We start from the raw sequence: 70,015 nt of genomic DNA on the forward strand, positions 1-70,015 counted from the left end.
AGATGAAAAATTAGCTTATAATATTGTAATGTAAGAATGCAAGAATACTTTGAAAATTTTAAGCAAATGATAAACAAATAATGTGAATGTTTATATTTTGTTTTCAATTAACAAGAGAAAAATAAGTTTGATAACTGGTATGAACTAGTTATTATATGAAAATTGTTTTATAATTTTTACTAAATATTTTAACTTTTTAACATTTTTCTCAGTGCATAACCTAACAATAATTTAAGCATCACATTTTAGTTGATCTTTTTCTGGAAACTGATCTTCATGTAAGTTTCCTTAACTATGATCTAACCACTTCAACTAAATATAGAGCTGGTAATAAAGTTGAGCACAATTTTCTTCAATATATTCAAAGGGTGACAGATGTATTAGTAGAATGTACAAGGGATGTTCAAAAAGTAATATTCATTTTCAATTTCAAACAATTGTTTGAAATTGAAAATGAATATTACAAAATAAAAAAAATCAATAGGAAAAATGAAACTGACTAAATATGAAAATTTAACTAAATCATTTTTACAATTTCAAGAGTATCTGTTACATGTAACAACTATCCTTGAGAACACATTCAACCAGTTTTTGTTGTCTGTTAAGTTAACCACACTTAACAGACATCTCACTCATCTTCAATGCAAAATGTAAGACAGTACATGCAGCAGCCAGACCAATCATATGAAGCATATTCATAAGTAAGGGCCATCGGCTTATATTTAAATATTTGCGAGTCTGAACACAGTTTCACGCATGCAGGGCCATCTATCAGCTATTTACGAAGCCACTGCAGTTGTTGTTTTGATTCAGTAGTAACTTGTCTGCCGGTGAATGCAAATCGCAATGTCCATGACAATTATTTCTTCCGCCAATTGTGAAGTGCACAATATGATTCAATTTTTGTATGTAAAAAGGATCTTCAGCTGCTGAAATTCAACAGGAGTTGAGCCTAGTGTATGGACCTACAGTAATGAGTGAAGAAAGGTTAGACAATGATGTTGAGACTTTAAAAATGGCCACACAAATGTGCATGACGAAGAGCAGAGCGGCACACCCAGTATCCAGACTGATAAATTATTGAACCAGTGATCAAAAACTATGATGTGATTGGCGATTGATGATATGCTCTGGCTGATGAATTTCTGCATGTTGGATGCATGTATCTACGTGACTGTCATAGAAAAGCTCAGATATCACATATTGTGTGCAAGGTGGGTACCGAAAATGCTCACTAACCAAAATAAAGACCAAAGACAAACAAAGCCTAGTGGATGAGCATTTTGGACTGCTATCGACAAGATGGAGATGATTTGTTTTCCCACATTGTTAAGGGTGACAAGATGAGGATATCCTACACCAACGTAGAATCGAAACAACATTCAATGCAGTGGCGCCATTCAAGTTCCCCAAAACCGAAAAAGTTTAAGCAATCTCTGTACTCGAGTTGAAAAATGTTGACTACTGTTTTTTGAAACAAAAAGGACGTCATTTTGGTTGATTTCATGGAACATGAATCAACAATTACAGCTGACATGTACTTTGAAATGCTTACCAAACTGAGACGTGCAACCCAAAATTGACACCATGGGAAACTGTCGTCCGACGTAATTCTCCTTTATGACAACACGCATCCTCACACATTAAACAAGAAGATTCAAGATTTTCATTGGGAACTTTTTGACCACCTTCCATATAATCCTGACCTTGCACCTAGTGACTACTTCCTCTTTTTGCATTTGACAAAGTGGCTTGGTGGACAAAGGTTTGAAAACGATGAGGAACTCAAGACTGCTGTTGTCAACTGGTTCAATTCCCAGGCGGTGAACTTCTATGCAGAGGGGTTAAAGAAACTGGTGCAGAGTTATGAAACGTACTTAGAACTGAATGGCGATTATCAGGAAAAGTGAAGTAGATATGTAGTAAACTAAAAGTAAAAATCTTTTCTTATGAGTTAATTTTTTTTAATGACCAACGGTCCTTACTTTATGAATACACCTCATATTTTAACACTGATGGTTTCAGTGTTATGGAAAATGGCGAGTACTACAGCATTACAGGTAAATTCAAATGACTTTTTCTTTACGTCTACTAACAACTCTATAGTAAACATTCTCAGACGATAAATCTAATTAGGTAACTATGTTTTCATTGTGAATAAACAAACTCTGAAAAAATTTCAAAATTGATAAATAAACTTAAACAAAAAATTCAGCAGGAAGAATGAGTAAAAAAGAATCTGCTGGCAAGTCAAACTGCATATGATCGATTATGTAAGAACAGACATTAAGAAATCAGATGACAGTGAGTGGTTAAGTTCAGGTTAAAGTAAGAAAGTAAATATAAGGTTTACATTTTTTAAATTCAACTGTGAACTTTTGATATAGTTTAACAATAATTCTTGTTCTGATAAACAGGGTGAGTTTCTTACATCACAGTTTAAGTAAGTAAACTTAATGAGAAAAGAAACATGAAACATCTTGCAATATGGCTTTATGATTTTTATGCCTAAAGTATCACTGTAGAGTCAGCAATTTACAATTCTGTATCCAACCATAAGTAATAAATCCAGGAACAGAAACCGTACAAGTTATCAATAGACATGTGTATAAAAATAACTTAAAAAAATATTACATATATACATTCTTAAAAAAAAAATCTGTTATGCACATGTTATAAATTTTCCTTTGGTATAAAATGAAGTACAGACAGTTCTCTTGCAACACAATATGTGTATGTTAGACAATTACATTTTTATCTGAATTAGTGAAATTTTATAATGGACACAGTATATGCATTGTCCAAATCAGAATGGACAAACTAGATGACCACTAATTCCATCACTGATAATGGGAGGATCTAGATCACCAATTAAAATAGTTAACAATATAGTGCTTATGCTCTTGTGGTATATTTTAGTGGTGAATGCTTATATCCATAATATTAAGAGATGGCTACAAGTATCCAGGTAGTTTAGTCCAAAAGATTAAACAAACTGTCATAGTTCATAATACAATCTGATCATATTTCAACATATCTTACATAATTTTCATTTAAATATAATTTAATTTTTTTAAAGTGAAACAATAGCAGTTAAAGACTACTGAAGTAATTAGCGAGCTGATTGAGGACAAGGGTTGAGCGGTTAATAATACAGTAAGGTTATAAAACTTCCTGTTTTCTTGCAAGAGAACAGTAAGTTTTTCACATGCCTTTTGTTTAAGTAGGGCTTGTGTGTGGGTAGCGTTAAATGACCTTCAAGAGCATGTCCTTTTTATTTTGATTGAAACAGATCAATAGGGGATGCAGTACTGTAATTCCTTGCGAAGACATCTTTAAAAAAAAAAAAAAATAGTATGTTAGTGAAAAATGTCACCCATGTAACATAATTTTTAAGCCCAAGTAATGTAAATGTACAAAGCATGGGTTTTCCTCTAAAATTATCTACATTAATTCTATAACAGGTGAAAAATAGATTCAATTTAATAATTTTAAGTATGTTTGGTTTTCCAGTTGGACATTATATAAGTAATGAGGGCCCAAGATGATTTTAAAGACAAAACACTTTCTAAAGCTTCTTTCTTAATGAATTAAAAGAATGATGCAACAGTGGGAAAACAGTACTATCTATTGTACAATTACAACTGAACTTTATGATGACAATTACAATTAAAATTTATGATAGGAAATTACTTTTTCTCTTAGCAAGGGTAATAAAACAGTACTACTGAATCATCCAAAACTCCAGTAATGCTTTCTCAAGTAAACAGTTTTAGAATTTAGTGCAAAAAAATGGTATAAATGTCCATACATAAATCATAAATCACATTAAGGAATCATGTGCTGCAAGTTAACTGGCTGCTGGTGTGATTATAACTTCTGTTAATCCAAACATAATTTTTTTTTAGTGTAAATTAAATGGAGTACATAGTCGCCAACCATTTCAAATAATAAAACATGTTTTAGTAATCTACTCTGCCATATCTGTTTTAAGAAAGTGAAATTTAGAAGAAAATAATATTGTACCTTGTGAGCTGAAAACTTAGAAAGATAATTGCTAGAATAGCAACCTAAAAATAATTCTGCTCCTGGCAAGTATCTGCTGAGAAAATTAATAGATTCACATATATTTTTACACATCCCTTAGTAATGAATCTGTCAAAAATCTACCCAAAATAAATTTAAAAAAAAATAGGTGATTGAATAGTCCATTGAGCTATTTACTAATGATTTTTCACTGCCAATTTTACTTTTAATATTTTTTAAAACAAAAATTAATTAGAATCATTAAATTTATTTATTACTGAAAATGAACTAATTAAATTATAATTTCAATTCAACTTAATATTTATCTTTACTATTTCTTATAATACAGATATACAAATTTTAAATTGTTGTTAGAGAGTGAGCAAAATAGGCCAAGTTTCTGCTTTTAATTCCCAAAACAGAGTTCTTATAAAATGATTTACAGAATACTTAAAAAAAAAAAAAAATTGAAAATGGGCTTCTTTTATTATGGAAATTGTAGAAAAAATTTCTGATGGATTATAGATAAGGTGGAAATCTATTTCAAGTATTTGTAATGAGTCACTTGATGCTAAAATATGAAAGAAATGATGTCAGAAGAAGCCTGTATTTAAAAAAAATCAATGATTTTGATGGAATGACAATCCAGAATATTTATGAAATATACAGAAATAAGGCATTTTTAACACTAAACAAATTTTAAACATTTTTTGAACAATTTTCTGAAGTAAAGGGGGATATATTTAATGATGGAATAACTTATGTGGAAGATTATTCACAAACTTGGCTTTTGGTGGAAAAAATAAATAAGTGAAATGCTAAATTAGTATTTCTAGCTTCTTTGAAAGTAGTGGAGATCTAGGGAAATTCTATTATGGTCCTGGGGTTAGTGAAGGGAAAATCCTATCATTCATCTCCCCATGGTAGAGAGGGGGGAACAGTTGTATATTCATCGATATACAAATAGCTAACGAATGCAGGGACGGAACATCTCCCAGGATAAGGAGATCACCTCTTATTCAGTGCCAACAATCACTAATAGGTGAATGGACAAGCAGGTGAAAGAACAGGGCACTCTCTTGCCCTGAACGTAAAAAAACTGCTTCTAAAGGTGAATGATCCAGCAGGATAAAGCATAGGATGGAGAAGGCAATGGGAAACTACTCCATTAGAGATCCTCAAGGATATTACCCTGCATCAGAATTCAGTGATGGAACAGTCTCTTGTTAAATATTCTGGGGTAAATAGTCCTTTTGGAACTCTGGGAGGAGATAACATGAAGCTAAAAAGATGATGGGAACCACAAATGTAGATTAGGAACATGGTATATAAGATCTCTGAAGAAATGTGGAAAGCTGGAAAACGTGAAAGTGGAGATGGATAGACAAATAAGGCAGAGGTGGACCTCTTAGAAATAGATGACTTCTTAGTTAGATGATTCTATATTGGGACTTTTGGAGTGGGAAATATAAAATCTCATACTCAGGAAATGAAGATGGAAGTGGAGAAGTAGGTTTTGTAATAAGAAGGAAAATAACCCACAATATGGTAAGTATTTGTGGATATGGTGAAAGAATTTTAGTGCTGAAAATCTGAGCAGAGCCAAGACATATGGTGCTAATCCAAGTTTACATGCACACATCAAGGTACAAAGAAGAAGAAGCGGATGAAATATATGAACAGATTTCTGAGAAGAAATTCTCACGTAAGTTAAGGGTATAGACAACCTTATAATTCTCAGAGATTGGAATGTGCTGGTAGGAGAGGGAAAAGAAGATACGGTAGGAGAGTATGGGCTTGGGATAAGAATGAATGAAGACCTAAACTTGTTGAGTTCTTTGCATCACATACCTTATTTATAGTTAACTTTCTTCAAGCAATCCAAGAGATGAAGATACACTTGGACTGTACCAGGTGATAGTTACCGGAGTCAAGTTGTAGAACTCATGTGGCGTGGATGTGTATATCTTCGCTCTGTGATTTTTTAGTGTTTTTGGATGGTTTTCCAGATTTTTTCTTGTTTTGGATATTGTTGGTAAGTTCTCTCTGAACGTGCTTCTTTTTGTTTATGATTTTTTGGATAATGGATTGCTGACTTATTGAGTTTTTGTGATATCATCCTTATTGCCATTGGTAATAAGGATCATAGTTGTATGGCCGGAGACTTTGCATGTCGAATCTGGTTGCTGAGTTGTTTACAGCTTTTGTTGCAAATAATTCTCTTAGATTACTTTGGTGACTTGTAAATTTTTAAAGTGTTAGTGTAGCTTTGTAGAGGGGAACTGTTTTCTCATACAACTCCTTCCCTGATCCTTTTATAGCTGAATCCTTCTTTTTTCCCGTTTTGGGTAATTCCTTTCGTTTGGTGCGGTGATCAAAATGTGACCTCCCTCTCCCCAAATTTTCTGACTCCTTTTTTGAACATATATAATTTCCCCCCCAAACCCTCTCTAACATATTGAGTAGGGGTATCAGATTATTCACTTTTTGGTTCTGAATAAGTGGGTTGTTGTTATTTGGAGTTGACAGCTCAAGATGGACCTGGAGAATCCTTTTAGGGCTTCTAGAGCCCTGGAGTGTTCCCCGGTGAGGCCTAACGAGGTGGCATGTAGCAAGCAGGAGAAGGTTACACCAATTACAGAAGCAGGGTGGTGATGGTGGATATGAGAAAGGTTGAAAGGAAGAAAATTGAGGACTGTAAGCAGAAGTGTCTGCCTAATGATGATGAGAGGAAAGCAGATAATGATTTGGTTGACCTGATCACAGAACTGGAAGAAATTTCAGGAGTGTTGCAGGGGTCGATAGATTAGAACACCAAAAGGGAAATCAAGCAGGTCCAGATGGGTATGGCTGGCTTAGTTGAACAGATTGCAATATACAAGGAGGTGCTGGCAAAAAGAACGCTGAAGCCTACCACCCTAGAGTTGGCCACTCAAATAGATGCAGTGGCAAATAATGATGGTATCCTTTAGCAGCTGGAGGAGGGGGTGGAGAACAATGAAATCATGGGCCTCATAATGAAGAGGTAGCCCAAAGAAGCCATCTTTACATTAGAAGGTATTTAATGTAAGGAGCCTGGCAGAAAAGAGTAAACTGAAGACAAAGAGTTGCTGGCTTGTAGCCCCTCTATCAAGGTCCTCATGGGCAAATAGAGGTTGAGGAGTGAGGAGACAGAAAGGATGATTTATGTTGTGGTGATCGATTCATCCCTCATGGAAGGAAGCTGGTGGATGACCAGAAGAACTGCCTGGGTAGGATATTTGAGCTGACAAGAAGTGTGGTCTTTGGGGTTGAGGCTGGAAGAGCCAATGCCACCATGAGGAAACTTTTGGAGTATACCAACAGAAGGAGGAAGGCCAGGATGGAGAAAATTTGCATCAAGGATATCGATGAGGTCACTGCTGAAGAGATCAAGATGGCTCTCAGAACAGAAGTTGGCCAAGAGGTAGAGGGGGCCTGAATTTGGCCCTATGACCACCATACAGAAGTACCAGGATTGTCACAATAGTTGTTCTGGCTAAAGTTAGAGAGATACTTTGCCAGAAAGGCAGGGTGAGAATTGGTTGGGTGTCCTGTCGAGTGATGGTGCCTGACACAGAGGTTGACCAATATTTCAGGTGTTGGGCGACAGGGCACAAAGCTACCAAACATGAAGGGCCAGAATACAGTAGACTGTATTTCAACTGTGATAAGGAGAGCCATTTTAAGGTGAATTGCATGGTAAACCATGGTGGTGGTGGCATGGAGAGCCAAAAGGAGGGAAGGCAGCTAAGTGATAGAGTATGAAGCTATTCCAGTTTAATGTCAACAGGAATAGGCCCTCACATGACCTTCTTTGGGCAGCAGAAAAAATAATGGGTAGTAATTTTATAGTAGTGAGTAAGCTGAATAAAAATGCCACTAAAGAGAACAAATGGTCTGTTGATGGGAACGTGGACTGTGCTAAAGGTAAGGTATCTTCTACCTTCCCTATGTCAAATATAGGCCATTTAGACAGTGTAGTTTTGGCTGAGTTGGGAGATGTACTGGTTTTCAGCTGCTACATCTTCCCAAACGCATTGATAGAACAGTTTGCTCAATATGGTCTGACTGGCTGGGGCCGTTAGAGGTAAGAAGAAAACTTATCTTAGCCGGTGACTTCAATGCCAAGTACGTTGAGTGGGGAGGATGTCCTATGACTGACGAGAGAGAGGCACTACTGACAGAGATGTTTGCATCCTTGGGGTGATCTGCCTTAACAGGAGTGGGAGTCCCGCCTTTGAATGGCAGGATCAGTGATGCTGAGCGACCATAGCTGCATAGAGTTGGTGATTGTAGTTGTTAGAACAGGGTCTTAGAATATACCACACCTGAGGAGGAGAGTTAGATTAATAGAGCAGTAGATGTTTAGGGAGGCCCTGACCACTAGAGCCAGAACACTGCAAGATGTTAAGCGGGAGGAGCTTGTAGATCTTATCTCCAAAATTTTCAGGTTAAGCATCGGCAACCTGCAAAGGCTGCAGGGAAAGCCAGCTTACTGGTGGACATCAGAGATAGCGGAGCTCAACTGTGGAAGGAGCTCAACTGTGCCAGAAGGAGATATCAAAGGGCTAAATGTAGGGGACTGATGGACCAGGCCGAGATCGCCCTGGAGGGACTCGGGGATTATCATAGGAGGCTGAAGGAAGCTAACCTGCAATTGAAGAGAAGAAGATGGAGAAGATCCCAGAAACCTGAATGAGGATCCTTGGGGAAACGGATATAAAGTGGCAACTGGCAAGTTTGGAAAGTCCTGTCAAGAGAAATGACCATCAGGGTAATGGATGCTCTGTTTCCTAGGGCTAGGAGCAGTTGGAGGGAGCTGGTAGTGAACGACATCCCCAGGTTCAATATGGAGGAACTGCAGCTTGCTTCCAGGAAGATGAAAGAAGGCAAAAGTTCAGGCCCGTATGGTATACCGGCCGAGTTGATGAAGATAGTGGTTGAGGTCATCCCACTGACAGTGCTGGTTCTGTTCAATGATGTCCTTACACATGAACAGATCCCCAGTGAATGGCAGAGAGCTTAGCTCGTCCTTCTCAAAAGGAGGGAAGGGGTGAGGAGGACCCAATGGGATATTGGCCTATTTGCTTCCTTAATGTCATGGGGAAATTGTTTGAATTGAAGCCGGCTTGTACGCTGAGGAGTAAACTGGACTAAAGGGGAGGTTTCTCCATGAACCAATTTGGCTTCAGGAAAGGGAGGATGGCGATAGATGCCATTCAGAGGATCCCCTCCATTGTGGATGATGCTGCCTATGATACTAGGCACACAAGGAAAATAGCAATAATAGTACTCCTGGATATCAGGAATGCTTTTGGAGAGCATTTCCTGGGAAGTCATTATCGAGGAATTGAAAAGGAGAGGAATAAGTCTGTACAATATACGAACGATGCAGGAATGACTGAAGAGTAGAACCATCACAGCCTTTGCTGAGGGGGAGGATGTCATCCGGACTATGAGTCAAGGAGTCCCACAGGGATCCATTGCTTTGAACACAGTCTACAATTGGATGCTTGGATTGGTTATTTCAGTGGGTGTTATGGCTGTAGGCTACACGGACAACCTCGCCCTCATAGTCACTGCCAAATATGTGAACACAGTGAGAGAGAGAGCCAATAGGGTAGTTGCTCAAGTAAGTGGATGGCTCAAGAAGAGAGGTATCACCTTGGCGGCTGATAAAACAGCAGTCATTAAGGTGACAGACAGGAGTCCCATTGACGAGTTTGTGGTGAAGGTAATGGCATGTAGGTCCAGCCTATGACTAGGAGTAAATATCTTGGCATATGGATGGACAAGAATAGGAAATCACCACGCATACAGATGAAGTTGTGAAGAAAGCATCTAGGATGGTCTTGACAATAGCAAGAGTGATGGTTAATATAGGGGATGTAGGTCGTCTAAGAAGAGATTGATAGCCTCAGTGGTTGCCTCAACAGTTTTGTGTGCTGCTCCAGTTTGGAATAGAGCGTTGGGCATCAGGAGGTGCCAACAGAAGCTGGATGCCCTGCAGTGAAGAGTGGTGGTAAGGGTGGCTGTGGCTTACCATACGGTTTTATTGGAGACAGTTTTGGTGGTGGCTGGCCTCCCACCTCTGACATTACTTATACAAGAGAGAAGAAGAGTAGCTGAAGGTAGCATCAAAAATGAAGCAAGAGACAACCTTTGGAACCACTGGCAGGAGGGATGGGACTAATCCTACATCAGCAGATAGACTCACAGGCTGATTCCAGATGTTTGGACATGGGTGCAGAGAAGGCATGAGGAGAAATTACTGGATGACCCAATGGCTTATGGGACATGGGTCGTTCGAGGAGTTCCTCCATGCCATTGAGAAGAGACGCTCCTCGGAGTGTATCTACTGCGGCCAGGTGGACACGGTTGAACACACCTTCTTAGAGTGTTCACTGTGGATGGCATTTAGGCCAGTAGGAGTGACTTTTGACACTCCAGTATAAGTCATGCAGGTTATGCTGCGTGACAGGTACCAGTGGTGAACATGCGGCACATGGTTCAGGACAGTCCTGGAGCCAAAGGCTCTGGAAAAATGAGCGGGAGTACAGAAGAGTATGGGGAAGGGACAGCCTACATGTGAAGGTATTGGGGCCCTCGGGTCACTGCTACTGATGATAAATGAGGACTATTGAAGCCGCCCTCTAAGTTAGATATCAGAAGATTCTGCTGCCAAGGAACAGGGTTGATGTCATCTGCCACTGTGAGTCTGTCTGCCCTGCGACACCATTGGATTCAGAGAAGCTACCACCAACAGTGTTCCTCTATTAGTGGTGCCCCAAGTTGTGCCATAGACACATATGGATGAAGGCAACAAAGGTGAAGATATCAGAGGTTGACCGTAACAGAGATGAGAAGATATGTGGAGATGAAATAGAGGTTAAGATAATTGTAGTTCTTGCCGGAACGCATGGGGAGGGTGGGATAGGGACAGCCTGCGCAAGAAGGTGGTTAGGAGCCCTCGGGTCGCTGTCACTGATGATGTATGTGGGACTCCTGAAACCGTACTATGTGTCCTGTGGGGAAAACAGCATGCCATAAGTAATGCCATTATGGTGGATATCAGGGCGTGTTGTCTTAGGGGGAGGTTGTTTAACGAGTCCCCAAATTCTGCAGGAAACCTCACACACTCAGTAGTATGGGCTGCTGGGCGTCTATTTGCAGATTTTTCCTCCTCCTGCGTAAAAAAAAAAAAAAAAGAAAAGGTGATAGCGACAGATATCAAATAGACTTTATGTTAGTAAGGAAAAAATTCAGAAACCATATAAAACATACCCTGGATCAGATGTGGATTCAGACCATAACCTTGTAATGATGGAAAGTCAACTAAGGCTTAAGAAAAACCATATTCGAAAAATGTCAACAGAAAATTGAATTCAGCATCCATTAACGGTAATAAAGAAGCCCAAGATATGTTCCTAGACATGGCTGTAAATAAGAGCAGAGATAAGGTAGACATTCAAGGAAGAGATGACAAGGACTTTGGAGATACGTTTTGGGAAAGAGAAGAAGACTTCAATCAAACCCTGCATGACAGAGAATATCCTCAGTTTGATGAAAGAAAGAAGGAAATGTAAGATAACCAGACAGGAAGTACAGAAACCATATAAACAAAGAAGACACGAGAAGTATGGTTAGAAGAGGGATGTAGAGAAATTGCAGAAAACATGGTTAAAGGAAATATTGAACAAGTTTATACAGAAATAAGATGACATTTTAAGAAAAGAACTAAGTCACTTGAATGTATTAAAGATGATAGTAGAAAAACACTACAGATGAAGACAAAATTCAAAAACATTGGCAAAAAAACTGCATTTAGGAAACAAATTGGATGAAGATATTTTGGAAAATGAGAGTGAACTTGATACAGATGAGATCAGACTGATAATACTGAGGTGAACTCGACAGAGCTCTAAATGAGCTTATCATAAAACTCCTGGAATAGATAATATCACTGGAGAAATTTTGAAGGCCCTAGGGACTGAGATCATAAGGATCATCTGTTTCAAATGATAAACATGTATGTTAAAGGTGAGGTGCATGAAGATTTTGCAGCACACACGATATGTATACCCAAAAGCAGTACTGTTCAGAAATGTGAAAGCCACAGGCCTGCATGCCTCATGTCACATGCCTCAAAAATACTAACAATAGTGATCTGCCACCATATGGAATATAAGATAGATGAAAACTTGCAGGTGATCAATTTGCTTTTAGAAGAAACTAAGTAACATGCAAATAAGCCTTTAATGATGTTAAGCCTTTACTAAGATAATAATAGAAAAAGCACTCAGACTTGACAGAGAAATTATTATAGTCTTTATTGGCATTGAAAAGGTATTTGATAATGTGGATTGGAATATCATGTTCAAATTGTTTAGGGATGCAAGAGTGGATTTCAGGGACTGAAGAATAATTCTAACTGCACAAAAATCAGAAAACTCTCATAGGCCAAGACAGGCTGCAAACAGATTTCCAAATGTGTGGGACAAAGCTCCAGCTTATCACCTCTACTGTTCAATCTACAAATAGAATTCGCAATGAAAGAATTTTCAGAAGCTGACAAGAAGGTATAGGAGTGAATGGAGAATGCTTCGAAACAATCTGTTTTGCAGCTTACATTACTTTGCTGGAGAGTAGTGAAGAACTGCAAGATGCAATCAATCATACGAACACTATTCTGAAAAATAAATATGGTACAATGATAAATAAACATAAAACCAAAATCATGAAGTGCTCAAAAGATGGGTAACAGAAGGGTCAGGTATTGCTTGAAGGGCAAAGACTAACGCAGGTAACTAACTTCAAGTACTTAGGAAGCTCTACTAAGTCAGATGACAGAAGTACAACAGACATTTAAAGTAAAATAGCACAAACAAAAGAAGCATTTTTTCACATTAAAAGCATCCTAACATCTAAAAGTGTATCTCTCAAAACGAAAAAAAAATTTATTAAAAGTTTCATCTGGAGCATTGCTATTTATGCTTCAGAAACCTGGACTTCAGACTTAAGGAAGACTTTGCTTCAGAGATTTAAGGAAGAAACTTGAGGCCTTTGAGATGTGGTACTGGAGAAGGATATTGAAAGTACCTTGGACACAGAATGCAACAAATGAGGAAGTACTATTCTGAATAGGAAAAGAGGACACTGCTAAGATTAATAGTGAAGAGGGGGATAAGTTTGGTTGGTCATCTACTATGTCACTCAAGCTGGTTCACCATTCTGCTGGAGAGAAAAAATAGGAGCATGCAAAGGACGATGAAAACCAAGACAAAAGTTTATTGATGAAATTAAGGCAGGAAAATCATACAGGGAAGTCAAGAGACTGGCTCTACAGAGAAAGGATCTGCAGACCCACCAACACCTGGATTGAGGAGAGAAAGAAGAAGAAATATTTCTAAACAACAATTGAGTCAGAGAGATGAAGAATTAAAATAATGGGCAGATGAAACTAAAAAGAGCTGCAGAAAGGACCCTCCTGATAAAAGTGAAAGCAAATGAAAGCTACTAAACACAATTAAATTGCATAGCCTGATCAAAAATGATGAAATTAAATAAAAAAGAATGTATAAAATTTTTGGGTTGACTGAGGGTGAAAACTTGATACAGGAGGTAGGAGGAACATAAGGAAATGTATCTAGTAAAATTAATAATGGTACATCTTTTATTGAAGAATGACTAATTTCTCTCTGACAGACATCTAGAAAATGTTGTATGATGGTCAGGTCTAACCGCACTTATAGTAATATATAGAGATGTGGTTATTGCTGTATCACATACAAAGAAAATATGTTTTAGGGAACGTTTATAAATAAAAAAATAATGATTTTTATTCTCTATATTTATAAATGGTAATTCTAAATATTATGAAAATAACTTAGCCTTGATTTTTATTAAAGGTAATAAAACTTAAGAGCAGAAGATAACAATGACATAAATCAGATTTCAAATTATAGTATTTTCTCATACTCAGGTACTCATACTCAGATTAATTTTTCGATATAAAAAACCAGAGTAAGATTACTAGGCCTTTCCTAAAAATTTCATTTGAAAGGAATATGACAGTGTGCCCAGACTTGACATTTTTTCATAAAAAAAAAAAAATAATAATAAAAGAACTCACCAAAAATTAATAAAATTTCCTGACTGCAGGAAATAAAAACAAAACAAAATAAAAGGCGTCAGCCTATCATTGATTATTACTTCATACTGTGATAATTATTCATAAAGAAACAGTTATTAACTATAGAGAGAATTATATTACAGACAGAATTATTTAAGATTCTATCTCTCCTTACACAACCATGTATTTAAAATATTTGTTCTCTATAGCCTAAAAACTGCTTATAAATTTGTTTTAGATGATGATCCTCAAAATAATTTTAAGAGTACTGAAAATGGGAAATTATAATTTCATATTATGATTCTCTTCTCTATTTACAAAATCTGGCTATTAATCTTACAGCTAAGACATTTAAGATTATTTTCATATCATGTCTGTTCTGATCTGTTTCCTCATAACCATTACCTTATCTAGTAAACAATGTAGAACAAAATACAAATAATAATTCAGTACAAAAAGAAAACAGAATATGTTTTTTTGATTTTCACATAATCTATTTAAAAAATGAGTTTTTTTATGTTACATAGTACCTTCTTTAGATGTTACGTACAGAAACAATTTTATATAAGATTTTTTATTATATAAGAATAATTATATTAAATGTTGGAATTTGGGGCTAATTTAATTTTTTTAATTAAGTACAATGTGTGCGACTCTTCTGAATGATTAATCGATTTAAATTTTCTAGTATTTTTCTTCTAGCTGATTCTTTATTTTTTAAAAAATAATTCTGTACATTAAAATTTAATAAAAAGAAAACATTTGTTTTTAAGTTAAATTTTTAGAATTTATAAATATTTTGAGTGTTAAAATGTTAATTACTGATGGGATTTTGAGTGAAAAGTGTTCATTTACAAAATACAAAATTAATGGAATTTTTTATTTTTACAATAAAATTTTAAATGCAACGGGTTTTTATGCAGAAAAAAATTAGCAGTTGCATTAAATGTAATCCTCTAAGAGGAAATATTTTTTTTTTTAATTTTATAATAGATATTAAACATAAGACAGCTGATTTTGAATGTGATACTGTAAACTAAACACAATTTTGAAGTTCTCAGCATAACAAATTAATTGCAAAACAAGATACAATGAAATTTTATAAAAAGAAAAAAATTGTTTTTAAGCTAAGCTTTTACAACCTATACAAATTTTGAGTGTAAAAATGTTAATTATTAATGGGATTTTAAGTAAAAAGCGTTAATTTATGAAATACAAAACTAACTGGAGCTTTTTTACTTTTACAATAAAATTTTAAATATGAGTGTTAAAGCATGCAGAAAAAATGGTAGTTGGATAAACTATGATCCTCTAAGACACAATAAATTTTTTGTTAATTTATCAATAGATATTAAAAGAAAAGACAGCTGACTTTGAATGTGCTTCTGAAAACTAAACATAATTTTGAAGTTGCTCAGCATAGCAACATAATTTAATGGAAAAAGAAAAATAAGCCAATTTATTTTAAGATAAAAGATATGTAAACGTCCATTTAACTCATCAGTGATAAATTATGTTTGGAAAAACTTTGAATATATTTACAAATAATACAAATTTTTTAAGTCTTTAATAAACATGTAAGTGCAAAATAGCTACATTAATTAAAAACTCCAAAATTTCTGAGACCAGCAAAGTTACCATTGGCAACAGCATTTCTATAAATAGTTGCTAAGTACACAACAACAAAACCCAAAATTAAAACATCATCTATCAGTCCAAGTATTCCAAACATAGTTTCTGGAACAATATCCTGAGGAACAAATACATACATAATGGCAGACAAAATACATATCATGATACGGATTCGAAGGCGAATCCTTATTAGACCACCAAAAGTAAAAAAATCATTCCATAAGTGTCTGAGCAATATAGGTAGATCTGTAATGTGATCCATAATCTGAAACACATGATTAAATGTTATTAATTAAAATTAACCACAATAAAACTTATATCTTATGATAATTCACACTGACAAACCTGTGTTTTGGACTGATTAAAAAAATCAATAAATAAATAAAATTGCTAAAAAGAGTATATTTAAATAAAACATAAAAGTTATACAATATATAGTCACAGGTTTATAAATAGGTTTTGATAAACAGGTTTATCAAAAAAAATTCTGTATCAATTTAGCAATAAAAAAGTTGCTTCTATATGTTGTCCTTGTAGACAAATTCAAGTTTAATTCATTAATATAAACTGATTTTGATTTTAACAAATATTTTTTTTTTAAATCTTTGAGAGATAGGCAAAAAGCAATTAGAAACCAATAAAAAAAAAATCTGTAAAACTATCAAATTAATTTATATTTCTAAGAACAAATAATCATTTATGTAACAAAGAAACAAATTAGAAAAGAAGAAAAGGACAATTTCAGCTGTTAACGTCCCATAAACATACATTAAATAAATATTCTTCAAAAAACTTGAAAATATGAAAAAACTTTCTTTTCTAATATTATTTTTTAATTCCTAGATAAGATTAAATGTTTTTTTTTAATAATACATATTACCTAGAATAAATTTGTTTATATTAAAAATAAACTTAATTTATGACTTAAAATATATGCAGTACTTTGATTATTTCCAATAGCATTATGAAATAACATCATTTTAATGGCACATTTTCTCAGTAAAAAGAAATAAAAGAACACTTTCAATTTGGCCCCATTTATTGCACATTAGTGAAATTTTTTATAAAACAATCTGTTGACACTTCAGGTACCAGGGCAAAATCTCAGTACAAATCTCACAAAAATTTCAAACTGGCAGAATTTTCACATACAGGTATAAAAATAAAAATATATAGGATAAAATATACTTTAAACTTCATACAAATCAATTTTTAAAATTTTTCTTATCATTTTTTATAGTACATTGCAGATTAAAAGTTTATAAGCTCCAAACGAAGTGGAAATTTTTTATTTTAAAAATGATATAAAATATCAGAACGTCTGTATTAATTCTCTATATTAGTAGAGTACAATTTGATCTATATAAAGTAATACATCTAGATAAAGCGATATAACAAGATCATTACAACTAAAGTTGCTTTCATTTATGACACTTCTTGTGGATATTATTAATAAAATACCATAAGGGAACTACAGACTAAGCAGAAGCTTTTTCAAAATGTTTTTCATGGAAAAAGGTAATAAATGTGATAAGTATGACTGAAAGCCAAACTTTTCCTCTTTAAAACTAGTTCTTTTATTTCTGGAAATTCAGTAATTAAATAAGTTATAAAAATCTAATTTTCTACTTTTTCGCTTTACCATTCTTTATGAAAACATCTTACCGTTGGTTGCCCTTTACTCAAAAAGTTCCACATTACAAAAATAACAAAGTTCACTTCTTTGTGTAAAATTTTCTCTTATTTTGCATCATGATGTCAATTTTTATATAATAATTTTATTTTGAGAGATATTAGGTAAAACTCATAAAAACACTACATTTAGAAACCATTTGGCAGTCTCTAGGATGGATGTGGGCATTGCTCATGAACAGTAGATTTTTCTCTCCATATTTAGCATTTCACAAAATATGTTTTGTAACTACAACTATAAATTGCAGAGCATAATATACATCTTTCAGTTTTAGCTTTTATTTATATTTCCCATAAACCAAATTACATGATGAGTCAGCAGTTCAATATCTGAGTTTTATTACTCACAAACAAGCCCCCCCTGCATTTCCATATGTAAGAAATAATTATTTCAACTTTGTTAAGTCTTTTACAGATCTATTAAAATAACTTCAATTTCAAATTTGCATGCATCTTATCATGATAATTTAGGGTTAACACATATATTGACATCTTTGGTACAAATTGCAACATACTCTAAAAGTATTTCACTGTACACACCAGTTCCAAAAATATCCAATTGTTCTGAAACATATGTAAATATATTGTTAAAATAATTTCACCTCTTTCATGTTTTCTATTTTCACTTTGATAGTAAATAAAACTAGAACAAAATAAGTGCAAAATTGTTAAACATGTGTGAGATTTGATAAAAAAAAATACATGGAATTTTAGTTTTTCTCAAAAAATCTTTATTTATCCATCAATACTGATTTTGTCACCTTCAAAGTATTACTTTTCAGATCTAATACATTTGTGCCAGCATTTTTTCCAATCTTTGAAGCACTTCTGGAATGCAATTTCTGGTATGACGTTTAGCTCCTTCAGTGATTCTGCCTTTATCTCTTCAATGATGGAAAATGCCATCTTTCATGGTTCTTTTCAGCTTGGGGTATAGGAAGAACTCACAGGGTGCCATGTTTGGCAAATACAAAGGTTGAGGCATCATAACAGTGTTGCTTTTGGCCAAAAATTCATGAACAAGCAGTGAAGTGTGAACAAGTGCATTATCATGATGCAATTTCCGTGAATTGTTTCGCCACAAATTCGAGCGTTTTTTTTTTAGATTGCTTCATACAGATGGCATAAAACTTCCATGTATAAATTCTTATTGACTCTCTATTAGTGATTTGGCGATTGTCCATAATCCTTTTCTTCACTTTTTTGACATTGTCATGGTTGATGATGTGTTGGGATGTTGAGGGTGCTCATCATCTTCAACATCTTCATAGCCCTCTTGGAAACGTTTGTACCACTTGTAAATGCTTGTTTAATTCATAGAAGAATTTCCAAAAGCAACATTCAATATTTGTAATGCGATGCTGCACTTTATTCCATTCTTAAAGCAAAATTTACTGCAAATTCTTTGTTCCATTTTTTCCACAAGTTAAAAATCACCGTCCATACTAAAACACGTCTAACCTTTTTGACAGCCAACAATAAACTAAGCATACAATATGGCTACCAATGTAAACATACATTAGGGACAAGTGTAGTAACACAACAACAAACAATTGTGACAACTGGACTTACACAACCTGGCCAATTTAAAAATTCTGTGCATTTTTTTTATCAAACCTCATATATCTATAACATGAAAATTTTGTAAACATGAAAAAGGTATCTAGAATATATTACTAGTAGAAAATAAAGAAAGAAAGATCAAGGGAGAAATCTAATCTTTCATATAAGAATTATTGGAAAAAATTAAATTTACTTTTCTAAAAACAACTGACTAAGAGTTGTTAGCTAATATAACATTGATTAATCAATTTCAAAGCTGATTTTCATAAACTATTCTATACATATTAGACAAATCACCACACATTATTTTATATATATGTATTTACATGTCTTGTGCCTGTACTCCACAGAAATTTTGTTCCGATGAACTGCAGTATAGTCAGTAGGTTAGGAATTCTTTGTAATTTATAATTATAACACTCCGAACCATTCATATTACAGTTAAGTTTATTTCTACGGTTTTTTTTATTAACAAAAAAGAAGCTTACATTCTCTACCAAGTAAATTAGTTTCTCAAGTATTCATACGAACCTGAAAAACATAGCAAATGGCAAGGAGTTGGGACTAGTTTTCAATACATTACTGAATAAACTACTGTGTTTGAATAGTGAGAAATTTTCAGGAGGAAAATTGTGCAAGGAAAGATTGATTTTTTTTTATGTGGTTTTATGTCAGTTGAAATGGAGAAACCCTTAGTGATCAGTAGGGTGCTAAGCCATGATGCTCCAAAAACATATACCTACAGAAGCTGCCTGTTGATTGGAGATCCCAACAAAATAGTGTGGATGACATCACAATCATGGAAGAAGGGTTAACAGCATTTAATGGCAGAATGATGAGGAAAAATTTACATGTTTCACTTTTCTTGAATAACGCACATGTCAACCCTACAAACTTTCTAACGTCTGACTTTATTGGTTCTCTCCAAACATCACACATGTTTCTTAATCAATGGTTCATCATCATCATTCAGAATATTAACGTACAGTATGATAAACTGTTAATGCAATCTTTGCTCGCCAATAAGAATTATACATTATCTGCATCTGCATCTGAACTAACTAAAACTATCTCGGTTCTAAATGTAATAATTTGGAAAAGAAAAAGTGTAATGAAGTTGTTACCAGAAACAGTGAAAAAGTGTTTTCAAAAATCACGATTTCCAACGGGTAAAGTTTTTGTTAGTAAGGAAAATGAGGATGAACAGCAGGACTTACAAAACTATATTAATGAAGCTGCTTTCAATAAATGCAATGCTGAAGAATATATCAACATGGACTGTGATGTGCAAACTGAAACAGACACAATAGATATAGATGCCTTAATTGAAAATTTTACAGACAGTCGGAAAAGAAAAAAGGAGGTGGAGGATGAAGATGAGGAATATGACATGCAGCTGGAAGAAGAGTGTAGGCTAAAGATTTATCAAAATGCTGTCAGCATTTTAGAAGAATAGCAGCAATTTGCCCTACAGTGAAATGACTATGATGTTTACTATGATTTCTCAGGCTAGTGTTTGTGGAAAGTTGAGCAGCCAAGCAATAAGGTGCACAGAAAACCTTCCTTGACAATTAGGAAAAAAACAAAGAAAACATGCACATTATTTTTTCTGTTCATTGTAAGTTTTCCATGTATTAATTTATAGCAGACTTAAATACAATAATTGGATAAGGCACGTACAGCATTTTATTTTATCTCAGTATGCTCATTATATGCACATTCAAGGTTCAATTTTTTTAGCACAGGCCTACCTTTGTTAACCAGAAACCTATCTCTAACAGAAATCTTTGCGTGTCCCAATAGATTCTGCTAAAGACAGATTTTTACTGTATAATATTTTATATTAACTGTAAAAAATTTTTATCATTTCTGACATTAATAATAATATAAATTTTTCCACTGTTTACTTTTACTTTTAAAAGTAAAGGAAATATAAGTTTTAAATTATATAATTAATGTGAATAATATAATTGGTTCTAAATGACACAATCTCAATAACAGATATACTTGAGCATCTTTTAGGCTGCAGCTTATATATTGGAGTTCACTGGAATTGTGACAATGTAAATTTGTGCACACTTTCATTTTAACTTTAATTTATTTACTGAAAAATCACGAGTTCATAATTTCAGGATAAACTGTTTTATTTCACAAACTAGCATATTTTGTTCCTTAAAAGTCTGTCAATATGTTTTCAGCAATCCATAAATAATACCTTTTTACTCAAATAAGTAGCCTATAAACATTCCTTGAAATTTCTATCATAAAATGCATTCAGAAGTTAGTGATTTGTTAGTTAGGAAAAATAGTAAATTCAAGTTGGTATACTTATTTATCTAATTTATAAATTTTAACAGATATCATCACAGGGTCCTGAACAAGAAGGTATAATACCAACCTGATGGATACGATTGATCTTTCTTCCCACTCATACCTTTTCTTTATCCTTACTTCTACCCCATTATTGATTCTATGAGTATAGATCTGATCATGCTAGACATACTAGATCCCTTGTCTTTTGTATGCCAGGACCTGAAGATCCACAGTATTATTGGGATTTGGAACAGAGGTTACCTGTGGACCAATTTAGGGACTCAGTTTCCTGCTCTGTGGCCCTTTAACTGCACAATAAGCCTGAAAACTGCAGCTGAGAAGGGCTGTAATTGAAGTTGCAGACATTTTTATACATTAGCTTTCATGTATATGTTTAAGACTAACTGAAATCTCAGTTTCACTGACATTTCAGTTAGTCCAAAAGAACCTTTTGGACCAGTCAGGTTCAAAATGCATTTTAGCATAAGATTTTAGGAATGACTACACAGCTATTTCTGTGAATAAAAATTTCAATTTAATGATAAAAAAATTAATATCACTACAAAGCCCTTCAAAAAAACCTTAATCTCTGGACTACAACACAAAATTATTATTGCTTTTTAATTTCTTCCATACTTTGAAGATAAATTTTCCAGAGTATATTACCAAGTTGAGATGCAATGATTTTGTTAATAAATAGTTCCATTGAAAGTAAAAGTAATTTTGTTCAATGCATATATTTGATAAATTAGTTACCTATTAATATGCATTAAAAAAAATTATTTTTCCTTTTAATCACATTATATATGAACAATAAGATGGACAAGTTGCATTTTCTACTCAGCAATTTCCTATGAAATGTACATCTAAATTTGGAAGAAACAGTTATACATCAAGTACAAAAAATTCATAAGGTAAAATTATTCAGTAGATATGAAGATATAACAAAAATAAAAAATAAATAAAATAATTTATGATTATCTTGATATTTAATAAATCCACAAACGGAATTATTACACCACAAAAATAAATAATCAAATTTAATTATTAAACAACTAAGAATAACTGAAAAAAGAACTCATTTAACAGAGAAATATAGACAAAAATTAATCAAAACTCTTTGAAAATATGCACAATAATTGCATAGTTTTAGGGTAATGCAAAATACAACAATAAAACATTCCAAACTTCCTAGCTACTATCGTAGTCAGTGAAAACTGAAATAATTTAGATTGCACAATTACTAACCTTACACATTTACAGGCACAACAGAAAATGTGTTATACTGATAAAACTTTATATTTGTATAAAACAGAAGCTTAAATTTTCGATAAACTAATTAAAAAACAAGAGAATATCTTTCACAAATAATACTCACAGATCTAGGCCGGTTTGAAAATCGTCCATTATAATGAGTTACAAAAGAGTAAACATCACTTCTTGATTCTGCAATATCATCATCAGAACCCGCCTCTCTTTCACTATCAGTAAAATATATAAAAATTATAGTTACCTAAAACAAAATAAAAACTTTGTTATTTATATAACTTTTATTCTTTAATCTTTATAATAAAATGATTTAAAAATAGGCAATATAATTTTAAGAAAAAATATAATTCACATCCTGGTAATATAAGATATAAGTTAAAAAAATTTGAATGTTAGAAAAGTTTAGAAACTAAATCTTTATAGAACAAAATTGGGCATAACTAAAAGACAAAAAACAATGAAAATTAGTATAGTTATAAAAATACTACTTTACAGAATGTTCAATATTTCTTTTGGCCATCTGGAATCTGTTTTAACTTTTTATTTAATAGGTTTGCCTAAAAACACATGATCTTCCTTTAAAATTTGACAGAGAAGAAAATTGTGAATCAGTTTTCCGATAATTATTTTTCTCTTGTTTGTTCAAGCAAAATTGCAAAAATATAAAAAAATTAAACAAGGGAAAACCATGTTGTAGGAATTTTTTATTGCACTTCACTTTCAGATCACATTTAATACATACTTTTTTTAACAGTTATTATTGTAATACTAATTTTTTTTAACTTTTTATTCAATAACTTAGCAACAGTATACAAAATTTGAGTTTCAAAAATTTTCAAAATAAATTTTTTTATTTCAATACTTTTCCTAGACATCCTTTTGTAGTAGCTGCTCAATTTCAGCTAACTGGCTATTCAAGAAGTATAAAAATTGTGATAAAGAATCAGTGAGGGATTTTCCATTCACATACATATATATATATATATATATATATATATATTCACAAACACACTCATAATTAATAGCAGTAAAAATTATTGGCCACTATAGGCTCAACTGACTGGATAAAAAAAATTAAAAAAACTGAATCTACCAGTCTCTAGAGTTGTACAAGAAAATGAGAATTATAATTCTGTCGATAATAATTTTAATACATAATTTCAGTACCTAAACTAAAATTAAATATGCACAATAACAATTGTCTTGTTTGCAATGCTCATACTCACTTGCTGTCTTCTGAAAAATAAAATTATAAGGTTTCTTAGATAGAAGAAATTTAAAAAAGAATGTATTTTACTTTTGTAAAATCAGTAACTTGCTCATGACAAACTACAGATTAGATTTCTGGAGGATACAAATTTCTTTTGTTTGATATTTCTTTAGTTTTCAAAAAACATTTAGCCAAAACTAACATTTTTCAGTAAGTACAGCAACCAGTAGTTCTTATTTTTCATCAGAAAACATATAAAAATATAACACAATTCTCTATCTATATTCTGCAATTAAACATTAAAGATGGACACTAATGATTACTACTTTATATTATACATTTATATGAGGATCAGCCAAATATAAAGTGAACATTTGTTTTTTAATATTTACTATTAAAGAATAAAAATACAAAACATCTATCTCTTTTCTACATTGTATCCCTGAAATTTTACCAAACATCTGGGAAAAGTTTTTGTAACCTCAAACTTTAAAAGGTTTGAGACATGTCATGAGCTGATTAAAACAAATTTATATACCTTGTTGTTACTCTGGAATCGATGTCCTCCCAGTGCCTCCTTTAATGGCCAAAGCAAACAGAAATAGCATAGCAGGGGAGTAAATCTGGACTGTATGGGGATGTTCTAAGGTTTTCCAGTAAATTTTGTCCATTTTATCCTGAGGGCTAATAGAACTATAATATTTAGGGATTATATATTATTTATTCCTATTTTTATTTACATTAATGAAACTTAAAATATCTTAAGGAGATATATATATATATATATATTATTTTTCTAAAATCGATCCTTTCAAGACCTATATCACCTCTGTACTAATAATTCAAATATGTATGATTAATGTGATCCACTCAAGTACAGAAAATAAAATGACACTCACCTTATTTTTTCATATGCTCCTACAAAAGTACTTTCGCAGTAACCCGCATCTTCAGTTGTAGATAATTTTTATAAAATACTTTGTATAAAATGACATATTAAACATAAAAATTAAGATTAAAATGAAATGTTAAAAATATTAAAATTACACATAAAAAAATATATGATGTCAATTTAAAATAAAATAAAAACGTACTACATGTATATGGCCAGCCAATACTATAATACGGTACTATTAAATAAAATGTTAAGTAATGTCTGTAAAAGTGCTGCCATCTATTGTAACTTTTATAATTTGTCCTCTGCAAATTCTGTTTGTAAATTGATCAAGTTGAATACCAGTCTATATTTACATATACAATACTTTTCCAAAATATCTAGATTTTTATTATTATTATTATTAATTGTTATATCTTCTTTCTTAATGTTCAATATTTCTAAATTAATATTAATACCTGAAGTAGAATGTTTATTATTAACGAGGTGATCAGCAACATTAGAGAAACCCATTTTTTATTTTTATAATGCTTAAAATGTTCATAGAATCTGGCTTTAAAAGATCTATTGGTTTTACCTATATAAATGTCCTCACAATCATTACACATCACCAACATCTCTAATGTTGGTACTGTTACAGCACTATAACACTGGCTAGCCAAAATACTTGGTACATTTTATTCTATTATCTATTTTAATTTTTTATCAAATCTGATGTCATATTTTTATATAAATAGTTTTTAATTTTTTTATAATTTACATATTTTTAAAAAAAGCTTTTAATTTATGATTTTTAAAAAAATTATATTTTAATTCTTGAATTTCAATTTTAATATATAAAAAAAATTTTCAAATATTATTAAAAAATCTGTTATGTATATTTAATTTTATCTGAGTATAATATATGGCTTGATATAAACACTTAAAAAGTAAATTAAAACTGAAGATGTGGGTTGCCACAAAAGCGCTATTGTAAGATATGAAAAAATAAGTTAAGTATAATCTTATGTAATTTATCATTTCTGTACGTAGGTGGATCAAGTTGAATTGTCAATATATATTAGTACAGAGGGAAATGGGTCTTGAAAAGACTGACTTTAGAAAAATTATATATATATATATATATAATATATATATATATTTATATATATATATATATATATATATAAAAATATAAATGATAATAACAACAATAATTTAAATAACTATAATATTATAACAACCAGATACAGTCAGAATAAAATGGTAAGAACACTCACCTAACTGTTGAGCTTTCACAGTGTCACTCCATCTTCAGCAGTCAAAAATATGTTACTCATTTATTAAAATAAATTTCATCAGTATGCATATACCATGTTAATAAATTAAAACCTCTATTATCTACCATGGCATGATGATAAGGAGAGTGGTATTTCATATTAAATCATTTAGTTATTATATCAGTCTACCATTTGAAACATTGTATTATCATACTCAATTTGCTTATTTATAAGTCTATATTTATTTTTATATATATTAATATAATATTTTTCCACCACAAAAATTTCTTTAATACTATTTTATTATTATTTTTAATACTTCTAAATTATTATAAATATCAGTAATATTTTATATAATCTTTAAAAGATGTTAGTAATGTTTGAAAATTTAATATTCCCTTTTTTATAATTGTTAAGTGCTCTGAAAACCTTTTTATGAAGGTCTGGTGGTTTCACCTATGCATGTACGTATACTAGTTTTGATTAGTTATTATCTTTTATGACTTAGGATTACTTTACAAGTCGCTTTGATGGGACTGTTTGGGCCTTGCAGTATCCCAGTATTTTTTATATGTTCCACTCTGTGTGCCCTTTCTAGTGTTAAAAATGTTCATGTTTTCATTATTGGTTTTCTTGTTTAATTTTATCTTATCTGTGGTGTCATCTGGTGTAAGGTCAATTTCCTTCAGATCCTCTCTTATTTCTCTGATCCATCTGCATCCTGTTTTGGTGCTTTTTCAAGTTGAGACTGTACTGTACCAGCTGTTTCAGAAGTACTAAAATTTTACATCATGATATGTCCAAAGAATCTTAGTCTCCTCTTACGCATGGTATCAGTGATGGGATATAACTTTTTGTACACAACATTGTTGAGCACAGTCCACCATTGCCTGTCTTTCTGGTACTTTTTATTAATGCAGGTTCTTCCAATTCTTCTTTCGATTTTCTGGAATCTGTCTGTCTTTGATTGTTCGTTCAGGTAGAAGTGTTTCTGCTGCATAAGTGGCTTCTGGTTTTATAACTGTATTATAGTGTCTTATTTTTGCATTTATTGATAGGCATTTTTTTTTGTAAGTATATCAGGTTAATTTTTTAGATTTAGCAAACTAACAAACATCTTTTCATTTTCATTTAGATTGTTTGTTATTATTTCTCCAAGGTATTTAAACTGGGTTGCTATTTTGATCTTATTACCATTTATGTTTACTTCTTTTAATTGTGATGGTTTTTGGTGCATAATCTCTGCCTTTTCGAATGACATTTTGAGTCCAATCTTAACTGCAGTTTTGAAGTTCCAGTAACTGTGATTTAGTTTCATTGATGTCATTTGCTAGCACTGCCAAGTCATTGGCAACAGGTTGGTTTGCTTGGCATTTATCCAGCCACCACCCCATTTGGTCGCCCTAAAGCATAAGACTGAATGTCTGTGCCACAAACGGCTACTGAGCTTTGAAACAGCTTAGGGACCGGTGTCCAAACTAGCTCCTAGAGCTAACCTAAAAGCAGAAGCAGAATAAGCACGTTATCATACACCACTTGTCATATATCACAAAAATGGGTAGGCACACCCCATCAACTACTAAAACATATATGACTATCAATAATTAAATTTATCTCATCAAAGACAGCAATTCACTGCCACGCCTAGGCTGCTGAATGCCAGCAAGTACCTGTCTACCATTAAAGAGCTTGAAGCATTAATCTGGCTGGTAGCCAGCCATATCTCTTGGTTAGCTTCCTACAGCAGCACAGTAGGAGTCTTTTCCCTTAAGTAAACTACTGATGTCGGTTGAACAAAGCAACCGCATCAAGGAACTACTACATGTTTCGACAATGCGGCTCTTGCCACATTGACTCGCTGCTTGTGAGTGAGCAATTTTCCCCTTGACCTCTAAGTTCCAGGGTGACCTGAGTTCTGGCCCCTTAAATTTTGAATAAGTGCTAGATTTCATTCCAACCTATGTGCCCAAATGGACACTGTTTAAGAGGTCATACTTTCGAAGACATCTCGGTACACTATGCACAAATGACGGCCAGACAGCCAGTAATCCTTTCAAGCAATCCTCCTAAGCTTGTGCATCACAGAGATGGCGTCCGCCGCTATTTGCCTAATGTGGTTGCTAAACAGCAACTTCTCAACAAACAAAACACCTAGGTACAAATGAACTTGAACTTGGCTGATTACGCAGCCTTTATACTTAATACGGGGTTTACAACTGTATGATAATTTGTCTGTACCCTTCAGAAGCATAAACTTCGTCTTGGGCACAGAAATCTTTAAATTCTGAATGTTCATCCAGCCCTCTGTGATTGAGAAAGCCGCAGGCGGCTTTGTCAATTACAGAGAACCGGATCTTCTAGCTGCGGTCGTGAGTTAACACGAACTACCATCAGTGAGAGCCTGGGCTGTGACCCCTTCAGAGTCGTTGGCAAAACCAAGATAGTTTGGCTTATTTTTACTTTTGAGGACATTTTTTGAGCCATTCCCTCATTACCATTTCTAGAGCACTGTTGAATAATAGTGGTGAGAGCCCATCACCTTGCGCAGTCCTGAAATGATCTCAAATGGTTCCAAGAGCTTGACTCTGAGTTTTAACTTTGACTATGTGTTTGTGAGGGTCAGTTTTATCAAAATTAAATACCATTTATATTAAATTACATACCATTTTTATTAAAATGGTATGTAATGCTAGTCAGAGGTGTCTTAGAATTTTTAGAAGGGATTCTCTGTGAATACAGTCATAAGCTTTCTTGAAATCTACATATGTTATCACCGTGTCTCTGTTTCTTTTCCTGTTGTAATCCATTATTAGTGTGGAGACTTATGATCTGGTCTGGACAGCAACTCCAGGGTCTGAAAACGCCCTGGAGTTCTAGTTCTTTCTCGATTATGAACCAATCCTGTTGAGGATGATTCTTGAAAGATTTTTGTATGTTGTCTAGGAGTGAGATTCCCCTGTAATTGTTAGGCTCTGTTTTGTCCCCTTTTTAGTGTAGTGCATGGATGAGGGCTGACGTCCAATGTTCTGGTAGTTTTGATCAAAATGTTAACAAGCTGCTGATGAAGGACAATTTTTGTTGATCTTCCTGCATGTTTCCAGATTTCCACAAAAGTCTGATCTCCTGCTGCTTTGTAATTATTCATCTCACCTAGTGCTTGGTAGACTTCTTTTATTGTGGGAGGGTTGATGTTTTCTGGTAGTGTTGGTGTTGAAGTTTAGGAGTTCTGTCAGTTCTTCACAATTTAGGAGTTTGTTGCAATATTTGGCTAGGATTTTCGTATTGTCTATTGTTATGGGCCAGTATACCAGTTTTATTCTTTATTAGTAATGTTGGGAGTTCGTATTTTTGGAGCTGATTTTTTAAGGTTTTGCAGTAGTCTCTTGATTAAGTTTTATTGAATTCTTTTTTTACTTACTTCAGTGTGTCTTTATGGTGTTTTGTTTTTATTCTGCTTAGGGTTTGGGTGTTTTCTTTTCTTTGTTTTACTAGATTTTGGAAGGACGTTTCTGGTTTTTGAGACTGGTGAAACAGTCATACTTGATGTCTTTCTACACTGTTTCGTCACATTCACTGTTCCACTATTGATATGGGATATTATTGGAGCTAATTATTTTATGATTTGTTTAAGGTTGTCGACTAGATCTTAGAGTTTATCTGTGATTATTTTTTCAGTTGCTTTTTGGTCATTTTCATTCTTGATTAGTTGGGTAGGATCTATTTTTCTTTTAATTTTAGGGGCTTGGGTTTGTTTCTTTCTTTGGGGAGTAAATTTAATTTTAATTTTGACTACATAGTGATCTGAGCCTGAGTCTACAACTCAGAGGATTTTTATGTTGTGGTGATGTTTGTCCATGAAAACAAGATCTAGTTGCCAATCCCAGTGTAGTCAGGGTATTTCCATGTTTTGAGTTTTAAGGTTTCCTCTAGAAATACGTGGGTTTCGAGATTAGGTTGTGGTTTCTGCAGAGACTGACGAGTCTCTGTCTGTTTTAGTTTGTTTTCTTTTGGGCAGGCCATTCCTAATCATGTCGGGGTATCTTTTTTCTCAGTCTAGTTGAGCATTGAAGTCTCCAATTAACTATGGTTTTTGGGGATGTTATTTATAGTCAGGTCCAGTAGATCCTAGAAATTTTCTGTTTCTTTACGGTCTTTTGGAGAGTAATTTTTTTATTATTAGTGGGTAAATGGGTGTTTTTTATAGTGTTGATTTTATTTGATGCTTTTAGGGTGAGTGTTGAGATTCTTGGGATTGTGACTTGAATTCTTGTTTGGAGTTAATTATTTTGATGCTGACTGAAAAGCCTGTTCCAAACTGACATTTTGCATCACTCTCTTCCCAGGTACACCTTTGTAGAGCCTATAACCTTGAGATTTCATGCTGGTGGGTGCTTTTTATATTCTAGTTCTGATATATTCAATAGAAATATTTTTAATGATTTTACAATTACATTGGTGGATAAACTTACTTGAACTAATAAGCAATTTATATATACAATTAATTATTTATTTTAAAATCTGTGTAAACTCCAGAACACTATCATAGTGACATCCAAACAGTAAAACATTAGTTTTTTCATAGTTAACCTCTAGCTTATTTCCACTAAATCATTATTGCAAAAAGTTAGTTTTAACTTTATTTATTAATGAAATCCAATCCTCATCAGAGTAGAAAAGAACATGTCATCAGCAAAAGAAAATATTTCCACTCCGTTTGAGTTTTTTTAAAAGTATTTTAAGTATATATGTCACTGATATTGAATATAAATAGTAAGTATTATAAAACTGACCTTTGTAGCACTCCACTCTCTATCCACTCTATCTCTCTTTAAGGATCTGCTATGTTATCAATATTAACTCTTTGCTTTCTGTTTACTGTGTTGCTTTTAATGAGTTTATGTACATTGCTACAAATATACAAAGACTTTGTTGATTTATATAAATGGTAGTGGCTTATATATTCAATCAGTTAAGCTGACCAATGAATCAATTGTGGATCTTTTTGATCTAAAATTAAATATTGTTCAAAACTTTGTGTTCTTCAAAGAAAGCTAATCATCTACTTTTGAGACTAATTTAAAATACTTTAATACACTATAGATCAGCAAGATTGGATGATAGTTGTTAATACAGGGTGATTAAAAGAAACGGGAAATTCTGAAAGTTGTGTTGGTAGCCGTGGGCGATTGGTACCACTTGATAAGTGGCGCCAGCCTCTCTAACATAACCTGCCATTTAGTTGTCATGTATCCTTGGAGTGGTACGCAACGTGCATTTGCTATCAAAGCGTTTTACAAAAACAATGACAGTGTGGAGGGAGCGCATAGAGAATTTCACCGTCATTTTAATCTGGGACAGCACGACCGTGTTCCATCAGCACATGCAATTAAAACATGGATATCTAATTTTGAGGAAACTGGTTCGGCAATGAAAAAGAACCTCCAGGCCGTGAGCGAACCGTCCGTACACCACAGAATGTTCAAGCTTTACAAGATGCTGTCACACAAAGTCCACATCGGTCAATCCGTCGTCTCTCAGCATCTTTACAATTGCATAGTTCAAGTGTTTGAAGAATGTTAGTGAAGGACTTGCAATACCATCCATACAAGTTGCAGATCGTCCAGGAACTGAAACCGAACGATGCAGTTGTGCGAGCACAATTCTGTAATGTAATGCTTCAGAAGATAAATGATAATGAAGAGTGGATGTTCATGAACTTTGAATGTCAGACGAAGCGCATTTCCACCTCAGTAGATTTGTTAACAAGCAAAATTTCAGATACTGGGCACAAGAAAATCCTACGCAGCTACACCAGCGTCCGTTGCACAGCCAGAAAGTGACTGTGTGGTGTGCTATGTCATCTTACAGAGTTATAGGCCCTTATTTTTTTGATAATGACAACGGTCTTGCGATTACAGTGACATCGGCTCGTTACGTAGCCATGCTTGAAACCTTAGTTGTGGAACAACAAAAGAGATTTCCACCGATTCTTAACACAGCCTGGTTTCAACAAGACGGAGCAACGTCACATACTGCACGAATATCGATGGCAGCTGTACGCCGATTGTTTGGACAACGTGTCATTTCACAAAATGGTGACATTAGATGGCCTCCCAGATCGCCTGATCTCTCAGCTTGCGATTACTTTTTGTGGGGTCACCTTAAAAGGAAAGTGTTCCACAGTAGACCTGCTACAACAGAAGAACTGAAGGCAAAGATCCGAGAAGCAATTGCGGAAATTCCAGTTGAGATGTTACGACAAACCATGAACAATTTAACGAAGAGACTTCGTGAGTGTTTACGTAGAAGAGGAGGTCACCTGCAAGATGTCATCTTTAAAAAATAAACTAAAATGTATATATCCTAAAATGGCAACAATTGTTTAATTACATGAAATAAAATTCATTTTCTAAAAAAAATTTTTCATTAACGTTATTTAACTTTTTAAATTTCCCGTTTCTTTGAATCACCCTGTACTTTTACTGTCACCTGACTTGTATATCGGTATTACCTGAGCTATTTTAAAGCCCCAAAGCCATGGCCAATCTCAAAAATGTATTTATGATTTCAGTTAAGGGTTCTATAATATAATTCAAAATTGTTTTCAAAACTTCACTGATTTGAAATGAAATCCAACTGATAAAATCACACCTATTTGCTTTTTAATTATGACAACAATTTCATCCCTGGTTACAGTGACAAAAAAAGAGAGTTTAATATTGTTGGTCCATTATATTTATAATTATTATTTTTCTTTCTGCTAGAAAGATCTTTACCTATACTAACAAAGAAATCATTGAAATACACCGCCATCTCTGTTTTATTTTTAACTTACTTTTGTTATGGATTATTTCTTCTATTTTTATTTTTATTTTTTTTTTTTTAAGTTTTTCTTTTTCATTTATTCTGTAAATTACATTTCATAATCTTTTACCATTATTTGAATTTTTCATTAAGTAACCTTTATCATAATCATTTTTAACTTTGTTTATCAATTGTATACCAGAATATTTCTATACTTTCTCCATTCATTCATTTTTGTAGTCATTTGATTTTTTAGCCTCTTTGTATAACCCATCTCTGTTTTTGATTGACATTATCAGATCATTTGTGATCCATGTGTTTCTTTTTTCTTACTGTTACAACGTATACAATGACCTTAGATTTATTTACAATATTTACTATTTTATGTATAAAAGATTCTACTTTTTTATCCAGAAATTCTTCTTTGGTAGTTTTCATGGCACATTCTGATAGAAGATTCCACCTTTCAGTAAGTTATAGCCCAATTTCATGACATTAGTTGAATTTTCTTCTTCGGCAGATGACCATTGTAAATTGTAGGTCATGACAACTGCTGAATGGTCTGTTGTTATTGATGATCCAGTTATCTAGATTTCAAATTTTCTGAGGTTTGAAATAGTGCAACAGAAAGTGATCTATTGTTACATTTGCTTTTATAAATTCCACAAAGTTCAAATTTCTTAATATCTTTGTTTTGTAAAACATACATATTGGTTTACCTGATATATAAGAAATTCTATATTCATTTTTATGAAATATATTAGTGATATGTATAGTATTACTACTTTGATATTTAAAAGTAATTAATTTATTAGGTAAAGTCCATTTATATTTATTATTATCATCATCATTATTATTGTTAGTGATTATGTGTGTGGTTTTATCCAAAATGTTTTTATTTAAATATTTTTAAAGTAATCTATCAATGAAACTGTTGTTATAAACATTTATATTTGCAATATTCTTTACTTTATATACTCGATTTCTTTATTCATTTTATTATTTCTGTATGTGTGTGTGTATACATATATATATACACACACACACACACACACACTATGGATCATATTTTTATAATTATTTATTCCGTATATCCAAGGAGTGTTTGAGTTTTGTATATAAACTATAATTAGGTTTTCTGTAAACTTCAATTACAATTTTGTAATGTAATGATTGTGATCATATTTACAAAAGTAAAACCACCAAATCCTTCATAAAAAGGTTTTTGGAACAATTTAACAATTATAAAAAAGGTTATTAAATTTTTAAACATTACTGAACATCTTTTACAGAATAAAAATAAGATTGCTGATATTTATAATAATTTAGAAATATTAGAAATAAATAATAGTAATAAAGAAATTGAAGCGCTGGAAAAATATTATATTAGTTAATATAAAAATAAATATAGACTTACAAATACGCAAATTGAATACGATAGTACAATGCTTTGACTAGACTTACAAATATGCAAATTGAATACGATAGTACAATGCTTTGACTGTAGACCTGATATAATAATTAAATGATTAATGATATAAAATAACACTCATTATCATACTACAAAAGATAATAAAAGTTTTAATTTATTAACGTAATATATACATAATGATGAAATTTATTTTAATTAATGAGTAATTTATATTTATGACTGCTAAGGATGGAGTGACATTCTAAAAAGTGAGAACACTTACCTTTTTATTCTGACAGTATCTGGTGGTTATAATATTGTTTAAATTATTTTATCTGATATAGTGGTAAATATAATGTTTGAAAATACATGTATATAAATTTTAGATTTTAACAATCTGACTAAGAAGAGGTAACATCTTTCTTTTTTGAACATAAAAAAATTTATTAATACATCTGATGAAGCAGTGTGCACTGCGAAAGCGCTAATGTGAATTTAAAAAAAAAGTAAGCAGTAAGTGATATTTTTATTTTATTTATTATTGATAATAATATATTTGCATAATTTTTTTATTTGTTTTTGTTTAAGTAGCTTAAGTTGATGTGTGATATCTGCTATTGTCATGAAGATGCATTCACAGTATGTCTGCGGAGAAAATTGACAAGCAATATGCCTTTCCAGTCACAAAAGACAATTTTAAGGACTTTTCCCAGCTGATGAATACATTTTTACCTTTAAAGGGCAAAATTATCTGCTCCTATACCCTTCATACTCACCAATTTCGACTTGGGAGGTTAATAATGGACCCATCTCACCACATGTGACTATTTGATGCAAAAAACTGTTTCCCTCTCACTGACATGAATTCAGGAGCCTTTGGTAAATTTCCTATCGGCCTGTTTCTGATTCTGGTTCAAAAGTCTTAGAACCCATATCACATAACTTTACAGAACCACGTGGCTTTGTTGTAATGGAATGGACACTTCCATTACTGAAGACCCACTTTCAAAACAATTTCATCAACCAAAAGGACCTGATTGTTTTAATGAAGTCACTGATTGATTGAATGTTGTCATCCACCACACTTATCCTTGAACGTTTCTTTTTGTATAGCTTCACGCCCTTCTCTAAATTTGCTAGCCCAGTTATAGACTTGGGCACTTGAAAAGATCATATCCATAAATAGTGTTTAGATTTAATAAAAATTTTGAATTGGCTGATGCCTTCATTCATTTCATTCATGAGAAACTTCATGATAATACGTTGTAAAACTGATAATGGAACCTGTTGTTCTGATATGACACTACTGACGAGAGAAATATGACTGTCAATCAAGGCGGCTGGAACATTCATCCACTCCCCACATCTCACCCATCAGTATTCCTCCATGAAGACAAAAGACATGAATGAAGACATGAAGACAAAAGTTCAGTTTATACTTGGCTAACCCTCATAATTTGTTTTTTTGTCTCTTCTTAAATGAAAAAAAACATATATACATTCACACATATTATTTATATATACTGCTGCATATATTATTTAGCAATAAATAGAGTGCTACTTTAGTATATGATCTACCACTACAGTACATGCAGCCTACCGTACCAGTGTGCAAGGTGTAACAGTAACAATGACTAATAGATAAGGAAATGAGAAAATCTACAACAATAACTAATTTATAACGAAATGAGATAACGTAGATGAATGAAGCAAGAATCACAAGGTTTAATTATTATTCGTTTCTGTTAGCATCAGTTATGCTTGTCAGTTAGCATCCCACCTAATTTAGTTTTAATATGGGCATGGATAAAAAAAAATAAAACACTTAAAAATTTGAAAGCTTATTATTCCACCCAAGGAATAAAAACCAAGAAAAAAGTTTTTTTTGTTTATTGTTTGATTCTTCTCTAGAATCAAGTTTGTGCAGAGGGAATTATCATGGCATTTGCTAAAAAAATTTTTAAGGCAGAGGGTGATGTAACAACAGACACATGCTTAGCATCAACAACAATCATCAGTATTAATTAGCATCATCAATATATAATTTGTATATTTAGTGTTAATAAGATGAGGCTAGCAAACAAAATGAATGTTACATTATATTGATATTGTATGAAGTTCAGCACATGGAATCATTAGTTAAGTTATTAACATAACCTAACACTTGCTTTGTTCGCTAACCTCATCTAATTAACCTTAAATACACAATGGATCTACCTATTGTGGTAGATTGCACAGTAAAGTGTAAACATGACAGTAGACTGCATATTAAAGTAGCATCATACATAGATATCACTAAATAAAACAAGATTCAAAAATATAATGATAAAAAGGTAATCCCACACTTTTGACTTTTATTTGTAACGTTTGACTTTTTTGTATTAAAAATTATGAGTTTAACTACATGTAACAGAATTTGAAAAGATAAGTAAAAAAAGGCATTTCACACATAGACACGCACGAATACAAATACAGATCTAATAAGAATTACCGGCTGTCGACAGATGGGGCAGAGTAGCAATCTGTAGTTAAGATGATCATACAGCTGACGGAGACAAAGCCCTAAAAAGGTAAAAATTTAACACATAATGTAAAATGAGTTACAGTTACAATGACAATTTTTTCAATTTCATAGACAATATATATTTTTAATAGATAAAATAGCCCAGTATATTTATTGTTGAAATAAACACATGACATACACTGTTGTAAACTGACTAAATAATATTATATCTACTGCCTAAATTTATTAATAAAAACAGCTTTCTTGCTATTTAAACATAAACATAAAATTAAAATTTTAAATGCATTTCAACCTTTTTATTATGAAGCTCTACGTATAGGGCTGGTTCCCAGTAACCCCCACGGTATTACATAAAATGAAAAAATAAAAAACTTATCAAAATTTGATAAGAATAAAGAACATTTCACACAGAGCTAATAATTACTTAACAGTAAGCATATAAAATGTTATTTTTATAAATACTTTTATTTTATACAGTAAACTTATTTTAAATAGAAATTTTATTTATACATTGTGTTTAGTACAACATGTGGAGACAAGTGTACTGAATTAATGCTATATATATATATATTTTATGTATGATATATAATGTAAAGTATACTCTGTAATGGTAGAAATTTGTTTTTATAGTGCTCAATCAGTCAATTAAAATTCTTGGTTTCTTAGATTACATGAGGTGTTTTCCTGGTTAGATTTTTGAAACCTGACCCTATGTGTTGTGTGTATATATATATATACATATGTATATATATATATATATATATATATATATATATATATATATATATATATATATATATATATATATATATATATATATAAGACAATATTTATAAATTATCCAATTTATTTCATTTACATAAATGATTAAAAATCATTTATTCATAAATAATCTGACTAATCTCCTAAAGTATAGCTAATGGGCAAATTTAAACTTCTCCTATTGGACAATCATTCATTCTTCAGGTAAACTAAAAATTTACATACATCAATGGTATTGCATTATGTTGTTAGAGGTGTTACTGGTAAATAATTGATAAAAAAATAGCCTATTATAAATACATTAATTCAATACTTACATTGAGGTTTCAGGCTATTTGGATATTTACTTGTATATTACAGTCAAATTTTTAGTTGTAAGTTAGTCTGCTACCAGAGTTAAACAGTACTGACAACTTCACAAAACTTAAAATCTACTATGGGATTTTACCTTCTCTAAACAAATGTACATTAAAACAAAGTTTGTGGTTAATGATATTTAAGTTATAATTTGTATATAATAATATATAAGGATTTAGTAGTAAAAGCAACAATAATTTTTTTCTATGAACAATATGACAAAACCTGATAACATTTTAAAATTATCATCTATTCACATTCAAATAACTGAAATTTTTCTTTCAAAGGCCTTTAAGAATGAATTATAACAAACTTCTACTGTTATGAAAAAATTAACTCAGGATTAATAGAGAAATATAATAAACATAGTAGATATTACCACAATAGACATGACCACAACTTGTTTCAACAGCCAATCGTTGTTCATTGAGACATATTACACACTGCTGTCCGTTATTATATATTTGTGGAACTTCTTGTTGTCCTTAAAGAAAAAAAAGAACTCAATAAATACTATAGTTACGCCATCACAATTGTTTCAGAAATATTTTTCTTATTCATCAACATACTAATTATAAGCAATAAGGCATTATTTTACTTAATGATTATTTACTCATTTATAACAACTAAAATGTTTTTTTGTTTATAAAATAAACAGCTTATCACTTTTTTTTATATTCTTAACATAAGATGTTCTCTGAAATATAAATTCATAGCTTCACTCTTAAGGCAGTAAATTCAAATGTCTATAGTGATTAATTAATATGTTATGTTTATAGTCTTAGGCTTTATGGATACAGTAGGATGACTTGAGCTAAATACATTTCTGATTTTCTTTGTCATAATTGTTCGTTTTGAGGGAAATTCTCATAAAATCTTATGTATTTGCTACTTCTGAAACAGTTTTTGAGTGTTTTAAAATAACTATTTTATCAAATTTTTTAATATTTCACAAATTAAAAAAGTATCATACTTTTTTCTATTGTAAAATAACATTAGTATTACTCGTCAATGTATGAACACATAGATGCATAGCAAATCTACCTGGGGTGTCTGACGTAGTGTTAGCACTGCTAGTAGTACAGCGGAGGAGATGTACTGCGACTGGTAGCAAGAAATTAATTGCAATCCATTCCTTCTGTGCGTAAAATGAGTTTTGAAAACTCTGATGAATAACAGTAGTTTATTAAAATTTTCTTTATTTAACAGCGTTTACTATTTTTAATTATCAAATAACTGATAGGAAGCTGAGTTCAGTCTTACATGTCAGGAAAAAAATAACTTTATAGCAAATTAGCTTTATGTAGGCTCTAAACCTGAACCAATAACGGCAAAGAAAAAAACAGCAAAAAGCAAAGGACTATTACTGATAATGTCAATGAATTAGAACTGTTAATATCTGGACAAGATAACAAAATCAGTAATTGCGCAACTGAAGTTGCTAAAAAAAAACTGAAGCAAAAAGTTGATGAATTAAAAGAACATTTAATTTATCTTCAATTTCATCTCGGTAACATCAAAAATGAAATACTCTAGAAATACAAAAGTTTTAATGGCAAACAGAAAAAGATTCTGGTATCATCTGCCATAAAACAGTAGCTCGATCGCAAGGTATTTTTGCATCTTACAAAGATTATAAGATAAATTCCACTCGCTCACCTTGAAATGGTTAGTCATATGTTGTGATGTACCTAACAAGAGAGAACAGGTTATTCTTCTCTAGAGCAAAATTTGTGCAGAGGGAATATATTATCATGGCATTTGCTAAAAAAGTTATTTAATTAAGGCATAGGGTGATGTAACAACAGACATATACTTAGCATCAACAACAATCATCAAGCATTAATTAGCATCATCAAGCAACAATTAATGCTTAGCTATCTTACACAAGATGTGTAAGAAATAGGTATTTTTGTCTCTAACTTAGCAAATATCACTATTAGTACTATAAATTTAATTTTTTTAAAAATCTATATATCAATTTTACTTATGGATCTTGCTGGGCAGGTTATCAGAAATAAATTTGAATTTGGCATATTAACAACTTACTAACTGAAGCTGATGACAATAACGAGTAGATAAATTAATAATTAAAATCGACTGTTCGTCAATAAATATTTTGAGTACCAAGGACATATATTTTTAATTTATGGTTGTATTTTTTCTAAAACATGACATATTTTATTAAAAAATTTTTTATAAAATTTACAAAATAATAACTACAAAAAATAGTCTTATAATTACGTTTATATACGTTTCTATACAGAAAGTAACAAACCTTTAACAGATTGATAATAATTCATATATTGAGATAACATGTTTCATTGGTATTAATTTGATTTAATAAACTATTAGTATCATTATTCTTTTCTACAGTTAGTCAACTCTACAGTTAACAGTGTGAAATTGTTTTTAATTATACATTTATCTTCATATTTACATGTAAAATTATAGTAAATAAATATGTAATTATATTTTGGTGATACCTATGTTTAATCTATAATGAAAAGACCATTTGTTCATAAACATGCTAATTTGTAGCTAACAAAGGGTCTTGGTATATTTGTAAAAAGAAATGTAAATTACATATAAGAACAAACTTTCAACTGATCCTAATCTACAATTATAAAAAATATTTAAAAAAAACAACAGGAATAAAAAGACTAAAAAAAAACAGAAATATTTAACTCGTACAATCTTGGGAAAACAATAGGCACTAGGTGATAAAGAAACGGACAAACTGAAATGCAGTTAAAAAACTAAAACTAAACTGATTGTTTATGTTAAAATTGATGCAGAGTCAAAAGAGGTAGCAGAAAAGAAAAATTCATACTTTGCCTATGTCCTGGCAATTTTAATTTTGTAACTGAATCTTAAACAGATATCTTGAAAAGTATAAAAAAAAAGTTATTTTAGTAGTTGCAATGGGATTCTATTAATGGTCTTCAAACATACTAACTTTTTATGAAAAATTTAATGTATATGGCTAATGAAACTAATCTATTATTTTTTTCTCCTTAAAAATGAAATTCTACAAATTAAAAAAAAACTGATAATTACCATCTGCTAGCATTACCTACAGTTTTTACAAAGGTATTTAAAAAACGAATATTAATGTGATTTGCTTCCCATGAGGAAAAAAATATTATTTGAAAATCTTAATTCGGGTTCAAATCAAACTGATCAATTTCATGTAATGCGACTGATTTCATTGAGAAGATTAAGGGGAATTAGATATATCAAAGGCTTCTATTGATAAGTTCTTTGATTTATCCAAGACTTTCAACCATTTTCAGCATGAAATTTTGAATAAAAAAAAAGATCGAATTATATGGGATACAAGGAATGGCTAACAATTTATTAAAATCTTATATAAATTATCACAATCAGAGGATTTATGTAGATTAATCCACATCTGAAGAATTTTCTGGGTGGACACACTGTTATCATGTAGGTCAAGGTCAAAGTATCAAGGTTCAAAGATGCATTTTTGGCTCTCAACTACAGGATGTCCCATATAAAATGCAACCCATGTATGTCAGTAGACATATTTAAATAAAAAAAAAGGCATTTGTAAGTTATTGAATTAAGTATCTTATTTCCAATTTATCAATATGTTAAATTCTAGAGTAAATACTGGTAGTGACCATCATCTTCATGAATCACCACCATCATACATGCGTCTACCCTTTACACTGTGTTTCTTGCCACTGTTTTCAGAGTTTGTGGGTTGGTATTTGAAGCAGCATGTTTGATATTATCCTTCAGTTGTTCAAGTGTTTGTGGTTTGTTGCTGTAAGCTTTTTCTTTGACGTAACCCCAAAGAAAAAAAATTTGGTGTAGTCAAATCTGGAGATCTTAGTGGCTATAAGCCATGACCAATAATGCCATCACCAAAGAATTTATTAATGAAATTAGAAGTTGCATAGTGTGATGTTGCACTGTCATGTTGGAACCAGCAGTATCGATCTCCCTCTTCCAAAAGCACAATGAATTGCAATAAAATATTCTGACATCATTCTGCAGTAATTGTATACTCGAAGAAAAGAGCACCAATAATTTTTTTTGCAATATTGCACAGTATACGCCCAGTTTTTGCAGGTGCAATCGTTTTTCATGATACTTGTGGGATTTTCAGCACTTCAAATCCTAATGTCATGATGAACTATTTGAATTTGATGTGGTAGTAAGTTTAATTTCTTTGTTGCCCAATGAATGATTGATTTTGGTAAATTAATTTCAGCTGACAACTGTCCAATTGATTTTTTTTTTGGCAAGGCAGTTAATAGGTCTTTGATTTCAGCGACTGTGTCTGCATTCAACACTGACATCGAACTTTTGTGTTCCTTGTTATTAACAGAACCTGTCTCTTTAAATTTAGCCATTAACCTCAAAACTGATGTCTTGTTAGGTATTGGTTTATCACAGCACTTATGGTAAAAAGATTCTTACACTGCAACTACTGATCACGTGCTAAACTACGACTCAAGAATAAAAACATGTTTGTGTTGTGTAAATACCACTTTCTCTCTTATAATGCACTGAGCATTATGACCACTTTGTTATGGCTATCTTTAGCAGTCTACTGCATCGGTGTGATGGTCACTTGGACAAGTCTGTTCCAGTAAAATGTAGGGGAGTTGGGGAGTCAATTCAAATATTATAGAAGGCTGATTTTGGTGGGTTGCTCTTTTTCTATCTTCAAAAAAATTAAAAATTTGTTACAAAACTCTTAACAGCCCAATTTCATTTATTAAACAACGAATAATACAAATTACATTTACAGAAATAATACAATTCTTACGATAATTCATTGTTTAATAAATGAAATTGGGCTAGTAAGAGTTTTGTAAAAAATGTTTCTTTTTTTTTGCTTATTATATGGAACGCTTAAACATTGTTTATTATCTATTATTGTAATATCTATTGTCTGTTACATATATTTAACATGTATTTTTTTTTAAAGAAAATCCTAAATTAATAACAGATTTTGATAACAGAAATGTAGTGTCTTACCTTTTTTGATATCAGCACAGTTTTGTTAAAAACAAATTTATTTATATTACAGAAATTTTTGTTTTTTTTTTGGCAGAAGAAATTATATCTATGAGACTCTTACTGTACGGTTTACAAATTTATTGTAATTTTTTTGGATGTACATTACTCATTAAAAAATAGATAAGAGTGAATAAATTTATTGAAGATAAATAAAATTAAAAAAAGTTTATTATCCCTTTTCTGGTAAATTTAATAAATCCCCTCTTAAGTCTCCAAATGATTTCATAAATTTCACTTTATATTTTAAATTTACACTACTTTACAAATTGCTATATTTCATTATTATTTTTATTATTTACTTCTGAAACTTGCATATTATTTATATTTAACTCATTTGTTTTCTTATAAGAAAACTAGCTACTTTTAATGTTTTTATGCATATCATCACATATTTTATGAAACTTGTTTTAAATGACCTGTTACTTTTCTATGTAAATGTATTCACACTAGACGCACTTTATTTTATAAATATCATAATTATCATATTTGTCATTTTTATTGTGAGTTTTAGGTTTATATGTCATACTTTTTGATTTACATTTTGTTTATCAAGTTTTCTTTTAGTTTATTATTGTATTTCAATTTTAAATATATATTAAACTATATTTTTATTTCTAAGAGGAAAGTAGTTCATTATTTAATTCCATAATTAAATTTTACTTATACTGTATTCAGTTAACTTATAGAGTGAAGAATAAACAAACATTGGCTCTGTGTGAGTGAGTTCATCGTGATTCTGGTAGTCAAGTCCCTTGCGTCAGTGCCGATTCACAATGCTATCTATATATAACATTATAATCATTACCATATACTATATTACTATGTTAGTCACTGTATAATTAATTTGTCATACAGCAGTCAATGTAATCAAAAGTTTATATAATGTTATGTCTTCTTAGTTCTATTAAAACCCTTAATCTTTTCATATGATCATTCTTTTGTTCTCATGTTCAATTTTTATATTTCTGTTACTTATTTATTTACTCTAATGTTAATTAAAGTTAATATACTACAATTTTTTTAAGTTTATTGGAATGTGAGTATAGTATATTCCTAGATTTGTGTCTGTCCAGCTTGAGTTATACCATTATTTTGATGACATGTCTGATACCGATTCAACTGATAATAGTGCACGATTACTGATATACCCTCTGAAAAAAAGGACATGAAAAAGGCCCTTAAATTGTGTGGAAAAACACATCATTTTAAATACTTACAAAAGCAAATTAGAGAGTAATCAAACGGCGTTGATTTTGGATGTCATTAATAAACTGCTAACATAATTGGAAGTTGTGCTGCTTCAGTGAATAATGTGATTCACAAGTATGAATCGAGTTGTCGAATTGTGGACGGCACCGAGTGCAGACGTGTTTCCTAGCTCCGCGATATTTTACTTTTTGATTGGGTTTTTTGGATTTTTTACTGGATACGGACATCGGAAATTATAGTGGTATGGTTAATGGACACAAGTGCAAAGTTTTTTGAGTTTCAGTTTGGTGTTTTTTTGAAAATACAAAATTTTGAGGAAAGTGTAGAGAACTTTTAGTGCTACAGCCCTTTTGGACAACTGTTAAGAACCGAAGGGGTGTGGGATTGTAAGTAAATACAACTACACGGACAGAGTGAGTTAAAACGTACTTTGAGTAAGGTTTTTTTTTTTTTTAAGTGTTTAAGTATATACATTTAACTTATATAGAGACAAATTTTGCAAGTCAAGCGACAAGCTCTGGCTTGTTCGTGACGTCATTGAAATACAAGTAAACAAGGACTTGTAAAATTTTCAGAAGTTTTACTCTGTACTAGTAGACATTTTTCTAAGTGTTTGCGATACTTTACACGGGCAAACTCCTATCCTCCATACCTCCTATAGTTTTTACCATAGAACCAAAATTCCCAAATATCTATCCGAAACCAAAAATTTCTGACCTTCTGACCCCCCTCATATTTTGACCCCCCCCCCCCCAAAAAAAAATTTTTGACCCCGGATTTGGACACATACATTTTACTGCTGACAGAAATTTATAAAGATTTACAACGAATAAATGATGAGACTCCAGACACAGTTGACCAAAGTACGCAAACCGAAAGTCATGGCAGGAACGAGATGTCAGATATTCTAGATGTAGAGCTGACAGATGAACAACTGATAGACAGATTACCCACATGATGGTCAACCTGGGTAATGAACAGGCTGACCCAGGAGATGACAGCTGTTTTTTCATCGATTTGAATGGATTAAAGCCATCCAGCCGGTATGCTGGGACGGCACCTGGGGCAATGATCTTACAAGACTCCACCATTCTCGAAGATGGAAAGATCACAAATACCGGAACTAGGAACACGGTAATCTATGACTCTAGAGAAGGAGATTAGATAATGTCCTCTCATATTATAAAGGCCTTACAAAGAGCTGTAGGTAAGCCGGAGTCAGCTGTCTTTGTGGTTCCCAGTGGTCCAACGGGCATCATAGTGAGAAAAATAGTAATATACATGATGAGGAAGGGTAAGACCTTGCCGAGGATGTTACTCCCCAGCCTGAGCGAACAAGGGAGGGCAAGGTCGAGGTCGGTATCAACAAGAAGGGGAACCCCCCCGGTCGTTGAAAGTAAAACGGTCGTAGTAAGGGCCCCCGGTAAATCTTATGCCGATCTGTTGAAAACCATGAAACAAAAGGTTAAGGTTGAGGAGGCCGGCGAAATACTGTCAATTAAACAGGGAAGGGATCAACAACTAGAGGTCCGAATTAGTGGGGCGCAGAAGGCGGGGGAGTTTTCCTCCCTGCTGAAGAACAGAGCAGAGGATCTCCAGGTGGATATAAGAACAAGAGGGGACCGCAGAACAGTCGTTCATGTAAAAGACATGCTGGGCGACACTACTGAGCGAGAGGTCAGGGAAGCGGTAGAGAAGGTACTAGGAGAAGGAGAAAACTTTCAGGTCACATCACTAAGGGAGGCATTCGGAAACACAAAAAATGCCACGGTGGTCACAAGTCAAAGGAATGCAACGAAATTAATTGCAGCAAGGCTGAGAGTAGGGTGGGTGAGTTGCAGGGCCTACATCCGGACGGATATAGAGAAATGTTATCGATGTTGGGATGTCGGTCACAGCAGAAGAGAGTGCAGAGGCCAGGACCGTTCAAACCTCTGCTTCAACTGTGGTAAACCCGGCCATGTAATTAAAGATTGCAAGGAGGCGACCATATGCCTGGACTGTGGAGCCACTTCACATAGGACCGGGAACCTGTGCTGTAACAAAGGTCATGACTAAAGTAATACTAGTTAATAATAACAGGAGCCTACTCTCTAGTGATTTGAGCATAGAAATAGCAGCTAGATACGAAGCGGACTTCCTGGTGGCCACCGAACCTAATGTGTATTCGGCGGCCAGAGAACAGTGGCTGACCGATGGGAACGGTGATGTGGCAATTAGAAAGATCGTTGGAAATGTGGATTATGATCTGTATGGTAGAGGTGACGGACTCATTGCTGTTGAGGTAAGCGATAAGATTATAATAGGTGTATATATCAGCCCTAACTGCAGCAGGGAATCTCTTAAGAACAGACTCCTTGACCTCCAACAAGTCATTATACGAGCTCGGAAGAGAATAGTAGTCCTTGGAGACTTTAACTGCAGGACTGTTCTAGCTGGAGCGGTCTCCTCGAACGCTAGAGGAAAACTCCTGGAGGAATTGCTGGCAGCGACAGGAATGACATGTATTAATGACGGGACAGCTACCTACCAAGCAAGAGGGCATCAATCGGTCCTGGATTTAGTTATAATTGATGGAAGGATGAGCACTGATGCAGCTGATTTCATGGTTCTTAATGACAAAACAGCCAGCGATCACAGAGCCATCTTTGTTAACTTCAGAGAGCAACGGCCAGAAATAAGACAGATAAATAACAATATCAGACTGTCTGATCAACAGATATATAGAGTGGCTAATAATGCGGCAAATAGAATTAGAAATAGTACTCAGATAACACCTGAAATATTCCAAAATATAGTTAAAGAAGAGATGGCGAACATACCGAGGAGAAATAATATTAACCACAATATGGTCTACTGGTGGTCCAGGGAGATAGAGGAACAGCGTAGAATTATGCAATGACACAAGAGGACGGCCCAGAGGTTACGAGCTAGAGTTGGTTCGGAAATAGGATGTAACATTGCGACAGAGCAATATAGGCAAGCGAGAAAGACGTTTAACTTCCTCATAAAGCAGGCCAAAAGAAGGAAATGGTTAGAACTATGCGAGGAGTTGAATGCTGATCCGTGGGGAAAGGCTTTCAAAATAGTAACCAAGCGGCTTGGGAGACAAGCTCTGACACTGAATGAAGAAACGGCTGCATTGCAGATCAGAAAGTTATTCCCCAGAACGGAGGAGCAATATAATAGAGAGGTGATAGAATGCCAGGGAGGAAGATTTACACAAAAAGAGGTCATGGAAGCTATAAATAAATTAAAAAATAAGAAAAGCCCCGGCCCAGATGGCATCCCAGAGGCCATCATTAAGATAATAGCTAGGATCGTACCTTGGGAAATAGTCGACGTAGCCAGCTACGGCCTACAAAATAGAAGCTTCCCTGAATGCTGGAAGGAAGCAAGAACAGTCTTCCTCCCAAAGGCAGGACAAATTCAAGAGAACACAGCATATAGACCGATTACGCTCATAAACAATATGGGAAAAGTAGTTGAAAGGTTGTTAGAAAATAGACTTAGGGAGGAAATAGAGGAAAAACAATCTCTACATCCGGAACAATACAGATTTAGAAAGGGACGGTCCACGGTGACCGCAGTCGAGAAGGTAAAAAACTGGGCATTAAATTGCAGAAGCGGTACATGGAGGACTAGAAAAATCCCCATGATCATAATGCTTGATGTTAGAAACGCATTTGGTACGGTCCCCTGGACAGCCATCATTGAGGCGCTTCAAGCCATGCAAATAAGTAAATACTTAGTAAATCAGATAGATCAATATCTGCAAAATAGTTTCACAGAGGTCAAAACCCTAGAAAGGAAAGCCATATTTCAGGTATTCGGAGGGGTGCCGCAGGGATCTGTCCTTGGCCCAACCTTATGGAATGTTTTCTATGATAAAATCTTCAGGCTGAACTACCCCAAAGGGGTATCGATAGTAGGATACGCGGATGATAACGCAATATTAGTAGAAGACAGAGATATTAATGAACTGGAGAACAAGGCAAACCAAGCGCTTAGAACAATAGCTGAATGGATGGAGGATAACAAATTAGAAATAGCTCCTAATAAATCCTGTTGCTTGGTCCTCTCGGGTAGAAGACCATTAAGAAGTGTGAATCTAAATATCAGAGGACAGAGAATTGATTAAGTAAAAGAAACAAAATACTTGGGGGTACTTCTGGACAAAAGTTTAAGGTTCAGCAAGCATATTTATATGATTTGTGGGAGAGTTACTCCTGCTGTAAAGGGATTAAGAGGATTATTTCAAAACCACGGCACACCTAAAATGGTTATTCGAAGATTGATAACCGCGGCTATCACTTCGGCGATACTGTATGCGGCTCCCGTATGGGGGGCGGCAATGAACATACAGCGAAATAAAAAGAAGTTGAGAAGTGTCCATAGACTGGCATTGCTGTACCGTACATTACTGTACGGTATCGTATTACGCGCTTGGCGTACTGACCGGGGTCCTACCCATAGACCTTCAGATAAAAGCCAGAACCCTCAGACACAGTCGAAAGAAGAGATAGAAGGGATTATAGAACAAGAATGGCAAGAAGAGTGGGCAGGGTCTAGAGTGGGAGAATGGACCAGACGCCTAATCCCTAATATTAAAACCTGGAATAACAATAGACTCGGAGATGCCAATTTTTACATGACACAGTTACTGTCTGGGCACGGCTCTTTCGGTCAGTATCTGTATAGGATCGGGAAGAGAGCCACCCCGCAGTGCATCTATTGTCCAGAGAACGACGATGCCGAACATACGTTGTTCATATGTTCAAGATGGGCCGTTAACAGAGGTCAAATAGTAATTAATGGTCTTACACCAGGAAATCTCATAAACTGGTTGGAGTACAACAATGAGAACTGGGAATGGTTCTGCAGGTTCGCCGGGGAGGTCCTGCGGGCCAAAGAGAATGACGACAGAAGAATGGGAGTATAAACAGTAGGGTAGGGCGGACAGTCACTCCATGGAGGGCCCGTACGCCTTGGTGTGCGGGTACCTGAGAAGGGGTGAACTCCAGGGGAGTTTGAGTTTGGGTTAAAATAAAAGACCAAGTCCCACTCGGCGGGGTCGTATCTGCGGGAGCCTAGGCTCTTTGTGGGGTCGGCGTTGTCGATTAGAGGCGAAAGGCGTAAAGACCGAGTCCCGGTTCCCTGCTGAGGCGCTGGGGGACGGCATAGCCGGACCTTGGCTCTAAAGCGGAGGATTAGAGGCAGGCAATGTAAAACAAAAGATCCGAGATCGGGGAGGCCAACCTGCCGTGCCGGACGTATAGCCGGGGGACGCCTCCTTTGAGAGTAAAAGGACACTCTCCCCGACTGAGTATACTTAATTGGATATCCGGTCGGGGAGAGTAGGGGAGAAAAAAAAAGTATGAATCTATTAATGAATTTAATAAATTATGGTTTCCTAAAAAAAAACAAAACCCAACAGACCAATTGAAGAAAAAGTTGACGATTTTGATAAAAATGCAATTCGTAAAAAGTACACAAACTTAATTTATTAAGAAATGGTTTAACGATGTCTTACCTCATCTGGAAAATAATTCAGTTATTGTCTTAGACAATGCCTCTTATCGTTTATGTAAAAAGAAAAGAATTCCAGTCATATATTGGAAAAGGAACGATATCAAAATGTGGTTTAATTCAAAAGGAGTTATTTTTGAAGAGGATGAACTTAAGGTCCAACCACTGAAAAGGGTTTCACGTATTATAAGTAATTTTAATGTATATAAAATTGATGTATTAACAAGATCCTGTGGCAAAACCGTGCTTCAATTACCTCCCTATCATTTTGTACTCAATCCAGTTGAGTTAATTTGGGGACAAATCAAAAGTTACATAGTGCCAGAAAATATTGCTTTTAAAATACCTGATGTTAAAATTTTATGCTTAAAAGCCCATTGATAAAACAGGTGAGCAGGATTGGAAAAACTGTATAAAATATGTAACTAATTACTATTGAACCAAATTATTGGGATTTGGATAATATAATAGAAAACAAAATTGAGCCTCCCACATTGTATCTCTTAATACTGAGAGTATTACGGATTTCTTGCAATCAGATGACGATATTGACTGAATTTATTATTTGTTTATTATAATAAAAATTTAAGATATTAGTGAAATTATACTGTTTGTGGAAAACTGACAATTTCATAACTCTTAAAAAACTCAAATAAAATGTCAATGTCTTACTTTATTTAAATTTAAAATATATATATATATATATATATATATATATATAATAATTCAAGAAGTTCTCGCAGCCTTAAATGAAATAAAAAACTACAAAGCAAGCGGAGAAGACCAGCTTTTCGCAGAACTCTGGAAACACTCATCAGTTTATTCAGTCAAAACTTCCCTACATCTATGCCTCGTGAAAATATGGAACGAAGGAAAACTTCCAGAACACTGGACCACAGCCCTCATTCATCCATTACATAAAAAAGGGGATAAAACTAATCCGGAAAACTACAGAGGCATATCTCTCCTGAATTGCACATACAAAATCCTGTCAAGAATCATATACAACCGATGCAAAGACCAACTTGAACTGGAACTTGGGGAATACCAAGGGGGATTTAGGCCATGGAGAGGTTGCCCGGAGCAAATAATATCCCTAAAACTTATGATGGACTTATATAAAAGACGGAAAAAACAACTAATAATCACCTTCGTCGACTTTAAAAGGGCCTATGTTTGTATACACCGACCATCCATGCTGAATATTCTGAGAAACCTGGGCCTTCACCCTAAACTCATAAACATGATAAAATTAACTTTAACCAATACCCAGTCCAGAGTGAAATTCAGAGGTGAACTCTCTCAACCCTTCTACATAAAAACTGGATTGAGGCAAGGAGACGGCCTCCCACCACTCCTTTTTAACTGCGCCCTCGAATTTGTCATGAGAAAATGGTATGAAATAAATCCCAGAAATATAAAAATGGATACTAAGAAAAACTCCATCACACTAAATTGCCTAGGATTTGCAGATGACCTCGCTCTTTTAGCAAATAATATTCAAGAAGCCAAAACACAAATCATGAGCCTTCAAAACCTAGCACAAAAGATAGGGCTTCATATCTCTTTCGAAAAAACTGAACTAATGGCCATAGATCCTCTGGTAATAGAGCACATTATGGTAAACAATCAGAAAATTAAAATAGTAAAACAATTTAAATATCTAGGGGAAATAATAACTTATAATTTAAATGAAAAAGTGACATGGCAAAACAGGACAAATAAAATGATTAAATCCCAAAAATTAACTTGGTCAACATATAACAAAAAATGCCTTTCTGCTAAAACAAAACTTAAACATTATAAAACTGTAGTACAGCCAGACGTCACCTACGGAAGCGAGACCCTTTTCAAAATCACTCAGAAAAACCGAATTGAAAAAATTCTGAAAATAGAGAGGAGAATTGTCAGAACGTGTATAAATAAAAAAACACCAAAAAGAAGGCCAATGGTGGATTGTGCCAAATGAGGTGGTGTATCGAGAAATAGAGCCTGTTACTGATACTATGCGGAAAAAGAGAATCTCTTTCTTTGGTCATCTCATAAGGACACCGGAAACAAGACTCAAGAAATATCATTGAAAAGCTCTGGTTCCAAAAGCTAGAAGAAGGATGGATCAAAGAAATTAGAGAAGATATGAAAGAATTGGGAATTTCCCTGACTGACCTACTGAATAAAACTGGAAAAATTACAAAGCTAAAAGACAAAAGCATTAGATTTAAACAAAAGACAGACAAACGACAAAATACAACGAGGAGGGTGTTTACGGATGAAGAAAAGAAAGCAAGATCTGAACGGATGAAGAAATACTGGGCAGCTCGGAAGAGTAAATAACACGCTTTTCTCAGAAAAGATCTAACTAAAATTGACTTAAGTGGTCCCATGTTGGCCGTAAAAGCATAATAATAATAATAATATATAATAATTTAAAATATAATAGTGTATAGTTACTGAATATTAACATCATGTAATTTTTTTATATGCATCAAGATTTAGAGGAGATGCTTGTGAATCAGCCGCCTGAATACTCATATGCGCAGTTTGTTTAAAAAATAAATTTTTTTTTTTTGTCGTCAGTCATTTGACTGGTTTGATGCAGCTCTCCAAGATTCCCTATCTAGTGCTAGTAGTTTCATTTCAGTATACCCTCTACATCCTACATCCCTAACAACTTGTTTTACATATTCCAAACGTGGCCTGCCTACACAGTTGTTTCCTTCTACCTGTCCTTCCAATATTAAAGCGAATATTCCAGGATGCCTTAGTATGTGGCCTATACTAAGGCATCCTGGAATAAAAATATTAATGTTTATAAATATTCTAAAATAACAAGATTATTTTCAACATTTGATCCAACATCTATTCTACAAAATAACACCAATAAATTTTTTGTTTTATATATATATATATAAATAAATATATTTATTTATATATATATATATATATATATATATATATATTTATTTATCTAAATTATCTACTCATATTTCTTTTTTCAACACATCCTTTTTATGAATCTATTTCAATAAACATAGCACTTTTTTCCTGTTTGGTATATCCTTAATATCATATCAAGCAGTGGTCCACTATGGCAATATCTAGTAATTTTAACTTTTTTTTTATCTGTTTATGTATGATGAAAATAACAGTAAGAACTGGGAATCTTGGCAAGGCTAAAAATTTAATGTAAAAATTAATTAAAAAAATTATGGATTACACTATGGACCACATGAAATGTTATACTTGATAAAAAATAAATTCAGATATTAAACTCTGGGACCACTGAATAATTAAGTAAATATTGTAAAAAAATATCGGGAGAGGTGTACTGGAAATGAAGTGTCACTTTCGTACTACTTTTTGACTGGAGTATTAATTGGTATGTTTACTGATTTTGTTTATTGAACTATTTGAGTTCTGCAAGGGATTTTTCAGTGAGCTTTATTCGATAGTGTACAAAAGAAATGAACATTTGGAAATGTCAATCACTGAAACAAGGCAAGTTAATGTGTAGTGGCAAATCAGTAACCACTTTATTCAATCTCTTAAGATACATAACACTGACCACATTAAAAGAATTATACATGCTTCAATTAGTTGTAATGAAAAAAATGTTAACTCGTAAGCAATGTTTCTTCTACTAGACAGCAGAATCAAATTATGAACTATTCATATAATTACAAGCAAATTTTTGAGCACTGTTTATTACAATGTACTTCATAAAATATACAATACATGAATGAATGAAGATTATATCAATATTAAGAAAACTCATTTTACTATCTTCATTTTATTTTAATATTTAAATAAATAATTTCAGTTTTAGTAGGTACTGCTTGCCAGCAATTTTTAACTTCAGTGATCTTCTGGAACCGATTCATTAACAGTAGTTTTAGATGTTAATATTTTATCTATTTGTCATACCTTTCAGTTTCTGGATGATAGTCCCCAGGATGTTCCAGTATTGCAGAACCATCACGCTGTAAGAGTACAATAATGTACATGGATTTCACAATTACATTCAAGTTATTTTTTTTATTTCAGTAGTGAGTGAAAAACTTCACATTAATTTTTTTTGTTAATAAAAAAAAATGCTCCTTATATTATAAAGAACTTTCAAAAATTCAAACAGAATATTATTTTAACAACTGGTTATCATACACTCAATAGAAGAAATATTTTTTAATTTTTGTTTTTTTTTTCTTCAGTAATTTGACTGGTTTGATGCAGCTCTCCAAGATTCCCTATCTAGTGCTAGTCGTTTCATTTCGGTATACCCCCTACATCCTAAAGTATTTAGTATTTTAGTAAAAATAGTATTTAAAGTATTTTAGTATTTTTTCATACCAGGAAAAAATACAAAACATATTTTAAACAGTAAGTGCTTGCAGGAGGGTTTACTTTGACATTTTTTTAATAAAAGAATAAATGAGAGCATGAAAGAGAACAACAGAACAAAATTTGTACAACATCAGCATTAATTGATTTACCAAGACTAATTATTGAAGCCTTGTTGGCAACTAGCACCATACAACTCTTACTATTGTGTTAAAGATAATGTGATGTTCCCAGACTGGGAGAGACCAAGTACTACATGAGCTGCATATTTATTCTAATTTATAGTAAAATGTCTTCTAATTACAGTACACTCTTGCTCAACTATTGCACTAAGTAAGACATTTCATTAAAAAAAAAAACTGATTATTTCAAAAATTATTTTACATGCATACAAAAAATAAAAGGTTTACTGAAATCATCAGAAACAACAGAGAATAAGTATATACTTAGTTTTATGGCTCACCATTGCTATACAATTCATTTTCACTTTGTTGTCCTTGTCTTCCATTTTGTGAACTGAAAAACAAATAATACATTACATATTTACATGAAACAAGAAATCAGCAATGTATCAAAACAGATTCAAAATGAAATACTACTAAAATATACATAAATAAATAATAAAAATGATTTTATCTGGAATTTACAAAATTAAATATAATTTCTGTAACCAAATATACAATCGTGTTATCGGTCGAGGCTTGTGGCCACCAAGATCTCCAGATTTGACTGCGGCAGTTTTTTTTCTATGGGGTTACCTCAAAGAAAAAGCCTACAGCAACAAACCACCAACACTTGAACAAGCTGTATTAAATATCTAGCCACAAACTTTGAAAAAGGTTGCAAGAAACGCTGTAAAAAGAATTGAAGCTTGTATTCAAGAAGATGGCAGCCACTTCCAACATTTACTCTAAAGGTAAGGTAATGGATGGTAATAATAAAAATTACATTTACATTTACACATGCCTTTTTATTATTTCAATACCTAACAATATAAGGTTGGGTTGCGTTTTAGATGGGACACCCTGTACATTGATTATGGATATACCTATACTTACATGTTTGTATATGTATGTGTGTGTTGTGTGAGCATGTTGACATGTGGATTGTGATAGCTTGAATCTTAACAGACTGAGTTACTGCACAGTTCAAACCAGCCTACGGGGGATCATTAATCTTCTTTTTTTTTTAAAAAGATGGAATTATGTACACTAACCATTCCACTTTAAAACAAACTTGCTGTCAGTGTGGCTAAAAACTTTGAAACGATTAAAATTAAATGATCTCCCATACACTTTCCTACACACTAGTGCTTGAGCCACTGTAAATAAGTAAATTATTTCACATATTTAAAATTCTTAGTAATTGTAGCTTGCACACACATTCCTTCCTGAAATCCTTGGTAGGGGTGTCTGCTATAGTATATAATATCAAGAACATATCCTTATCTAATTTAAATTAATCTACGTACAGTAATTTCCTGAACCATAAACAGCTGGATTACTATTATTTGCTACTTACTGTTCTTTCAAACCCACAGTTTAAACTATCTCATGGTTCTTTACAGACTAAATCTAATATTGTTTAAAATACAGCCAGTTTTGATCTATGCATAGTATTTTACCATTTCTGTAGTGCATTAATAGTTTTCTGATCTGTGTTGTGTTTGTACTGCTTCTTAGTATGGTATAAGGGATAATAGGGTAGGTAGAAAAAGAGACAGAATTAAAACAGTTTTGCTCTCAAAGAGTCATTGTAGGGAACAAAAACTGTGAAAAACCAAGTAGTATTTAAAAAATAGTAAAATTCTCTTCCTGTGATTTTGTCAACAAAGGAAGTGAAATTAACAGACCAATGCTACAAGAAAACGCACTTTTACTTTCCTAGCATCATAGCTCTAGAACTATGCTTGTGTATAAGAGGCAATTTGTTGGTAACAATTAAGAGTCAATATCTATAAGAGGTGGGGGTAGGTCGTTTCTTTATGGTCAATTTTCTCAAAATTTGGAAACATAACCCCAATTTATATTACGTTCAGTGCATGTGTACATGCTTTTCTTACCATTTTTTAACAAACTTTTGCTCCCCAAATTCTCGCCTTCCCCAAAAATCGAAAAACTATCTTATTATTTATTCCATATTTTTAACCAAATTTTTATGTCTTCCTAGGCATAGTAGAAGTGCAAAAAAAAACTTTGGGGCAATATTATGAATAGGGGAGCCAATCAAAGTTTAAAAGTATCAATTTTTGGAATCTTTTAAAACTTTTTTTTGGTTTATTTAACCTTTTAATAGAAATAATAATAAAATTTCATCCCCACCTCCAAAAAAGAACTCTTAGGTAACTTTTTATTGGCTATACATTTTTCAGTTGAATTTTTTTTAGTTTCTTCCATTTAACATAGTAAACATAGACAAATCAAAAGATTTACTATGGAGGTGATTTTTGGGGGTGAGGCAGCAGAAAAATGTAAAAAAAATATCAATTTTTTGAATTTTTTAACTTTTTTTGTCACTTTTCCACTATATAAGAATAAATAACCAGTATCAGAAAAGTATAACAACTTTGTTGTCAGATTTTTTTAGGAATGTTATAATGAAAAAAATGATTTTATAGTAAGTCTTCAGTGGTTGAAGAGATGGAAGAAGAGATAAGGTGGAAACAATTTAACTTCTATAAAGAGGAACTATCAGCTGAATCTGAGACAGCAGTTGCATTTGCAAACAATCAGAAAAATTTATGATAACCAACAATCTGAAACCTTATGAACTCTATAAGTGATACAGAGATTAATTATATAATCCTCCCCTTTAAGACACTTGCTTATAAAGCAGAAACAACTAATATAAGCAGAAACAACAAGAATCAAAGCGAAGGACCAACAGTTTTAGCTCGGACAATTGCATCAGGAAGCCAAAGGGAATACAAAGAAGTACTGACATCATCTGCTGCAGTTCTCATCCAAGCAACAAATGAAGAAAGTACAAGGGCAAACTCTAAAAATTTTTATAGTGAATACTGTTACTTGGTTGCAGAGTTTTGGGATGAGATTAAGCCTAAGAGCATTATTAAATGCTACTAAATTATTTTACATTACTGGTATAAATTAAAATTATTATTATAATTCAATTTTATTTATATTATAAAATTCTCACTCTTAGACAGGTGTGATAAAAAGGAACTGCTATCACTACTTATTAGCACACTCTGTTCCAGAGTGTGAAAATTCCACACAAATGGATATCAGTGAATGGATGAATTGATTCATTCTGTTGACACTGATATCTAATGACCAACAAAAAACAATCCAAAACAAAAAACGAAACAAAAATTCATACATTATGGAAATGTCAGATAATAATACGGAAGGAAGCAACAAAGACAAAATAAAGCCTCAAAAGAGAATTGGATAGAGATTTTTAGAGGATCCAATGTGCTATGTAGAACAGCAGAAGGAAAAATACCTTCTGACATCTTTCTGTTTAAATGCTGGCAGGAAGATATCATAGTAAAAAACCATTGTCAATATTAAAAGCACAAGACACTTCATAATTTTTCTATAAAAAGAAAAGGTTAATTTTAATAAGATTTTCAACAATTAAGTACAGAAACATTAAATTATGTTGTATATATAATTGTGTTGTATAATTACAATTATATTAATTTTAAATATGCAATTATGTTGTAGATGTAGTTTTTTAACTATTATAATTTTTTAAATTTATTTTAATTTTTATATTCTGTATGCTATAGTCTTAATTTCCTATATTCTAAGCTTGTTTCAGTTCCTTACAACTCAAATTGTCCAGACTATTATAAATAAAATCAATCAATACTCCTTAAGAATAAAATTGAAGGAAAATTTTACCACCTTTTTATTAATTCATTTTTTATTTTTTGGAGAGACTTCCAAAAATGCATTTCTCTTTAAGAATAGAAAGTAATTAAAATAGGAAAAAACATCTTCACATTACTGCTTAAATATTGATTAAGATGGATCTACTGATTTTATCAAATTACATAACGCAGAATTATGTTTATAAATTTATTACATTCGTAATAAAATCGTATATATGTAAAATTTAAGTTTTTTCTTTTATTTGTTAAATGAAGGCCTTGGAATACTCAAATTCCAAGGATGCCACTATGAACTTACAATTTAGTACAATGTAGATGAAGATTCATTTTAAAAATGTATATATAAATATAGATTGGTTTATTTCAACATAATTTTTTAAATGTTTACCATTTATTTTTATGGTGTTCTCACATAAATCTCACAGGTTACAGACTAATACATTTATTGTTTTTCCTTTATTAAACAGCGTTCTAATTATTTAAAAGGCATTGTAAAATTAAATTTATTTTTTATGAATAACTAAAGCTTAAAATTTACTGATACAGTATATATCTATATAAGTTTTTCTGAACTGGGTTCAGTTAGTTAATGAAAATTATCCAGTTCCAATATTTAATTAAAACTCCTAGGTATAGAAAACATAACCTAGGCACAAATGTTCACAAGATTTGTACTATTAAAAAAATAATAATGTCAAAATATAACAGCAAAAAAAAACCTTGCAGTACATTTTTTTTAAGCATAAGAAAAATAAAAGTGGCAGCATCTTTTTAAAAACCTCAGTAAAAATAAATTAACAAATATATGGGCTTCAGTACAAATATTGGGGCAATACACCACAAAAAATTTCACAATCTGAAAGCAGCTTCATAATGTGTCTTTAATTTATTTCATAAAGATAATTATAATTGTTTAGCAACATAATAACCAATACGAACTGTTATCCAGTTGTAAAACATAGTCAATAGAATGATAAGGACATTTCTACCATGGTAACTTATAAAATGTATGTTAAACCTATTGTAATGTAGAATGGAAATTTGCAGCTTTTATGTCATCAATCATTTTTGCTTGATGCTATTCTGTTCAATTTTAATCTTACAATCTTTACATTCTATACCTTCAGTTATCTTATTTATATATTTCAATATTTTTTATTCCTCAGCATTTTTATACTTTATAACTCCCTTACAACACTGGGAAAATATATAGGGTACATTTCACCTCTACAAACGACTAACTGGATAACAGCTTTATTTTATGTTACAACAAATATGGTGGTTTTATAGTTTTTAAAAATGAAAAGGTGAAGTTGAGCAATTGTATGATGTTCCCGTATGGTGATAATAACCACGCATCCTCGTAAAATATAACAGTTAAGGAAAATAATATTTTAAAAAATTTTAATCGATTAAAGACAAATTAGGGAAATTAAAAACATCAGTAAAGCTAACTTTAAATAAGGCACTGTTCACATTAGATAAAATGTAAGAGGTTATGTTTTACCTCGATCTGTAGTTTTCGAATAAATAATACACTAATAATGGAAGCAAAACAATAAATATACTAAACGTTATAATAATCTCATTTCCGAATCCGTACACTAAAGATTCACTAGAATCACTAACCGGCATTGTAATAAAAAAATGTTAATTCGTTTTCTTTTTAGAAGGCCGACTCATTCAAATCACACATCCTTCTCCATAACTAACTGCTATCAAATAACAACCGCCGTTCAATCGTCAGACGTCTCTATTTCACAACAAGTTTATTCCGTCACTACAACATTGACAAAGAGAGTTAATTGTTTCTAGAAGATTTGTTGATTAGCATAACGAAACGTGAAATACGTCAAAATTATTAAAAATTGTAAACGACTCACTTTTAAATTTAAGGATAACTTTTTCCTCTAAGAGTCCTTTAGAAACTAATTAGCTGCGCCTTTTTATAAAGGAGTTGTCTGTATTGCTATTGTAAGTGGCGCCCACTTGAGAAATTTGGAAAATCGCTGTTACTTTAAAAATAATAAATTCAAACTCTCGGTCTGTCAAGTGAAGAATAATAAATTCCAACTATGTGGTATTTGTTCCTTTAATATGATGCTTTGTAAAATTTAGTGATTCTGTGCACTTCATATGGTTCAATTGTGTCAAGAGCTTATTTTTGTATGAACCAAGTTCACATTTTTTTATATATGTAAAATTTGAAATTTTTTATTTGTAAATTTTGAGAGAAAGAAGAACAATGAGGATTAAATATTAAGAAAGGAGAATGTAACAGAATTTATAGAATTCTGGTACTTAGGGAATAAATTACAAAGATGGATGAAGTAAGGTACATATCAAATGAAGACTGGGACAAGAAATGGATCACTCTTGCAAAAAAGAGTCTCTCAGTATCAAGTGTGAATTTAATAATTAGAAATATATTCCGATTGATTATAGCAGTCTTGGTTGTAAAACATGAATAATAGAAAAAGCAGAAAGAAAAAGAATAGAGGCCTTTGAAATGTGGTATAACAAAAGAATATTGAAAATTACATGAAATGAAGAGGTCTTTTGAAGTAGGGGAGAGGAGAGAAATCTTTAGTACAATTTTGTATAAATGAAAGGTTGTAGGCTATGAATGAATGCATTCAAAATTAGTTAATGTAGTGATTAAAGGAAATGTAAAAAGTAAAAACTGTACTTGAAGACCAATACTGGAATTTATAAAATAGATAACTGAAGATGTAGGATGTTGAGGTTAAAAGATTTACACAGAACAGCGAGGAAGTGGAGAGTAGTATCATGCTAGTCAAATGACTGATGAAAAAAATTTGTGGGGTATAGTTAATGTCTTTGTATGTGTGTGTCCTACTTTCATATGCTTATTTGGAAAGGTTGATTTTGTTGTGTGTGTAATGCCTGTATGTGTTCCTTGTATCTTTGGGTGAATGGTCACTGATTTGTCTAGTGTAGTTTGTATACCATTTACTGTAGGATAATTTGTACACTTCTGAATTTTTGTGTTTGTCAGTATATTTTCTTAGCATGTTGTACAATCTTTTGTATTTTGTTTGTTATGATGGAAATCCTCCTCTATGAATCATGAGACCTTGCCGTTGGTGAGGGGGCTTGAGTGCTCAGGGATACAGAGTAGCTGGACCGAAGGTGCAACCATATCGGAGAGGTATCTGTTTGAGAGCCAGACTAAGGAATGATTCCTGAAAGAGGGCAGCAGCTCTTTCAGTAGTTGTTAGGGGCGTGAGTCAGGACGACTTAAACGGCCGTATCAACATCACTCAGTCCTCTGAGTACTGCGCAGCTGAAAGCAATGGAAAACTACAGCTGCTTTTTTTCCAAGAAAATGTGGCTCTCTGCATTTTCACATAGCAATAATGGAGGCGCCTTCCTTGGTAAAATATTCCGGAGGTAAAATAGTCCCCCGTTCGGATCTCCGGGTGGGGACTACTAAGGAAGGGGTCACCAGAAAATTAAAAAATAACATTCTACGAGTCGGAGCGTGGAATGTTAGAAGCTTGAAAAAGGTTGGTAGGCTAGAAAATTTAAAAAGGGAAATGGGTAGGACAAATGTGGATATAGTAGGAATTAGTGAGGTTCGGTGGGAAGAGGAAGGCGACTTTTGGTCAGGTGATTTTAGAGTAATTAACTCAGCGTCAAATAATGGGCAGGCAGGAGTAGGTTTCGTGATGAACAAGAAGATAGGGAGGAGAGTGGAGTATTTCAAAACGCATAGCGATAGAATCATTGTAATAAGGATAAAATCAAAACCTAAACCGACAACGATTGTTAACGTCTATATGCCTACAAGCGCCCATGATGATGATGAGGTAGAGTGTGTATACGAAGAGATTGATGAAGCAATTAAACACGTAAAAGGAGATGAAAATTTAATAATAGTTGGAGATTGGAATGCAAGCTTTGGAAAAGGCAAGGAAGGAAATATAGTGGGTGAATACGGGCTGGGCAAAAGGAATGAAAGAGGGGACCGACTTATAGAATTTTGCACAAAGTATAATTTAGTAATTGCCAACACCCAATTTAAAAATCATAATAGAAGAATATACACTTGGAAAAAGCCAGGCGATACTGGAAGGTATCAGATAGATTATATCATGGTTAAGCAAAGATTTAGAAATCAACTCGTTGACTGCAAAACTTACCCTGGAGCAGACATTGATAGCGACCATAATTTGGTGATAATGAAATGTAGATTGGGGTTTAAAAACCTGAAGAAAAGGTGTCAGATGAATCGGTGGAATTTAGAGAAGCTTGAGGAAGAGGAGGTAAAGCAGATTTTTGAGGAGGACATCGCAAGAGGTCTGAGTAAAAAAGATAAGGTAGAAAATGTAGAAGAAGAATGGGAGAATGTTAAAAAGGAAATTCTTAAATCAGCAGAAGCAAACTTAGGCGGAATAAAGAGAACCGGTAGAAAACTTTGGGTTTCAGACGATATATTGCAGCTGATGGATGAACGTAGAAAATATAAGAATGCTAGTGATGAAGAAAGTAAAAGGAACTATCGGAAATTAAGAAATGCTATAAACAGGAAGTGCAAACTGGTGAAAGAAGAGTGGATTAAAGAAAAGTGTTCAGAAGTGGAAAGAGAAATGAACATTGGTAAGATAGACGGAGCATACAGGAAAGTTAATGAAAATTTTGGGGTACATAAATTAAAATCTAATAATGTGTTAAATAAAGATGGTACACCAATATATAATACGAAAGGTAAAGTCGATAGATGGGTGGAATATATTGAAGAGTTATACGGAGGAAATGAATTAGAAAATGGTGTTATAGAGGAAGAAGAGGAGGTTGAGGAGGATGAAATGGGAGAAACAATACTGAGATCTGAATTTAAGAGAGCATTAAAAGATTTAAATGGCAGAAAGGCTCCTGGAATAGACGGAATACCTGCAGAATTACTGCGCAGTGCAGGTGAGGAAGCGATTGATAGATTATACAAACTGGTGTGTAATATTTATGAAAAAGGGGAATTTCCGTCAGACTTCAAAAAATGTGTTATAGTCATGATACCAAAGAAAGCAGGGGCAGATAAATGTGAAGAATACAGAACAATTAGTTTAACTAGTCAGGCATCAAAAATCTTAACTAGAATTTTATACAGAAGAATTGAGAGGAGAGTGGAAGAAGTGTTAGGAGAAGACCAATTTGGTTTCAGGAAAAGTATAGGGACAAGGGAAGCAATTTTAGGCCTCAGATTAATAGTAGAAGGAAGATTAAAGAAAAACAAACCAACATACTTGGCGTTTATAGACCTAGAAAAGGCTTTCGATAACGTAGACTGGAATAAAATGTTCAGCATTTTAAAAAAATTAGGGTTCAAATACAGAGATAGAAGAACAATTGCTAACATGTACAGGAACCAAACAGCAACAATAACAATTGAAGAACATAAGAAAGAAGCCCTAATAAGAAAGGGAGCCCGACAAGGATGTTCCCTATCTCCGTTACTTTTTAATCTTTACATGGAACTAGCAGTTAATGATGTTAAAGAACAATTTAGATTCGGAGTAACAGTACAAGGTGAAAAGATAAAGATGCTACGATTTGCTGATGATATAGTAATTCTAGCCGAGAGTAAAAAGGATTTAGAAGAAACAATGAACAGCATAGATGAAGTCCTACGCAAGAACTATCGCATGAAAATAAACAAGAACAAAACAAAAGTAATGAAATGTAGTAGAAATAACAAAGATGGACCGCTGAATGTGAAAATAGGATGAGAAAAGATTATGGAGGTAGAAGAATTTTGTTATTTGGGAAGTAAAATTACTAAAGATGGACGAAGCAGGAGCGATATAAAATGCCGAATAGCACAAGCTAAACTAGCCTTCAGTAAGAAATATAATTTGTTTACATCAAAAATTAATTTAAATGTCAGGAAAAGATTTTTGAAAGTGTATGTTTGGAGTGTCGCTTTATATGGAAGTGAAACTTGGACAATCGCAGTATCTGAGAAGAAAAGATTAGAAGCTTTTGAAATGTGGTGCTATAGGAGAATGTTAAAAATCAGATGGGTGGATAAAGTGACAAATGAAGAGGTATTGCGGCAAATAGATGAAGAAAGAAGCATTTGGAAAAATATAGTTAAAAGAAGAGACAGACTTATAGGCCACATACTAAGGCATCCTGGAATAGTCGCTTTAATATTGGAAGGACAGGTAGAAGGGAAAAATTGTGTAGGCAGGCCACATTTGGAGTATGTAAAACAAATTGTTGGGGATGTAGGATGTAGAGGGTATACTGAAATGAAACGACTAGCACTAGATAGGGAATCTTGGAGAGCTGCATCAAACCAGTCAAATGACTGAAGACAAAAAAAAAAATGATGGAAATTACACAGTAAACTTCTTTTCTGTAAATTTTGTGTAGTAGAATGTAATTATAACTCTTGGCTGAATCATGTTATGCATTGTCTGTCACTAGATGTTTTTTTATATTTTCTATATTCTATGTAGCATGTTGTCTACAATTTTGAGTATGTACCATTATTCTGTGTCAGTGTTTTATTGAAAGAGTTCTTCATTACAGATAACAATATAACAAATATAAAGTAGCTCCATATTTGTGCTGTGTGGAGTGATAAGATGTATAGTAGCTCCATGCTCATGCTGTGTGGAGTGATAAGATGTATTTTTTAAGTGTGTCTGTTGTAGTTAGTGTTCTAGGCATTTTAACAGTGTTGTTTATTTTGGATTTGGTAGGTCAAAGAACTTAAATTATGTATCACATCCATATTCTGTAATTAAGTGTTTTGAAAATGTTTCAACCAGGAGACTATAGATGAATCCATTAGTAAGCCTGGTTGAATGTAGTATTTGTTGTATGTAAAGTAGACTTTTCTGTTATGGTTTCATTTAGATTAAGATTTCTTAGTCTCAGTCATGTGTTCTAGTGGCACATATGACAACTTTAATTGACTCGTGTCATGTTGGTGGTTTCTTGTGCAGTTATGGATGCAAGTATGGAGTTATATGGAGTGTATATGTTCTTTATTTTGATCATAAGTTGTTTTGTAAAGTTTTAAAACATAAATCAAGTTTTTACAGTAACTGAAAAAAACTTGATTTAGAGTGAAATTGATTTTTATTGTACCTGATTAAAAACGTCTACATATTTCAAATATGACTCAATATGTATATCTTTGTAATATATTTATTTTCAAGTAATCTTGTAATTTACTTTTATGTAATTGAGTTGAGTGATTCATCAATCAGTGTTTTGCCCCATTTATTATTGTATTTTTTTTTTTTAGCAATTTTTATTCTTAATTTTAGAGGGAAGGAATTCATCATTTTAAGTAGGAAGTATTGTCTATAAAAAAAATGTTTTTGAGTTCATTGTTTATATTGTTTACCACATTCAGAAATATTTATATTAAATTTACTAACATCTATGATATGATCTTTGAAGTCAATTTAAATTGTGATGTTTAGTGTGAACCTTGTTCTTGCTTTATATATTATGAACGTAAGCATGTTTGTTTTTTTTTAAGATTAGAACTTCTGCATACATAACAATTTCATAAATGTATGAACTTGGAGTTGTCAGTAAATCTAATATGTGAAAACCTGTTTTTCGTAATTAATACAGATCTAATACAGATTTATGCTATTTACAATATATATTCTTTATAGAAATTAATACATAATTACACATTACACAGATCATTTCAAGAATGGATAGATCTGCTACACTATGAATAAAAAAAGGAACTCCTTCAGCATTTCTTATAACAGAACAAAGGAAACTTAATGAAACAAAATCTCAGATTATTCAGTAAATTTTAAAATAAGCAGAAATGGTTAAAGTCCAAATTAATATCTAGAAATAATAAATATATGAAATAATAGCAAAAAAAAATATGTGAAGATATTAAATAAAGAAAACCAATACAAAAATAACAATACAGAAGGCATTTATTGAAATTATTTTGGCTTATATTATTCATATTTGTACATCAATCAAAGATGCAGAAAACTCATGGGTTTATTTAGGTAGTATTATTTAAAACTCATCAAAAAAAATAATACTGATTCTTTAAAAGAAAATCATTTAGCCTTATTTTAAATAAAGTAATGGGAATAATCTTTTAAACAAGTTGGTAGTATATTAAAAATTATAACAGAAACATAAGGTACTTTTTCATATGCTGAAATGTTAAACTGTATTAACTTTTCTTTTTCTTTTTAACAACCTGGAGGAACCCCATTTACAGGTGTCACGGCAGTTTTGAGCTCGCTAACAGGTTTTGCAAGATGCTATTAAGTGCATATGTGTACTTCCACACTACTACCTAAACCTTCACCCCAGGCTAACCATCCCTCCTGGAAATCGCTAAAGTGGCATTACTTCAGGAGGGGATAAATACCCACACACATAATGAGACACCACTAACAATAAAGTAGCACTAAACACACACACACACCCCAAGAACAACACTTAAGACAACTGAAGGCACAATGCCTACAAATATGCACAACAAAACATGCACACCAGCTCAAACACACCCCAAATACACGTAACAGCCATCAACAGATGCATCACACACTACAGCTCATCAAGAAGAATGCAACACAGCAACCCACCAGTCACAATAAACACCCATAGCAGACAGCCAATCAGCACACACACAAACACTCATCACACAACTTACAGATAAGCACACCCAACAGAAAGGACACTAAACAGCACTTTTCAATACAGTTCTGATGTCCTCTGAAGTAACGAGCATGCCATCAGGCACCAAAACGAAGTGCCCACAGCTTCATCGTGTCAAAGCGACTGTCACTTGTTTGGGAGACCCCCTAGGCACGCAGCTGCAGGCCTGTTCAGCCTAGCACCCTCCGGCGTCTCCTTCTTGCATGGGACTCCTCAGCTGCATGTTGCTTTCCCATAGCTTTTCTAGCAAAGTCCTCAATAGCTTTCCAGTCTTCCTCACCCTTCATAGGATTTGCTGAGTTTCATCCAGTCTAAACATGCATCGGTGGCCCAGTTTATCTAGCATTTCCCTCCATTCTTCCTCTAAGCACGGGCAGCAAAAACAGACATGCTCTGGATTCTCTACCATCTCGTACTCAGGACACAGATTCGAAGAGTCTATTCCAAGAGAGATTCCATAGGGTCGGTCCAAGGACCGACCTCTGTGGCACTCCTCTATCTAGACATCGTTCAACTAGTCCGCACTGCACCTGAAATATCAGCTTACGCCCAGTGAGATAAAACCTACCATCCTTATCAAATACTCTGGGATATCAAAAGCTGCCAAGAAACGCACTATTGCGGTCTGAGAAATGAAATTAAATACATTTATCACATCAAGGGTCACCAGGACATCCATCATGCCTCCAATACCTTTCATAGACCTCCTTGCCGTCTCACACACACCCAACACAGCATCCAAGGCAAACCTACACCTACAATAGCCAAATTGCCTCGCAGAGAGTCTGCCCGCCTCCTCCACATCTCTCGATATGCGCTGTTGTATCATTTGCTACAATATCTTGACAAGAGAGTTAATCATGGCCAGCGGCCAGAATGAGGAGGGATGTGCCAGATCCCTCCCTAACTTAGGCACCAGCACCAGTCTTTCTTCCACCTGTCTGAAAAAATTCCTTCAGTGAGGCAGGTATTGTACGTTTTCAGATAGACATCCTACTCAGCTCGAGCCGCCACCTTTATCACAAGATTCGGGAGCCAGTCTGGTCCTGGCGCCTTATCCACTGTTATTCTCAATGTTGCCGCCATGAACTCCTCATTGGTAAAGGGAGGCAGAGGTTCCATCTCTTCCCTGTCGTCCAGCTAACTCTTCTCCATGGGGGAATAGACCCACTATGATACACCGCACTTCATCTGGGTTTCGGGTTACAGGTACCCTAGGTCTTACGGTCCTCCGAACTAAGATCCTATATGGTCTTCCCCATGAATCATCTTCCACCTCCGAAATGAGTTGCTTCCAAGCCCTTCGTTTAGACTCATGAATGAGTCCAGCAAACTCTTTCCTGCACTCGCTGTAGTGTGTCGCATATATCGATATCAAAGAGTGCAGGTACGCCCGAGTCATCCGCCTCCTGCACTTATGGCATTCCATACGTTTTCTGGCAATGTCCGGAGTCAACCAAGAAGTCAGGGGTGTTCCAGTCTGTTACATTTTCGTAGTAAACCCACGCAGACCTCTTCCAAACAACCTGCAAGGCGATGAGCCATTTCCTCCGCCGTGTTTGCATCATGTGTACCATGAAAGTCGAGAATCTCAGCTAAAGTACTCGGATCAAAATCCTTAACACTCCAGCCCGTGAACTGGGGCGAAAGTCCTCTGTCCTGGCTGTTATCCGAGATTGTCATCAGAACCGGTTGGTGATCATTGCCCATGTACTCCTCGGAGATCCGCCAGTCCGTAGTCTTTATAGCTGCATGCGGTGTGGCAAACGTTAAGTCCACAATGGACTCCGACATGCCTCTCTTGTAGGTATAAACATTTCCTTCATTAAGGCAGACTGCTGCGACTATATCCATAACTAGTCAACCACTTGCGTTCGTTCTTGGCGAGCCCCAGGCGTCATCCAAGCGTTAAAATCACCGGTTAAAAGCGCCGGTCGATCTGTAAGGACGTGCCCAGGGATGTTTATCAAAATTTCCTTGTAGAGCTCTTTATCTGAATGTTGGGCGAGAGGTAGCATGAATAGTAATACACTCCACCTACCCTTTTCCTCCCAAAACCATTGCCTCTATGAGTATCGTGCGTCGGCACAGACGCGCACAACCAGAGTGCCGCCCCACCATCCTCCAAAACAATCCAGTCCGGGCTCAGACGAGGAACATACGGCTCAGAGACGAGTACTATGTCCGCTTCCGCTCCCGTGCGGTCCTGAACAGTCAGGATATCCCGTGCCAACCTAGAATGAGAATTGTACAATTCTTCTTATCGAGTCGAGGACTTCCCGGCCCCCCCCCCTCCGGGTCTGTCACCTCTTTAACTAGGGCTTTGTTAGTTTTTTCCGCCTATTTAGAGCATGATGTTCTGCCAGTGCGATGCCCCTCTGTATTACATGTCAAGCACTTAGGCTTCAATGTGCAGTTAGCCGCTCAATGCCCTTCTCCCCCACAGTTGGAAACAAGCCCACGCTCTGTTTTCACCCTTGTAAAACCTCGCTATGTGCCCCGTCTCGAGGCAGCGTAAGCACCGCTGTGGTGGGTCAACAAGGTCCACCCTACAGGATACCAAACCAAATCGCATCCTGCCTTTCCGTGCAATAGCAGCTGCGCATGGCGCCGGAAGCCGACAAATAGCCACACCCGTTTCGTCATACTCCAGCTGGACAGATACTCTCAACTCCCTCGGTAACTCCTGTCCAGAGGCCAGTGCCAGCCCCCGTACAATATCATCTGGCAGTATGTCTTTCTTCAGGTCTCTAATACGAAGGGAAGTATCTTGGTTTTCGGATGAACGCTACCCTCGTTTATAACCAAGGATATTGCCTACCTAAAGGTTCCCGAGGCATCCTTTTCTTCTTTCACCGTGATTTCCGTTTGGTCCCCAGCGTTCCTGATGAACAAAAATTTCAGTTGTCTCTGGTACTATCACCTCAGACCTAACCGTCTTGAGCAGGTCCGCATATGACAATCCCGACTTGACAATTATTGTCAACGTCTTATGTGTCTGGGATGCCGGCTCGCTGCCAATCCATGTAGGAAGGGAGATTCGTAGGCGCGATAACGTGGTACAGTCGTCCAGTCCTCCTCCCATCACACTCCAATAATTTTCGTATATCCGCGGCCGTCTCCTGATCATAAACTTCAGTCTGTAGTGGCCCTATATTACCATCACTATTGATCTTAATCTCTTTGAACACGTTTACCAGGGCCTTTGCCAAGTCGGCGCCATCATCTGAATCCGCGTAGGTCGCGTGGAAGATATTGGGGATCGGCGGTTCCTAACCACCTCCGCTACTAATCAGTCTGACCTCGACTGTAGCTGAAACCACAGTCCCTGCTTTAATGCCAGGCTTGTTTAAGAGCCATGCTACCTGCGGGAGCCTGGTGGCTAGTGTCTGCAGCACCCTGCCCTCCTTCATCACATGCATATGGATGATCGCCATCGTATTAATGGCCCCGTAACTCCTATC

The 70,015-nt window shown here is 33.4% G+C and overlaps 1 protein-coding gene across 2 annotated transcripts; it reads right to left on the bottom strand.

Annotated features, from left to right (window-relative positions):
* Window positions 1–15,716: 15,716 nt before the first annotated feature.
* Window positions 15,717–59,564, bottom strand: LOC142322842 (E3 ubiquitin-protein ligase RNF170-like). Of its 2 annotated transcripts, XM_075361918.1 has the most exons (7): window positions 59,371–59,564; window positions 54,468–54,520; window positions 38,250–38,354; window positions 36,719–36,789; window positions 22,758–22,892; window positions 18,019–18,067; window positions 16,046–16,076 (listed from the first exon to the last, which is right to left on the bottom strand). In XM_075361918.1, the coding sequence occupies exons 1-6, from the start codon at window positions 59,496–59,498 to the stop codon at window positions 18,020–18,022; spliced, it is 540 nt and encodes a 179-aa protein (XP_075218033.1). In that variant the 5' UTR covers window positions 59,499–59,564; the 3' UTR covers window positions 16,046–16,076; window position 18,019. The 2 variants fall into 2 exon arrangements, with proteins under 2 accessions (XP_075218032.1, XP_075218033.1); XM_075361917.1 differs by lacking the exon at window positions 18,019–18,067 and having other exon boundaries at window positions 15,717–16,076.
* Between the last annotated feature and the right edge of the window lie 10,451 nt (window positions 59,565–70,015).

The sequence above is a fragment of the Lycorma delicatula genome, chromosome 4, assembly GCF_047948215.1.
Source record: "Lycorma delicatula isolate Av1 chromosome 4, ASM4794821v1, whole genome shotgun sequence".
Classification (NCBI taxonomy): Eukaryota; Metazoa; Arthropoda; class Insecta; order Hemiptera; family Fulgoridae; genus Lycorma; species Lycorma delicatula.

What these genes read in the sequence shown, in the direction of transcription:
- LOC142322842 (XM_075361917.1), bottom strand. Translation starts at nt 59,498, where the DNA reads ATGCCGGTTAGTGATTCTAGTGAATCTTTAGTGTACGGATTCGGAAAT. An exon ending in TTCGAAAACTACAGATCGAG is followed by an intron (nt 54,521 to 59,370) that starts GTAAAACATAAC and finishes TTTGTTTTTCAG; the next exon opens with TTCACAAAATGGAAGACAAG. An exon ending in TTTCAAACCGGCCTAGATCT is followed by an intron (nt 16,077 to 22,757) that starts GTGAGTATTATT and finishes CATGTGTTTCAG; the next exon opens with ATTATGGATCACATTACAGA.